Consider the following 71,633-nt stretch of genomic DNA (forward strand, 5'->3'; position numbering starts at 1 on the left):
GTGTGCGTGCCTGCTTGCACGTGCGTGAGTGCGTTTTTGTGCGTGTTCGTGTGGGGGCAGAGAGGTAAGGGGATAGTAAAACTAATGAGATCCACCAGCTAACATCACCTTGTTAGGGTCAACGGGCGACGGCAAAACCAAAGCTCAAGGGAGTGCGCAATCCACGATGACAGGCAGCATTATTCAAGACATCTACTGCCACTAGAATCATGCTGGAACGGTATCTCCTCTACGGACTCATTACCCACAATCCCCCTGTGTTCTGTCACTGCCACTCAACTGTGTGTGCAAGGCACACTGTGACAGTGCGAGAAGCAAACATAGGAACAACAGCAACAAAATCTGCCAGAGCCTGTATCCTTAGACTTAGACTAGAAAATGTGGTTTTCGCTTTCTCTTCCTCTCCATCTGTCTTTCTTTCTCTCTTTTAAAATGTAGCTGTTGGCAATACATCCTGACAGTAGCAGCTTAAACCTCATCTAAATCGGGCCTGCAGCGATAAAAAAGTGTATTCAGTGTTTGTGTGCTTAGGTTAGTGATTCCTTTTTTTTCTGTGTTTGTTTTGTAGATATATGTTTGTGTTTTATAACCGTAGCCCAGAGACACAGGCAGAAAAAGTTTCCAAGTTCAGACCTGAAACTTGAGTTTAGGTTGCGATCACCAGTTTTTTGGTGGAAACTTTAAATTCCTGACTAGACTGCTCAAAGAGTCCCTGCTTAATATTCAGGTGGGGGAAGGCATTCGTTATGGCATTAATGGCAGTCAGTGCTGCGTCTCCATCTATCTGCCTTCAACCAAAGTGACAGGAGCTGGAGCGATTGTCAAGGCCAGTTAAGGAGCTTGGCTTTTTCTGTTGCCAACTTGGAGTGCGGGGTGTTTCACAATTCTCACTGCATGAAATTAGATTTGCGTCACTTCTTTAAAGGTTTTCTTGGCTGCCACAGTTTTCTTCCCTTTTATATCAGGTCGTCAACACGCTCTTAAGCCTAACTGTATTCATCCCGGCGGTTAGAATAAATCCCGATACAATCAGGCGTAGGTTTTTTATTTTAAAATGATTGCAATCAAACCTGAAGTGACTGAGAAATAATAGACCATTCAGGGGAGGCGAACGTGAATCATTCTCCCAATCTTTAAGACGAACCAGTCAATGAAATGAGGAGCGGCGCTGAGAAGAGTGGCTCATATTCTGTTTGAAAATGTCGCCAACGCTAATGAAGCATTGCTGTGGAATGAGAGCGCTTCAGTGTTTTAATTGCCTTCTCAGTATTATGCGAGTGGCTCTTTACAGGCCCCCTTCACACATGTTTTGAACCCTAAAATCTTGCATGAGAATCGTTTAACATGGCTTTGCCTCTGAAATGTTTTCTATGAAGATGGCTTGGCTGCATGGCCTATATCCTCCTTAAGAAGGCCACGATGATTAGACCATGAATAAACAAGTTGCGTTCCAACGCGACCCGCCCACCTCTTCTCCTCTTGAGCTATATCGTTTGCATAGTAAGTAAATCATATGCATATTGGGCCGTGCCTGGTTCATCCTATTTGTAACATCAACAAATGATGCTCCTAGATGCAAATGGTGCTGTTGCATGCAGGCGTCTCATCAACTCAGAGAGTAAGCATGTGTTAAGGCACTGAACACAGTGTTCACTGAAAGAAGGTGCAAATGGGAGTGAGGTTCAATATATAACCTTGAGAGTGTTAGCTTAGCGCTATTTAAAATAAGAACAGGCTTGGAAAAATTTAAATAACCCTGATATCTTTACAACTACACTCCTGTTGAATATCTTGTCAGGAAGATTGATCACAAAAATATGTGAATTAACGTCTCATAATCAGTGAACAAATGGAAAGACTAAGAAATGCAGAGGTGTGGTCCAAAATCCTGCCTTGGCCACCTGGTCCTGAGGGAATCTAGACTCCATCCATTCGACGGGCTTCAAGGATATTGACACAATGGAATGACTGAATCGCATGGGACATTATTTTCTGATGCTAAATAGGATACAGCGAGATATCTGCAAATTGGCGTTTGGCTGTATTACCCAGATCAGATGAGTTGCGTAATTTTTTACCGTTTGCTGGGTTAGCATTTGATTTCAGACAATCAAGCGCCATTGCAGAGAAATCTCGGGGTGTCCCTTTAATGCACACCTTGATGACCCTCAATCACACAACTCGAAGAAGTGCAGCTTTCTGTTGGACACTTGATGATGTATTAAGCTTATGGTGATATTATGATGTATTAAGCTTGCTGATATCAATAGATGATATCTATATCTGTGTCTGTGAAGCTCCAAAGTTTTTCATGGAGATACGCCCACTGCGTGCTCCACTCAATTCCTAAATCGTTAACAAGGTTGGTTGGGCCGTAATTCAATGTGATTGTTTATTGTCTGACTGGTGTCACAACAATGTGAAAGGAGACAATATCCCGTTATGATGCAGAGCTCTGCTGTCTAATTAGTAATCATGGCTATAAATATGCCTGAACATTGTTCTTCGCAACATAAAGTTTCAATACATCAGAGAGAATTTTATTCGGGAATCTTTGATTAAAGTGTATTATAGCTTAAATTACCATACCACGCAGTGTAATTAATCTTAGCACGGCTATTAAGCTCTTCGGTAGAGATTTTGAATTTACAAGCAGATGCGGTGCTGTACATATCAATATGCTCTCATCTCCGTATAAATATTGATTAAAAATGCTAAATACCCTCGCCCCGTCTTAGAGTAGAATCTGGGGGGTAGAGGACAGTGTAGAGCCCCCCCACGGACAGATACTGGGTTTGATCCCCAAGGTCTGAAAACACACCTGACGGCCCCCTTGAGCAAGAGGCCGAACCCCAACCTGCTCCAACCTGTAGTTCAGACGCCACTGTGAGTGGCTTTGGGTTACACTGTCTGCTAAATCCCTGTTCCGCAGCCTTTGTTGTCGTTGGTTTAAAAGCCCCCCAGTAAAAGCAGGGTTCCCGGGGCCCTCACCTCGTACTCATGGGCGGGTTCCTCCTCAACGTCGTAGCAGACCGTCTGGATCTTCACCTCCTTCTCGGCGCCACTGCCGTCCTCCGCGGGTTCCTCCATCTCCTCCTCCTCCTCCTCCTCTTCCTCATCCTCCCCCGCCGTGGACCCCCCGTCGGTGAGGGCCCGGCCCTTGCCCTCCGTGAAGGTGGTCTCCAAGCTCTCGCTGCGGCCTGAGTCCTTGCTGTGCAGGCTGACGTTGTCGGTGTACAGGATGAAGCCCGCTGGCCGGTAGAAGGCCTCCACGGCCAGGTGCAGCGACGTGGCGTCCAGGAACTCCTGGCTCTTAGTTGGGGCCGGCCGGCTGTGGGGGCCGGCGTACAGGTAGCCAATCAGGTCTCCTTGCCGATGGTACTGCTGCTGCTGCTGCTGCTGCTGCTGCTGAAGCTGGTGGTAGTTGCCGTGGTGAACCACATGTCTGCTGGAGGTCTTGTCCAGCAAGGGGTTCTGGAGCTCAGCCAGGCTCTCCATGATGGTGGGGGGGCCAGAGGGCAAGCGGCTGCTGGGTTAATTATCCAGGAGGCTGGGACCTGGAACAGAAAGAAGCCTTGACCTTTCCGAGCATCGTAGCGATAGCTCACCGATGCTGAGTCCCCCAACACATTAGTTAGGGGAGGACATCGAACAATATACTGCAGGGGGAGCCGCTGCAGTACTCTGGTTCAGGATGAGCTTAATCAGGAGAAATTACACAGAATGAGTCCAATGGTACCCAACATGGAAGTAGCGATTGTTAAGCAGTGGTGCATGAGACAGGCTGAGCCCTCACGTCGCCATATGCCGGATGTTTATATATTGCCGCTTACATAACTGGATTTGTAACACCACAAGCTCGACCCTATCCGCATTAACTTATAGAGTGCGTGTGCGCGTGTGGTCTTGTGTGTGTGTGTGTGTGTGTGTGTGTGTGTGTGTGTGTGTGTGTGTGTGTGTGTGTGTGTGTGTGTGTGTGTGTGTGTGTGTGTGTGTGTGTTTGCTTGTGTGATTAGAGGTGTTATGGAAAGCAGCTTAAAAGCATCAACATGCAAATAATAACGTGTAGGGAAAAAGCCCATCCAGACCCTATATAGACACCATTTGCAAAGGCTCAATTCCACTGCCTTTATAATAACAGAGCACTCTCGTCCATTCTGACAACGTGACGAGATGCTGACAGGTTCAACACAGCGCTGTCTGAGATTCCTTTTCATCTCCTGGCCTACAATTTCAAGTATTGCTTTGTTTCTTTTTTTTTGTTGCTTTCGTACTCCACTTTTGAGATAAAACCGAAGTACAAACGCAACACACGCATGTTCACAACAGATCCAGCAGGGACCAACACGGCAAGCCATTGCTGAATTAGTTTGGACTATCAACAGCCATACACGCCCTCAATAGTTTCTCTCTCTCTCTTTCCATGACATTTTATAATTGAATGATTTGATGATGATTTTATTATGTTTTAAGTTAGTCTTTATTGCTAGTCGCACTCTTGGAATTAATCGGTAATAAACATCTTGCGCTCCTAACAGTCAGGAACAACACCAAATGTCTAAAATATATCCAGAATGGTCAGCATATTACAGTTGTTACCTTGGCTCATACCTGTTGTATAAGAATCTGCGGCGGACGTCTTCATTCCTCAATCCTCATCCTTCGAGGCTCGCGTCAAATCGATGGATGAGCACCAATCTCCAAATTCACAATTGGTAAAAAAATAAAAAAAAGATCACCGAACAATAGCGACCAATTTTGGAAAGTAGTTTTCTGTATGTCGATATGCATAGTCTCGGACGCCGAACTCGGCAGCGTGTGCCTGGGAGGACCAGGACGGCTAGACTAGACGGAGAGGTAGGTATTTGCGCTCAACATCACGATGAGCGCAGCCTCCCCACAACTCCGGCAGCGACTCTGCCAACTGATTGGCTGCAGGAATCCGCTTGAACGGCCGTTGCGGACATTGATGTCACAATGTTTCTATGCTGTTCAACATTTTCCTTTCAAATTCGATCTTCCTTTCAGACAGCGTGACATGGATAAATTGCTCACGAACTAAGTATAGGTTAACTTGAGTCCTTTAAAATCGAGAGATTGCATTCTTTGAGAAAAACAACAACAGCAGGTGATTCACGGCCGGGTTTCATCATTGTTATTGTCTACTATGCCAGTACAATTGTGGGCTATAGATGGCAGCAACTTGAATCATCTACCAAACAAACATAACTCTTCCCTGGCGATTCCCACCAGGGAACACGTCCTGAATAAACCACTATTAAATTCATTCTGCATTTACATTTGATGAATATTTCATATCACAGGATATGCATTTATCATGAGTACGTCAATTTAGTTGTCCCCTTCAACCGTCCTGGCCTGTGGCTTAAAATGGATCACATTCTAACAATTTATTAAAAAGTTATCTACATATCATGCATATGGATGAACTTTTGATGCACACACACACACACACACACACACACACACACACACACACACACACACACACACACACACACACACACACACACACACACACACACACACACACACACACACACACACACACACAACCACTCACCCAAACACACACACACACCAACAAGTATCTTACTTTATTCAACTGCCCTGGGAGATGATAACGATTTACCCCAGCCTGATTTACAGAGTTTTATGTGGCTTGTGGTTCATGGAGCCCTAAACAGCCATCGAACCACTGGACGCGGTTCCCATTCACAGGGGAGATTCATGCCGTATTCTGCACAATTGATCCATAAAAGTATCCGCGGCCTTAGTAATGTGCTTGGCCGCTGCTCATTCCTTCCTTGCGTTAACGGGAGGGGGACACTTGGCGCCGGCCATGAGAGCAAGCGCTGACGGTTGAAGCCGTCTCCTGCCTTCATACGGCGGCGTAAGGGAAAATGGCCGACGCTCCCAGAGCCACCTTGTGTTCAAAGGGAAAGGTACTGTGCAACGTGGCGGGAAGAGACGTCCCTTTGATAGACAGCGCTCCCTCAGGAGGAAGCAAATGCATAAAGTGCTTTGGGAGAGAAGTGGGGGACGGGGGGGCTCCAAGAGTTGAACAACACCTTTTATAATCCACTCCCTTCCTCGCCTGCAACACAATCATTTCCTCTTTTCCGTGCCTCTCACACCTTCCCCTCCCATTAGCATTTGCAGAAACCCAATTGAAAACGCTGTCCCATGGCACAACATTACTGCCAAGACAACGTGGAGCCGCTTGGAATTGTTTAAGAAAGAGCGATGGTCACATGATGTGCTTTTTTAATCTCAGCGCCGCTTTAGGGCGAAGTCGATGTTTCTACTTGGACCGGGTCCTGCTGCCAGCTTCCTGGCCGGACCACCGTGACTATTAATGGCCCACACTGTGAACTATTCTTCTGCTCCATTTTCCACTCCTCCTCTCTATATTTAGGCTCCAAGTGCCTACTGTACACAGTAGATGAAAAGGAAATGGCGTGTGGTTCACAGTCTGGTGATCCTAACAAGGACAAAGACATTGATGGGGAAATGCGTACGAAAGGGTAATTTTTAACGTTTGCTAATGTTCGGTCCTGGTTGACTTTGTCTCAGAGTGAGTGGGAAAACCTCCGGTCTTTGCATGTTCCTCCTGCTGCGGTTATCTTGCATAACGACTTTTCAGAACCTCTCCCTCAGCCAATGCTGACCACGTGAACTTGGAAACGGCCCCTGGGGCCCATTAACCCAGCCTTAATCATTTAAACACTTTTTGAGAATTAATCGTCCTAATCCGATTTGCAGGGAACGTATCAAACCACTTAATTTGATCTGAGCTAGCCGGCTTTTGTCAATAAAGGAAGGGATTTAACTGGCTGTTCCCAAAGGGATCATTCAACGCCCATCCTATTTGATTAAACACTGAAACCAAGTGTATGCTATGCCAATGTCTCCGACCACCTACCCAGCTCCAGGGCTAAGTGGGGACACAATAATACTGAGGCAATATCTAAATCCTATCTGGTGGGAATCTACGTCGTCACCCTCTCAGTTCGTTATCTAGCCCATGCTCATCTAAGAATAGCACCAGTTCAATCCAAATGATTGGGACCTTTCCACCCCCGGGTTTAAGTAGGACATCAGCAAGCTTTCCACAGCACAGCACCCATAAAAATAATCACCATTTTCGACATACCGGCAGCCAGGTGTATTTGTGAAATATATCTCTAGATGAAATGTTGTGGCTGTTGTTGTTTGCAGACATCAGTGGTGCAACCTTCCTGGGGCTCCCATCAGGTGCGATGCGAGGCTGGGTTTGTTGAAAGGCTACGGAGGAATAGGGATGACGGTTTTGAACTTCCTTTTCCAGGCAGACAGGCAGGCCTGTTGCCCGTCCCAAGCTGAGCCCCTCTGGCTGGGCCAGTAACAGCTGTGCATCCCCTCTGATCCACTGGTTTTAAAATGAGACATTTGCATGCAGGTATGGTTGGAGAAGAAGGAGGGAGGTGGAGTAAAGGGAGGCAATCGGGGTATTAAATTGAGTGATGGAGGAGGAGGAATCCAACCCAGACACCTCTGAGTGTGAAATCGCTTCTCTTAAACTGTGACAATTTCGTCACATGCAAGCAAATTAAACCACGAGGCTTGAAGGCTCACCATAAGTTGGATTTATCTGCTTTGCATTTAATTCATTTGAAACACATCACTATTATTATAAAAATTAACTTCAGTTATTTGTATCGGCTCAAGGACATGCAAAGACATTGATTTATAGCTTTCTTTCTTCCAAAGCAAATAAAACGAGTGTGACTCCTTGGCTGATCTGCCGCTTAAACATAACAGCCAGAGGATGGTAACATTATTAGATGCAATTTCATTATTGTCTTTAAAAGTTGCCCGCCGTGTTAGTTTTCAAGGTCCTCATAAATGTTATAACCTAATTATGTTTAAACAAAACAAGGTTCTGGAAGCCCGCCCAAGTGGTCATGGGGGCGGTGCCAAGGCAATGGAAAAGTGCCGAGACCAGCAGGATTGCTGGGAACTTGTGGCAATGTGATTATCTTCTCCACAAACTGATCGGATCCGTCTCATTAGATCAGCTCACTCCCGAGTGAAAATAGACAGATTCTTCCTGTCCCAAAACACTTATATCACTTAGGGCTTATTGTCAAAAGCAGATCTTCGATGTAGCTAGGCTGACAGAGCTCCGTTACTAAGGGTCCGCCATGGGAGACATGCAGATATGAACGACAGCCCCCCAAAGCCAATCAAATGTCCCTCTTCCTCCAAGAGAAGCAAATGCAATAAGGATGATGGGGAGGGCTGAAACTCAGCAGATCCTTGGCAGGAGTACAGTAAGCAACCGTTCCACCCCAGCGAGAGGTTCTGTTTAGATTAATGGCTTCCTCTGCGGTGAGATCTCGAAATGTTTTCCATTAATGGAGCCCCGATGATAATTTATTTGGACAGTTGCACCGTTACACTATGAATAATGAAGTGGTCGTAGGATCATTAAAGTGATGGATTCCCTTTAATGTTGTTGTCTTGTCCCACATACAGCTAAATACCATATATTATTGAGAACAACATTATGTGTAGTATCATAACGTATGGATTTGAAGAAGCATAGAAAACAAACAATAATCCCAGCGATTTTATGTTTACAACTCGTCTGTGATTTGTTCAGGATTAAAGATAAAGAGCTTGATTGGATTTCTTTAGGAACGGCATCGATTGTGTGACAGGCTAATAGCCGGGGTACAAAATCCATGCTTGTCCAGTGATTGAGATCCTTCTACCACGTCATGTTTTAGGAAACCAGGCCAGCCAGGTTGGCTTTCTAACTTAATCTCCTTCCTCCATTAGTGTATAAATAGACAGCATTTAGCAAATCCCGCCATGTCAATGTGTCTCTGTTGGAGGTCGCCGGGGACCTGTCTAGCATAAGTTTGATCTTCTCAGTCAAAGTAACCAGCATGAAAATACCTGCGCCAGACTCCATCATCACAAGGGTGTAAAGTCGGGGGGTTATCTGCTGCATATATAAAAACACCATGGGTGCAACTCATAGACAGCCTGTCTGTTAAGAAGAGGATGAATTTCTTGTGGTCATGAAGCTGCAGAGAGAGAGAGAGAGAGAGAGAGAGAGAGAGAGAGAGAGAGAGAGAGAGAGAGAGAGAGAGAGAGAGAGAGAGAGAGAGAGAGAGAGAGAGAGAGAGAGAGAGAGTGTTATAAATAGGTAATCTTTTTGAAGCCACTGTGGGCAAAAGGAGGCGCTCTTTGCTTCAGTGAGTCATGGCGGGTGTCTCCTTGCATCATGTCAGCTACCTGGGTCTCTGCATCTGTCACTGTAGCACCGACGCCCACGCAGATCACACAGGCGACGGTGGGACATGCACACACACACACACACACACACACACACACACACACACACACACACACACATAAGCACGCACACACACACACCACTTCCTCTTTCCAGGTAGCAGCTCTCATAAAAGGATTATAAACCCAAGAAAAAGTCCTTCGTAGTAGAAATACTCAAAATTCCCCTTATGGGTGCAGTTTCCGTTCGAATGCCGACCAACACATTTGTGGGCATGTAACTGACACCTCTTTACAGTGCGCAGTAAATTCAAACTCTGAACGGTGAGCCTGGTACCCCAGTTGTACCGGTAACCAAGCTCATACGTTGCATTAGACTAGGCATTATGGTTTGATATTCTGTGTACATCTCCTCCGGTGCCGTCTGCTACAGTTATTCGAATCGATACGTTCAACCATGCGTTTCGACGTCAACCCAGCTTGTTAGCAAGCTGCGGATCTGGAGCAGGGTGTGGAAGTGTTCCTCCTGAGCTCACTGCTTCCGCGCCCAGCGTCGGTGGCTCCTCACAGGGCAAACAGAGGCGTTACTCCTGGACGAGGACCCATGGTGGCGGCTGCCAATCCCCCACTCCCGGCGCAGCTGTGACTAATAGAGAATTCAATCGGCTCGGGATTCTGAGAGACGGTCAATAGTTCAGGAGGAGCTGCGTGGAGAGGGTGTGCTCACACGGCAGCTCATCTCCTCTCACTACACTTCACAGGGCCGTTAATGGATCCACGGCGAAGGGGATGTGTGTATGTGTGTGTGTGTGTGCGTGTGTGTGTGCATGTGGTTGTGTGTCGTATTCTACCCCACAGTAAAAATATTAATAAATCCATACCTTCACAAGACTCGAGCTTTGTCGGTGTGCTAGGCACCATGGTAATACGCTCAACATGAAATGTTCTGTAGGCTTGGCGTGCTTAGTACGAATCGATGGCTGCTCATGTCCAATCAAACCCAAGGGAAGACCAGAGGGGGGGGGGGGGGGGGGGGGGGGTTAGGGGAAATCGTCAAGGAGCCAGAGGAAGATGGATGAGGGTTGCTTCAACCGCACTCATTGGCCCTCAGCTGTTCTGAGGTGTTCTTTAAGAGCCCGGCAGAGCTCGAGGGATGCCATATCAGCAGGATCTGCTATCTCCAGGCAGAGTTGTGCAGAGGAGCAAAAGCAGACAATTGGTGTTGTTAATTCTGTCAGAATGTGTTGTTGTGTTGATATTAATAGCACATATTTTCACGATGCATAATTCATCTCTTTTCTACATCACCAAATCATCGGGATGTATCTGTGGTGCCAAAGATACATAATTTCTTTACTTGTACCGTTTATGTTGATCCATTGGTGTTGGTGGAACAGATGTAAGGCCCAGTACTGTTAATCACACTTTTCTCTGCATGTAAGATAAACGAGTCTGTGGTTATGTAGCCGCTCAATTGTCCTGTAAGTGTAGCAGTGCTTTCGGGCTCTGACAACGCTCAGCCCTGTATTATCAGAAGTAGGTACAGATTAGGAGAAATACATCATCCAACGTCTCACATCATCCACCACCACGTTACAGACAGTAAAGTTGTGCCGCGGGCCTTTGGCGGCTGAAAGCATATACATATTTCATCGACACATATCTATATTTTATTAAAGTGCTCATTAAGGTGAGCGATGGGCTCCCATCTGGGGGGTGTCTAATCGGTTCCGGTTTTAACCTGGTATGCGAGCGTACCGCCGGTGAACTGGATTTCTCGCTTGACACTCGCAGGCGAATATCCAATTTATTAAGACATCTTCGGCTCATCTCGCCCGGCCCATTCGCCGGCTGGAGACAGCCATCCAATAACCCATGCATGATATCATCGTCTCCTCTCCGCCGTATATGTTTTATGGAAAGCAGTGTGTCTTGGCTCATGTATTTCAATAATAACAATAATGTCCCCGGAAAGTCTGGGCGATGGGGGGGGGAAGGGTAGGGGGGGTGGTCGTTGGGGCTAGCAGCCGTGACACGTAGCTCAACATCTCAACTGACGTTATGCTGTTTGAGACCATATGGAGTGTTTAAGGATCAGCTGGTATCAGATGTGGTGTAATTAACAGGGATGGGAAACAGACAGACAGTTCCCCTGAGCACTGTGTCTCTGTTTGTGAGTGTGTATCGTGTGTGTATATTCAATAGGTTGCAAAAAAAAAAAGAGGGGTATCCATGGTAACCTAGACATGGGGTGAGGAGGATGAGGGAGGAAAAAGAGAAGGAAAGTTTGTTATTCGTACCTGGTAACGGTTAGACAGTAAGTACCGAGACAGGTGATTAAGGAGCAGGTAGGGGTTAGACAGTCAATACAGAGACAGGTCAGGAGCAGGTAGGAGCTAGCTAGACATTGAATACAGAGAGAGGTCATTAAGAAGCAGGTAGGGGCTAGGCAGTGGATACAGAGAGAAGTCATTAAGGAGCAGGTAGTTAATAGAGATGGGTCATTAAGGAGTAGGTAGGGGCTAGATAGTTAATATAGATGGGTCATTAAGGAGCAGGTAGGGGTTAGAGAGTGAATACAGAGACAGGTCATTAAAGAGCAGGTAGGGGCTAGATAGTTAATAGAGATGGGTCATTAAGGAGCAGGTAGGGGTTAGAGAGTGAATACAGAGACAGGTCATTAAGGAGCAGGTAGTGGCTAGACGGTCATTAAGGAGCAGTAAAGGGGCTGAACATGTTGTTTAAGGATGCCTACAGGAAGGCGACCATAAATAAGACAATACATAAATAACAGCAATGTGTCTTTAATGACATACACCTTTGAAAGTTGTTTGGATGCATTACCTTCTTGACTGACATTTAATGGAATCCATTTTGAAGATGAACAAAAGTGGTATTGCATGCATTATTCACAATTGGCTTTCCTCAGAATAGATGGTAAGTTATCATTTTGCAATGTATACAAATGCCATTTTATGTATTCTTCAATCTTTTTAGTAGAGACACATTTGCCAGACTTGTTAAGGATATGTTTGAATACCTTGACCATGTCTTCCCAAAGCATGCTACAGAATGCCACTGTAGCACGCTGCACACTAGCATCCCCCCATCATGCACTGCTGCTGCTTCTCCCGTGAGGGAATGTGAGGCTTTGTGACATGCTGGGGGGGTTCATCGCTAAGCTGCAGTATAAAGCAGGAACCTGAATATAGCTCTAGCGCTGTCCCCTCGCATTACCACCATCCTTGCTCCTCCAGCTCACCGGGAGTGACAAGGGTCAAAGTTCATGCAAGGTCGCCGAGAAGTGTACGGAAAGTTTTCGGCAGGCTAGTCGATCAGGACACTGCAATCACCTGACTCGTCCGATAGTAGTTTGATCGATGAGGTCATAAGCAGGTCGAGGATGCGGACTAAAGACAGCCCAAGGACACCGTCCAATGGGACTCCATTTGGCTGTTTTCACACAGTTAGCCGATCCCCAGAGTAAGCCGAGCCCCAGCCGGCGTTCCCCCTCAGGTGTGCCGGCATCGACGCACACATCGTATCCTATTAGGACGAGCAGTTGGCCTCTCCCCCGGGGTTGGCGGCGCCCAGATGGCGGCGAGAGGCGCGGCGAGACGTTTAGCACCTCCAGGGGCGTCAGACCGAACGTAACCCGCGGTCAGACGACAGATGACGGCCGGCCCCACCGCGACAGGACCTGAATATTCAGAGGAGGATTCACAACAGGAGGTGCGTCCGGGAGCAGCAGCAGGATCCATGGGCTCTTCCGTGTGAGAAATGACAACAGTGCTGGTGCAACGTTGAGTTAAAGTCTATGGTTTTAAGTTTTACTATGAGATGTTCTGATGAGAAGATAGGCTACTTGGCTGACTATGGGGAGCTTCAAGCGAACGCCAGGCAATGTACAGTAAATGAGATTCGATGGGGATTTTCCATGATTAGATCTTCAACTTTTTGATTGAACCGTCTTGGTAATTTTCCGATGCTGATTTTTGCGATTTCGGTAATTTCCTCTTGCATATTGATCAAAGCAATGCTGTTCCTGCCGTCATAACTGCCAACCACATGACAGCTACTATGGTAGAAAATAATGAAGTTTTAAAAGGATATCTCTACCAAATGTTGGAATATATTAGTGGAGAGAAATGTACCAGCTCCAGACCCTGTTCCATCGCTATTCAACACCTCAGAGGGTCTGCAGTTGACCGGCAAACACTCAGACAGATCCCTCTGTAGTCAATGACATCAGTCTATTTCTCAGTTCACTAAATAAGTATAAGTAAGGTCAACTTTAAGTATAAATTATACAAGAATACAAGGTAAATATATTAACAATGGAGCCAAATGTTAAACACTATTGATATTACCTGGCGTTCCTGTGTCTAACTTCCTGCTTTCTGACGCCTCATGTGAATGGATCTTACAGAAAAATTTGTTACCCCTATGGTTTCTGATCTGTGGCTTTAGACATATTCCGTAGGCTTCAAGTTAGATTCAAGTTAACACATTTTTAAATGAAAATTGCTTTCACAGGGCTCATCTCTTAAACCCATGTGGTAAGTCATGGTGATTTAAGACCAGGTTAATAAACAAGGCGATGAATGGATTTTAATCAAATACCACACTTCATATAACTGTACTGATTAATATGTAACTCTTTTGTATCTAATGCTTGCATGTATGAATGTATGTATCGGCGTGGGGAGTGAAGATAGATGTTAATGGGGACTAAGGAGGGCCCGTAGATTTGATTTTAGAGGTCTGTGATTGGTCTAGGAAATCACAGATGCTGGAGTTACCTCAGAGATCCAGGGCCGGATGGGCCAGCTCTTTTGCAAACAAACTCATGTGATTTTGTTACACTCTGCGGTGACAATAAAGCCTTGATCATTCAACCCTAGTCCTTCTCGACCTCTCGTAATGAGTATCAGACCATGGGTTTCATCCACGACACTACCAACTATGTACAAGCTACGTTCATATTCAGCATCGCTGTCCAAATCATCCGATCATTTTTTAAGGACGGAAATGTGTTCCAAACAGACCGCTTTTCATTTAAAGTAAAATATTTAGTAGCCAGGGAAACACAATTACTATCAGGTGTTACGGCTCTGTACAGGGGAACTCTCCGCCCAGTAAATAAACCGCCACAGAGAGAACACCGACAGCAACATAATATTCACATTGCGTCATTTCTTTTCTAAAGCCATTAAATCACAGTTCTGAAGGGCTACCCGGGTCACATTATGTAACCACAGACCCCGAAGGAAAAACAAACAAAGTTAATCTGAGGAAAGAAACCTTTGGAAGGAACACAGTAAGAAGCTCTGCTCCATGGGGAGGAAGGATCCCTTTGGAGTTAGGAGTGCAGTAAGTCCCATAATGGTAGGGTAAGGCTTAGGGTTAGGGTAAGGATTAGCTTTTTAACACAATGCATGTAGTGCGTAGGTTGGCCAATGTTGGAGTCAGCAGGGCTATCGCTGGTTGGGAACCAGACAAATCTGCTTCTTGTCCCCCTCCCGTTCAGACAGATTTCCAGCACCGGCAAATCACAACAGTCAATCTAATGTAATTAAGGACGGTTTAACACAATGATAGTAAAGAGGAGAGACCTAGAGGAGCGCTGTTGAGGCCTTTTCATATACAAACCAAGATGACTGGCACTGATGTGTCACACGTTCTGTTGCTCTGATTGGTTGTAGGTTATCCAAGTGTTGCCAGAGGCATACCGCAAATTGCCTCAGAGGTTCGAGACTAATTTGCATTTGCAATTTGGTCTGGCGATGTCAGGCTACCTTATCAGTCATTAAATTGTGTCGAATCAACTTCATAAATTGCTGAGCCGTCAGCTGATTTCTGTTGATTACAAGCAGCCCCACTCAGCCATGACAGCTAGCATTAAGAGCAGAGACATCGTCCATATTGGGAGAGCAGTGTAGCGTTTAATAGTATTAATCAATTAGTATTATTCATCAAAGTCATGAGCGCCGATGCCCCACTCCAGGGGCTTCCAGAACCACCGTCTCACCCTACCTCAGAGGCAAAACATTTGCCTGCTTTATAAAATTACGTCTATTTAAAAAAGCTGGAGAGATTTGGGAGGATTAGCACAGCTGCCAGCTGTCAAAGTCGCCTCCGTTCCATTGGAAGTGCTCTAAAGTGGAGGTCATGTCACTTCCATTAATTATATGTCCCCAGATAATTGTGTATAGGGTTTATACATTGTGACGTCACATTGAGCAACCCTTGGTGCACTCTGATGCAGAAGCCCTACTATAGTATAGTTACTGCATATAGAGACCAGCAATAAAATGACCAAACCCCCGGATGGAGGTGTGCCCAGCTCACGTGACTTTCTGTCTGCGACATTCCAATTTTTGAGTTTGGCTTTTAAATGTTTTTTTGTAAAATGTCTATATCAGCGTCCTATTACGAACTGCGTGATCTACATAATACATAAAGACACATTGCGGTCAACGAGAATGGCGGCATCACGCCTGGGCCTTATAAAGGGAAGGAGTTGAATGGGAGTCAAGGGAGCTCGATTTTAAAGAGTTGTGATTTCAATCACAATCACTGTTAAATGTTCCTGGGGGGGGTTTTCTAATTAAAAGCCGGAGCAAAAAGCAGCGGGAGGCACTTGATGTGTTTGAGCTCTGTGTTTTCTGTCCGTCCACAGTAGTACCTAGGACATTTTTTTTAACAAATGAGAAGTTTTTTGATGTGGAAAATTACATTTCATCAGTCAAACCCTTCCAAGATTTTTTTGGGGAGATTCAGATACAAACCAAAACTTTTTCAATCCACCTTGGTTGACTCCCATAAAAATGTATGCATGGCTAAGGTCAAGCGTAACGCATGAGGTGGGGGTGACTAAAAACCACACTAATCAAAGGCTTAGTATATGGCCTCTGGTTTGCTTCAGTGCCGAATTACAACCACAACAAGTAATCCTACAACAGTCCTCCAAAATAATAAGATTATAGTAGCTAATTGTTTATCCAATTGATTTTGAGAGAGAGAGAGAGAGAGAGAGAGAGAGATCACTGGACAGTAGGGTTTTGGGTGTGAGGCGCAGTGTGTAGTGGTAGGGGACGTGACTACAACAACACACTCAACAGGCCTGCAAGCCCTCGCTCACTCCATTCCAGCCTGCTGGCAGAGAGGGAGGGAACACTGCTTAGGGTGGTCGGCTATCTGCTGCCGCCAGCAGCTCAACGGCCGCTTCTCTTCATGAAGCATTGGGGCCGTTTCTAAAGCTGGGGTAGTGGGTGGACTCAGGGTCTTTACACTGCTCCTTTCTGCTCCTCTCTCTCTCTCCATCTTGTTTGATCACTTGTTTTCTCTCTCTCTCTCTCTGTCTCATCCCTTGTATTTCTTCTGCCAGAAAAACAATAAAACGGTATGAGCTTGAGTATAAAAAGAAAAACATTTTCTATTTATTCTGCAAGTGACAGTTCTGACGCCATCCCAGGCACAGTTCTTTCCAGTGTTGTCGTGTTGGACTCTGGTGAAATCACAGGATGTGCCAAGTGGCTGCTGTATTGAAAGCCGATAGTGCTTTAACTCTGCCCTGTCTTTAGCCTCATTAAGCAGAATAACCCTTGCTGGCAGGGATGCACCAAACAACCCTCTGTTTAGCCCGGCATCCACCGGCTATTACCATCTCACGCACAACTCATCTTATTTCTAAAAGGCTGTGTTTCTGAAGCACGCCACAGTCATTGCGTATCATTTATAGGAGGTGTCAGCTTGTTGTATGCGTGATGCATTCACACAGAAGATGCTGTTCAGCAGTTTGTCGGTAGAACAGTCAGTTGGTTGATGGCTCTGCACAGTGAACAACACACATCTCAACAAGCTAATTTGATCTGGAGACACGGCGCTACAGAATGAGGCCATACTAATGATAGGTTGGGTTTAATGGCTTAAAATGTCTGAAAATAGGCCAGAGAGCAGAACAATATATGTACAACGGTAAAGCAGGAAAATAAATGTGCCGCTTTAATTGTGATTAACGTTCTCAAATCTAGTATTTTAATTTGAAGAGGTTACTATATAAAGTGATTATAGTCCTTTGTTCAGCTGGCATTACATTTAGTATCATTATTTCATTGCAAATTGGCAGCTGTGATATTGGTTTCCGAAGCAGTACGTCCATGTTTATTGTAAATTGGATTCATCTAAAAAATATGAGCCGGTTTGGCTAATTTGGACAAATCACTGAATGATTCAAGGGAAATAATGGCAAAGACATTTGTTTCTTGTACTGTGGGTTGAATGTGAGGTGTGTATGTGGATTGTGTTGTGTGTATAACTCAACATATGGAACGCATAAGCATGGGTTTCCTTTCCTTGTGGGAGGCAGCAGCGTTTAGGTTCCGTAATTGCTTCAATAAAATCGGGTTTTCAGCGTCCGAGTCTGAGTCAGGCACGCAGTTCAAAGGGCTTGCTTCCAAATGCTCCGTGCATTTCTCCCCGACTCCTCCTACTTCATCATATTCTCCTCGCTGTGTTTCCCGTAGCTGTGGTGCTTTGACTCCCATCCCTTTAACAGCGTGCCCTACCTCTTACAGAAGATTGGCTGGGCTTCTGTTTGAGAGCTTCTGCCGGCACAGCACCGCCGTGACACTTGTCCCCACTTTATTGTCATCTAGCTTCACTCCAGGCTTCTCTTCTTATTAACCGTCTGTTCATCTCCTCTCCGCCTCAAAAGGTCCTCCCGCTCAGGGCTACATTTTCCCTTTCCCTTCAAAATTAAATTGGCATTCAACGCCCTCCTTACAATCTTTGCTAATTCTCCTCTCTAACACCACAGGACACTCAATGTCGAACCGCCCCAGAGAGAGAGAGGCTCTGCAGATTTTCCATTGTGCATTCTTATCTTGTAAGAACGGCTATTGTATCGCGTGGTTTTCTGCCACGGCGCTCCGAGAGTTAGGTGAGACGTCAAAGTCAGAGTTCTTCTGCGAGGAGGAGGAGGGCGAAGGGGTGAGCGACACAAGGGGCGCTTCTCACCAGGACATCCATGATCCAGATCCACCGGTCCATATTAAGGCCCATATCCGTACACCTGAACCACTAGCTGCGTGGAAATACATGTGACGTAGCTCATGTATTTCCCTGGTCCAGGGGAACAACAGTTGACAGCAATGTCGACATCCTAACCCACAGTACCGGGGGGTGGAAGGAGTTGGAGATGCGTGTTTAACTATCTGCTTGAATCATTTCATGAACATGTTGGGTGTCACAGGGGCACGGGTCAATAGGTCACACTGAGACCCCCGTGGTGCGAAGGGGCAGGTGGTTTAGGGCGTGGCTCTTGGCACCCAATCACAAGACAGATGGGTTAGTGGCCGGTGTTCTCAATTAACAATTACTGTCCACTCCAATAGCTGCCTCCGAAGGAGAGTTTGGCGTTGGAGAGACCAGAAACACGGGGGCGTTGGAACGGGGGAAGCTGCTGGAAAACACGGTATGAGAATTAAATTTTGGACGGACTTTGTCTGTGCTAATAAACTGAGCGCCTTGGGCTGCCAACAAAGGGTCTTCTCCTGTACAACCTTGTTTTCTTGGGGGATGGAGATGACGGCGGTAGTTTTCAGACAATACAGAGTGTGGAAGGGAGAGGTTGGAGTTCTCAATGAAGGCAAGCTGACGGCTGGCCAACAACAACAACAAACCTTGAGAATGCACACAGGGGGGCTTATGTCCTTACCTGTTAAGGTCCTGCGTGGGTTTACCATCTTCAAGGATTTGCACACGTCTGCCGGGCCGAGGTGTTTTCTGTGGGCTCACATCCAGACCCTCATTTGCAGACATAAGCCTTGGGTCTTGAGTGTGAATACAAAGTGTACAGGGCTAAATGTCCTCAATAGCCTTGCTTTTACCTTTGTGCTCGGGAGTTCTTAATCCCCTATCCCCTTGTGTGTCGGGTAATGGCGCCGTGTTGAGGAGACAGTTTTCTCTCCCTATCATTTTTGCTTTGGTCTTTAAATCTCACGCTGTGATCTTTGCAGCTGGTGGTAATGCATGGTAATGATTTCCCCCCTCACCCATGGCTTCTGATTTGGAGATGTTTAAGGTTGTTGTTGTTGTTGTTGTTGTTGTAAAACTTAAGTTACCACCAGACCCCTCGCCCCAGCAAGGGGGAAATAAAACAAGCGACAACACTACCAGTTGTTTGTGCCATTATCAACCAGTGAAATCGTTGTTGTGTTATCTTTCATTACCACTGCGCAAAAGCCAGTTTGCTAATTGTACCACCTTGTGACTGAATGCGCAGTGGAAGTTATCAGCTACTTACTTCTGGCTCACTTTAATCGCTTACGGTTTGAAAAGGATAATAAATAACTGCCCAGCTGTGATCTCATTCTAATTACATGTACTGCCAATAATTGCAGGAACACGCAGCGCCTGCTTCTGAGCACGCTAGTATACACAGCCTGCCAGGATGAGTGACTTCTCAAAGAAACTACACTCACACTCTTGCAGTTAGGCGTATTATAAGTTTGGATTCAGTTCTTTAGCTCTGGCATTTACTAGTCGATTTATAATGATGGGTCTCCGCAGGGAGTGAGTACATTTTCAGACCCAGAAACCAAAAAGAGAAACTAATATCTGAGATGCCATTAAGGGAAGTATCCTTAGGGCAAACACCATCAGCAATTAATTTGGATTGGTAGCTTACCATAAAATGTAAGGCTTGCTTTATGTGGGAACTGTCATCCAGTCTGCAGCGCTTGTAAAATGTTAACTTAGAGGCACATAAACAACCCCAGTAATGTTGCCTTAATTGAGATTACAGTCGAATGAATGCACAAATAAGACAGCATAAATAAACAGGGGGTTTGAAAGGGGGGCGCCGTAAGTATGTAGCAACTTAAAGCTCAGAAATAATAGTGTGGTGTTCTTGGTAGACTGAGAGAACAACCAGCTAGATGTACATGTCCCAACTGACATCCGCTTTAATTACAAAAAGTTTGCTGTGGCATTACCACCAACTTTTGAGGCCATTTTCTGCTCCTTCAAAGGTCTCGCTCTGCATTCGTTCTGCAATGCTCCTTTGGCCATCATTAGGAGGAAATGAACTTGGTGCCAATTAACACAGTGCTCATGAAACAAAGAGTGATGCTGTGTGTGTGTGTGTGTGTGTGTGTGTGTGTGTGTGTGTGTGTGTGTGTGTGTGTGTGTGTGTGTGTGTGTGTGTGTGTGTGTGTGTGTGTGTGTGTGTGTGTGTGTGTGTGTTATCTTGTGCAGACATCGTGTTTTTCGCCTGTGCAATGGAAACGAGCAGAGCTGGGTGTCAGACGGTGTAGGGGTGTGTGTGTGTTTGCGTGTGGTTATGTGTTAGTATGTGTATGTGTGTGTGGGTGAGTATGTGTGTACATTGTGCCCTCTGTCCAGCAGCACTCAGCTGATACTAGGAGAATCAGTGTCGTGTTCCCTCCTCATCTTCCTCTAATTAGTTTCCCGAAAATCTGTTCATTACGCTGAGAGAAGGAATACTTAACTTATGGATATCTCACAGTGACCCAGATCCACAGGGTATAACGTTGTCTGGCTGATAAATGATCTTCATCTGCCTCCAGTAATTAAGGTGACATTTCACATGTCAGGTTGCCCCTATGCTAATTCTGTGTTATAGATACATGAGGCATATTGGTCTGCTTAAGTTCCTCACACACATACACTCTACATACATTCATTTATTCATACATACATACATACATACATACATACATACATACATACACTCTTTCATTCATACATACATACACACATACACACACATACAGACATACATACATAGATAGAGAAATTAATTTATTCATGCATACATACATTCATAAATACATAGATATATTCATTCATACATACATAAATTAATTTATTCATACACACATACATATATACACATGCATACACCCATAGGTAACACACACACACACACACACACACACACACACACACACACACACACACACACACACACACACACACACACACACACACACACACACACACACACACATCTGTGTTTCAGCTCCATGGCTTCACATGCATCACTGTTATCATGTTTGAGTTCCATAATCAAATATCGGCCGTCACTTAGTCGCATGTCGATGTAATTCATCTACCTTCAATCTACTGTTATTTAATCAGGGTATTGTCAGGGGCTTTATCCCAGTGGCTCTCTGTATCGGGCCAGCCTTGATATCAGACAGCACCGGGCTTATTGCAGAGCCACTCAAGGCTTCTGTTTCCCTGTGGCTGGGTGTCACATTCACACATTGGAGTAAATTAGCTGTCACCAACGCTTGGCTTGAAAGCTGCTGTTATGGCACAGGAATTATTTAGTCTTCGGCCTCGCTGCAGTTTTTCTTCCTTTTCTTTTATTCCCACGTAGCACAGTAGCCTGTTGGCATTTATAGATCAAACAGCCACAACGCGTTGCCTAGGGGGCCAATTTAAATTGGCTTGATCTCCGGATTTTCTTAAAGAGAAGGGTTGAAGTGTCAAAAAAGTGTGTGTATATATGTATACATATGTATGTGTATGTGTATATATATATATATAAAAATCTATATTGCAGCTTGCCGTGCGACATGTAATTACTGCAGGAACCACCAAGCTGCTTAATGCTGTCAGAGTAAGAATGTGCTGAAGACGGCCTAAGACCTTGAATGTGCCATTTCTGCTCACTTTTCTTACCAAGGCAAATTACTTCTCAAGTAAACAACTAATGGATAGGACAAACACAAATACCACTTTCGATTTGTGAAATGATCAAATGATTGTTTTGGTTCCGTACAATAAATTAAACAAACAAGTGATTACATTAATTTGACACGGGTCACCTTGATCTGTTGTTTAGCGCACAGGCTAAATCTTAAGAATACATTCATATTTAAGCCATACAGCAAAGTTTAACCATAAACAGAGTGTACTGTGTTGTAATGAGTCTGAGATCGACTAATTAGACAGGAGACGTTAATCACACTAATTGAATTAGTGAACAACATTTGGAGAACTTCACTTGGCCGCCAAAACTGTTGAATTCTTTACAACAAATAGATGAAAATCCCAGAGCATAAAGTGATGCAGCAGTGATCCCTGGTGGTGTTTCAAAGTAGCAAATGCTAACATATTGTATAATGTATTTATTACAATAGCAGAACACACAGAGCCACAATGTAAAACATGATTGATGAAATTCAGAAGGACTCCAGTGACAGGACCAAATACTAGATGTGTCTCATTATTTACAGGACATTTCATACAATTGCATTTGCTTCACAGGATAGAATACACCATTTGCTACTGCAATGCTACTAAGAAACTGACAGTGAAGAGAGGTGCGCGTAAGATAAGAAAAAATACTGCAAGACACAAAACCATTAATAGCTCAATAAGTAAACCAATAAAAAAAAAACTTTATTAGAATAATAAACAATGTAGTGTTTCAAACAATAAATATCAGCGTAAGCACTGAAGTGAGTACTTTTACATGTAGACATGTATATATATTGATGACAATTATTTACATGCTGAAGAGGCAACTACAACTAATACCACATTAGGTGTATCGCCACTGTTCAGTTTATAGTGCCTTTACTTCAGGACTTAAAAAGGCTGGCTCTCACAGTGTAACCACCATCCTGAATCAAATACCAGCAAAGAACATTATCATTTCCATTTTAATGTTGTACTTCTGTTAAACTGATCCTAATACTGCTTTACAGTAGCCCCTTTAAGGCCAACTTCTGCTAACATTCGTCCTCCCTTTAAATGGCTTACCCTAAATGTAGAAAGGTTGACCGTGTACATAAGAATGAATTGGCTGTAGGTTGTTTCTTCATTGAAATGCAGATTGTCTTGTACTTGCGCTAGGAAGTAGCTTGTTGATTCCTTAATAAAGGGAATTGTTTTGTCCAATCCGAGCCCTGGCTCCTTCAAAGTGACCTTCAACATAGCACGTCTAATCCTGATCCCTGCAACCTCACTCGGTAGACACCACTGTTGGTGTGTGTGTGTGCTAGTGTGTGTTTGGGGGTGTGTGTCCAGTCTATGTGTGTGTGTGTGTGGGTCCATTGTGTGTGTGTGTTTGTGTGTGTGTGTGTCTCCAGCGTGTTTACGTGTATGTGTGTGTATGTGCTTCAACTTGACAAGAAAAACGCTAAATAAATGCAGTTATTATCACACTTCTACAGCGGGGGCCACCTCTCCTCACCCCCCCATAGCGATTCATTCCGTAGTCATATAAAGTCACCCATATCAATATCTAAGAGGAGCCTTAACAGACCACCTAAACACAAGAAAACCTGGCATGCACATACGAACACCGACGTCCAACGTCACATTCAGGGAGGCGGCAGTACGGCCGATCCATAAAGTCACGTGACTCCATTGATCCGGGGGCCGCGACGGAACGGCTCGGAGCGTCTCCAGCCTCCGCCCTTCTGCCCACACGCTCTCCATCCAATCTGACCCGCAGACCCCCCCCCCGTTGCCTGGCAACAGGCGGACGCTCGGCGTCCGATACGCAGCAGAGGGAAACAGTCAGGGGCTGGCGGGCCGGGTTCCCCCTCAGGACCCGCAGGTCTGAGGGCCCTCGTGCGGGACGCCGCCGGCGGTCTCTCAATAGGAGGGGTGGCGGCCCGGCGAGGCTAGGAGGAGGAGTCCTCCTCCACGCGGTGCAGGGCGTTTCTCCGGAGCAGCGTCTGCAGCGTCTGCACCTCCCGCTCCGTGTCCCTCAGCCTCCTGCGTAGCGTCTCGTTGGTCTCCTGCAGCTTGTGGTTCTCCTGGAGACACACACAGAAGGGCGGGACGGTCAGGGCCGTTACCTTTTTGTATGCATGTACTTTATATCGGTGGCCCCGGCCTTTGACCTTAGCTGGGCCCCGACATTTAGATTAGTTGAACCACAACCTTTGACCCAAGGTGAATCACAACCCTCGACCTTAGGGGAATCATAACCTTTGACCTTAGGTGAACCAGTACATTCATTGTCATCAAGACCTTTCACAGACTACCTCATATGCAAACGATATAACGTTTATAAAAACACATGCAGCAGGGGCTGAGCCAAGGGTGCCTCGTCTCTAACTATTCCTATTACTGCAGGAACGTCAGCAATGCTGCTGATGCTTCCAGTGTGTTTATTAAGTTAAAATAAACATCAATGGAAACATATGATGGAATGCACAATGCAAAACTCTTTTTTAAATAACAACCCATAATAACATTTTACTGAAAAATATTAATAATTGTCAATGATCTCTATATATATATATATATATTATATATATATATATTGTTGCTATTATTGTAAACTTAGCTTCAGGTAACAAATCGTGCATACAGTACCCTCACGTACCACCTGTGGTTCCCAGTTCCACAGGTGGAAAACCCCTGCAGTAGATGCCAGACGTTAGAGAATGAAATATAATCATATTGTAGGACGTTCAGTTCCAGTTCTTTAGTTTGTGTGGAGCAGTTCCCTGTTTCAGAATAGAATAAGAAGTTCATGTCTCTCGTTCTTTCTGCATTGATGTACTACATAGGCTACGCTTACAATGGAAATATATATTCTATTGGCGGAAGTTCAGTTCCGGTTCCAGCAGCGGTTCAAGTTAATCCGCTGGTCGGCCGTAGTTCCCTGTTCCTGTCCCCCGCCACACGTCACCAAAAGCAGAACATCTTTGTTCCAGAAAGCACACAAACCACGCTGCAAACCACACAGGTTTACTTTCCTATATAGGGTTACACATACACGTACAGATACACAAAACACTTCTCTCACCTAAAGTACATTTAGATGACTCTTTTATCCACAGCGACTTACAACGGTTCATACATTCATACACCGACGGCAGCGTCGACCACGCATGGCGAAGGCCAGGTCGTCGTGAGCAGTTAGGGTGAGGTGTCAGGGACACCTCAACACTCTGGGGGGGCCACAGCCGGGGATCGAAGTCAACATTATCTACCTCCTGAGTTAAGCCGAAGTAAGCAACCTACACCTTTATTTACGTGCACAACCACACACACACACACACACACACACACACACACACACACACACACACACACACACACACACACACACACACACACACACACACAACCACACACAACCACACTGTAGGCCACCACCGAGCTGGGTCTCACCGTCTCCAGCTCCTCCACGCCCGGTTTGCGGTCCTCCTGCTCCGGGGACCGCTGCACGGTGGACGCCCGGTTCTCCCACTTGGCGTAGGAGCGCTTCTTACGCTGCGGCACGGGGCTGGGGCAGGGGGGAAGGGCGGGCGGGGTGGGCAACAGGAAGAACGGCTGAGGGCGGCCGCCGTCGGCCGGGGGGGAGGTGGGCGTGGCGGTGGCGGCGGCGGCGGTGGGGGAGAGGGAGGGCCACTCTGTTTGGGTGCCACTGTGGACCCTCTGGTGCCTCAGTATCAGCGGGGGCAGCTGCACCGGGGACCCTGGGCTCCACTCCCGGGTCTCGTCTGGCGGGTAGGGGAAGGGCCCGTCCTCCGAGCCTGGGGCGAGACGCAAAGGGTGAACTTCATTCACTTTGAACGGGGACCCTAGCTTTAACACAAGGGGGGACGCTTTAACAGGTACAGATGGTGTACGTGTATTTAATGCATCATTCAAATTATTGAACACTCTTTCGATTTTATTTGCATATTCATTTACTTTTTTTTTATTTATTTTTTTTTTACAATTGAAGGATTTTCTCTTTTTTTTTTCACTACTTTTCTGCCACCAGATGGCACTAACCACTAACTTGTATCTACTGATTAATGCCAGTTGGATGACACTAGCCTAGCTCTCCAACATTGCACAATTGTATCTGATTTTCTATTTTGTGAGTTTTTGTTTGTGTGTCTGTTGTGCGCCCCACATCCACGGCAACACCACTTCACCTACCTTCCGGGACCCCTGTTGTCACAGGGGTCAGGCTGGGGCTCGGGCTGTCGCTTGCACACGCCCCTTTCACGTTCTTCTTGCACTCGAAGGCCACCTGGTCCTTGCACAGCTTGTGGCAGTTCATCCCACAGTCTGTGCAGCCAAAGGAATGCAAACAAGTTAGAGCAAGCACAGAAGCCCTAGGTTCAGCAGCATGCATGCACATGCACATCACATGTTAACCGAAAGTTAATAGTGCACACTGCAACACAAAGCAGTTCTCCTTTGCCTGCCTGCTGCCGTGTCAAGACAAACGTTTTGAGGGCAAATTTTGAGCAAAAGAAAAAACAATGTGGTCGGGTCTGCAGAGAGCGTTTTTTACATGTGCAGCTAATGTTTGCTATAGAAGTGTGCAAAAGAGAAACCACATGCTGTTCCCTGCCCTTAAGGTATCCCCCCCCGCCCCTCTACCTGCGTCTTGGTTTCGACATGCAGTTGTGTGAACTCTGTGTCTGATCTGTGGCCAACTGATGACAGCAAATGGAGCACGCATTCTAGTAGTTGGTTGTCTCGAGCAACATTGATGCAATAATGTAACTTTTACCTTTGCATCTGTAGCCTTGTTTAATGACGCCCCACAACTGTGAAGGAGGAAAGTGCAACATTTGTTTAAGATAACAGTCAGACAATATACGGTAAGGGATGTTTAAATGCTTTACGTTATCAAAACACAAACATAAACCAAAAATTAATGAATATCTGTTTTGAGAGAGAGAGAGAGAGAGAGAGAGAGAGAGAGAGAGAGAGAGAGAGAGAGAGAGAGAGAGAGAGAGAGAGAGAGAGAGAGAGAGAGAGAGAGAGAGAGAGAGAGAGAGAGAGAGAGAGAGAGAGCGTGCGAGAGAGAACTTCCTCAGAGCTATTAATGATCTCCTCATGCATGCTGGTTGTCACAAACATCTTTGTGTTTGTTTTTGCAGTAGACTCACGAATCCTGAACAGTTGTCACAGAAGGTGGGCTTCATGTACGTGGTCTCCTGGAAGTTGTGGACGAAGCCCAGGCCCAGCTTGGAGCAGATGACACTGGCTCTCATGAAGTAGGCAGTGATCTCATCTCGGCTGATGAGGCCTTCCCTGGACAATCAGAACATGTTAGCATTCACCACGAAGTCCACTATCAATAGCAGCTAATCCTAGCTAGCAATTCTTTAGGAAAATCAGAGGACATATTTTTATCAAATTTTATTGAGGACAGAAAAGTGTACTATATATAAAACAGGTACTTCAGTTCGGATTCATTGCACATTATCATTAATTGCATTGCTCACATTCCGCCCCTCGTGCAATACCCTCCTGATTATGTTTCCACTAATCTGTCCCCCTTCATGTTGGATTTGTACTCCAGAGCAGCATGTCGCGGTGTAAAGCCTTCACCGCGATCAGCACACTCGACTCAGAGCTCGCATGAGAGCGGCGGAGCTGCTGTATACAGGTGCTGAGTATGCTAAGTCGGGGTGCCTTTTTGATGTTTCTTTATTTCCTGTTGCTTCACTCCCCGCTACAGATTTAACTTCGGGTTCCTCTAAGACAGACCTCAAGACGAGTGAACACACACACAGACAGACAGACAGACAGACAACGTGACCCGTCGGGCCCTATGTGGGGTAACAGCGCCACTTACTTCTCTTTGTCCATGACACAGAAGGAGAAGGGAAAGCTGGCTGCGATTTTCTCAAAGTCGTCCTGGCAGATGAAGCCGTTCTGGTCGTGGTCGTAGTTCTTGAAAACGGACTGTGTGGAGAAACACACGCGTGTCAAAGGGGCCACTGTCATTCTTCTCTGGGAATCGTCGGCGTAACAATGGCCCCCAAACACAGAGTACATGTGTGCTCTATTCTTGACACGGCCGAACCCAAGGGCAGCCCAATGGTTAGGTGAAATGATTGCGCTTATGCAACCAACATCACCGGGTCATTGTTGCCGAGGCTTCAGCGGGGAAAAAAGAAAGGCACTCACGTCCACCATTCTCTGCACATGTTTGCTGATGGTCCGCAGATCTGGTTTGGGGGCTACTCCCGGGGCCCAGTCCACTACCATTGGGGGTCTAGATGGCGTGACGGGCTGAGGGACAAAACAACAAAAACCCATAAACCCCCAAGCGACACAAAACCCATTCATCGCCCCAACCTTGAGCAGGTGAACAAACTGTTTGTTATTTTCTGTCGTTAATAGAACACAATTTGGAATCATTATATTGTACTGAATCCAGCCTCGCAAGGAAAACAACACAATACACCACAAAGTGATGTTTGGAGTAGAATAATCAGCTACATTGTTTTACAGATAGCAGGAGAAGAGGATTGAGTGTGAGCGGGGCGGCTGCTGATGTCTGGGACTCACGGGCGCCTTGCAGTTCTTGGGCTCTCTTGCGTAGGACAGCTCGTAAATGTCATCCTCTGTGTAGTACAGGTCCAGGGACAGCTGGGGGGCCACAGAGGTTATCAAGTTGAACCAGAGTGAGTACTTTAGGGTACTGAAACATCGCTGTCGCTCGAGCCTCGCTTAAAGCACAACCCTTAATGTCAAACTAACTCTGTGTTTCCGAGTGTTGAAACTAAACAAAAATCCATTCTATCTATTCAACACAAAACTCACACATATGACCTCTATTATTGATTCCATACTACCTAAACCCTATCACCCAAAGCAGTAATAGCAACAACACTAACAGGCAGGTAGGAGTGAAGGCGTCTCGCTCTCGTCGGGACACAAACCCCCACACTCCAATGGCCGGCCTACCGTGAGCAGGTGCACGAGGTCCTTGTTGGCGTCCAGCCGGGGCGGGGTCTGCTGCAGCTGGATCAGCTCGTGGATGTGGCTGTAGAGCGCCTGCAGCTTCTGCACGTTCACCTTGTCGTCCTCCACATAGTCCGACATGGCCTCGTTGACGGAGATCAGGTCCTTCAGGTGCACGCCCATTATGGGGATCTTGAAACCTGCACACCTGCCGTAGGCCTGTCTATAGTTGTCATAGTTCCTACAGGACGACAGCAGGTCTGTCATCTCATTCAGGACCTAGTGACACCGACACCGTTGTTTGAGTGAGTTGGCTCATTTGTCATTCGTCGTTTGATTTCTTTCAGATGAAAAAAGCTCTTTTGGTCCATTTGTTCTCTGAGGTAAATCCACACATTCATTTGAGGATGTATTGGTGATTGTGATCGGTGGTGTACCTTGGTGACCTCGCTGGGTACGTGTGCGCTCGTGTCCTTCAGCCTGGAGATGGAACTGTGACACAGGCCTCCCACCACCGCCATTAGTGTGTTGAAGTTGAGAATAAGATGGAGGCACTGGTAATTACATGTGGACAACACACACACACACACACACACACACACACACACACACACACACACACACACACACACACACACACACACACACACAAATCACAAACAAACTCTGACTAGGTAGTTGCATAATCAACCAACATGTCGTTACATAAGCCACTTAAAGTGCTGGCTGCTTTCTACTGAATTGCCCATCGCATTTAATAAATAAATATATATACAGTTTTTTTCATTTTTTGGGGGGGGAGAGCTTTTGAGTGTCTTTCCTGCTCTCTTATTGACGCTACGCTCAGAGCGCTAAAATCTTTTCAACAGCTCTGAGTGGGCTGTAGTGGGCAGAACCCGACCGGCACAGGCAAACTACTGCAGGGGATAAGCCAGATGAAAATAATGTGATGGCCGGCCATACTCATCAAACAAAGGGGTCATCATCACCGGTATCCATATCCGTTACCATGGCATCCATAACCACTCAGCTTGGCTCATCTTATTCCAAACTACTAATGTGCATGTTTGAATGAACGGGGCTGGCTTTAACTCTCTCAAAGCGCCTGCTACGACGTACTCCTGCTATTATACGACTCTTAAAATAGCTTGTCACTTGGGGTGCCGGGGAATCATTACCAACCCTATAATCTGCCACGCTCTTTTCACTACGCGGGTCGTGACCGTGGGTCTTCGACGTGAAAGTGACATACGGTGTGTGGAAACAGGTGCAGGCCGCGAGTATGAGGGGCCGTATGGGACATTATTCAGAATAAGCATGCACATACACATATGAAACCAAACTCATTCACATACTATACTGAAAAACTCGCACACATACAAGTGAAAAGGTTTTACATACACAACTGAAACACTCTCACACAAACAACTGAAAAATTATACGCTCACATACACAACTGAAAAGCTTGCATAAAACCTAGTGAAACCTTTTACATGGACTACTGAAATGCTTTCACACATACTGGTAAAATGTTCTCATATACAGCTGAAAAATGTCCTCTCACACACATATGAAACCATTCACATACTATACTGAAAACCTCACACATACACAAGTAAAAGCTTTTACATACACAACTGATACACCTTCACTCAATCAACTGAAAAGCTCTTATATACTATTTGAATGGTTTCATATGTGTGTATGTGAGAGGACATCTTTCAGCTGTGTGTATAAGAATATTTTACTAGTATCTGTTAAAGCATTTCAGTAGTCCATGTAAAAGGTTTCACTAGTTTTTATGCAAGCTTTTTAGTTGTGTATGTTAGCGTATCATTTTTCAGTTGTTTGTATGAGAGTGTTTCAGTTGTGTATGTCAATGCTTTTCACTAGTACGTGTGTGAGGATTTCAGTGTAAACGGAAGGCGTTTCAGTATAAACGGAAGGCGTTTCAGTGAAAACGGAAGGCGTTTCAGTGAAAACGGAAGGCATTTCAGTGAAAACGGAAGGCGTTTCAGTTGAAACGGAAGATGGTTGAAAAGAAAAAGCGCGCAATTCAGACAAATAATCGACAATAATCGCCGTAGCACTGAAAAATGTGTAATCCCCGCAACAGCGTGGGCCTCAATTACGTCCGCGTGCGGCGTGCCTCAACGACGTCCGCATTTCGCAGATATACCGTAGTCGGGCAACGGAGGGCGTTCTGCTCCCAATAAACAGCTTTTCTTCAGATATTTAAAGGACAATGGGGCCGACACTTAAAAGGCTGCGCCTATACTCAGAATCTAGAGTTACATGTCTCGAGGTTTTCAGTAGCTGTGTATATGAGCACATTTTACTAGTATGTGTGAAAGCATTTTAGTAGTTAATGTAAAAGGTTTCACTAGTTGTTACGAGAGCTTTTCAGTTGTTTGAGTGAAGGTGTTTCAGTTGTGTATGTAAAAGCTTTTACTTGTGTATGTGTGAGGTTTTCAGTATAGTATGTGAATGGTTTCATATGTGTGTGAGAGAACATTTTTCAGCTGTGTTTATGAGTACATTTTACCAGTATGTGTGAAAGCATTTCAGTAGTCCATGAAAAAGGTTTCACTAGGTTGTATGCAAGCTTTTCAGTTGTGTATGTGAGCGTATCATTTTTCAGTTGTTTGTGTGAGAGTGTTTCAGTTGTGTATGTAAAAGCTTTTCACTTGTATGTGTGCGAGTTTTTCAGTATAGTATGTGAATGAGTTTGGTTTCATATGTGTATGTGCATGCTTATTCTGAATAATGTCCCATACGGCCCCTCATACGCGAGCGCCCTCTTTCACACGCAGCGCAGCAGACAGGAAAAGAAACTACAATGAGGTTTGCTTGAAGGCAGCCTACCTTGGCCACGTGAATAAACTTGGTGAAAACCTCCGCTCTCAGCTGAGCTGTAGGCCTGCTCAGCACCATGAGCTGCACCCACTGGGAGATACCATTACACAGAGCGATGGAACGTTCCATGGCGGGGATGTCCTTCATGCAGCAGCTGCGGATGTAGCTCTGGTAGTCGACAAACTGGAACAAAATGAAAATAAAACGCTGGGTGTTTTACCAGCCGCCTGAAAATGCAACGCAGTGGTTGTTTCTGATTCCAATCAGCCACAAGCCAGTTGCACTTCTGAGTACCTCTTGACATATGGATGATGTTGCTTTTCCTGTGGTTTAACAAACTTGTCTAGAACGGTTTCGTCCATCACAAAATAGCCTCGACCTAAACCACAACTTTGAGATCGATATCAAAATGACAGTGACATCAGTGACGCTCCTCATCACAACTAAGTAAAGAAAGCAAAACCAGTAAACAAGAAAGTATATTTTGGTATCTGGAACCAAGGTCATGGGAATATTTATGAAAACCACATTCTATTTATAGCATTTATAGTAATAACCTAATCATTTCCATAGAAAGTGCAAAGGCGAATATGTGGTAGTGAAAACGTGTTTATACTCACAGATATCCTGCAGAAGGACTTGAACTCCAGGAAGGTGAGGTGTTCAGCCAACTCGATGGGTTCCAGGTGGTCGAAGAGAAGAGATACCTTCCTCTTCTTGCTGCAGTTTGCCTTAATCTTCTGGCTGGCCTTCAACGACCAGTCTCGCTCCCTTCACACACACAGCGACGACAAATCAAGAAGGGTCCTACCAGGCTGCACTGACCACTAGGTTGTGTTGGAAAGGGCCCATGCTAGGTTAGGAAACTTTCACACTACTATTCTCCTGAGATGTTCTCATATTTTGAGCCCTTTTCTCCATCAACTGTGTGTGTCTCTCTGTGTGTGTTTGTATGCATGTCATTGTATGTGTCTGTATTCTTATAAATAAATTCAGAGAAAGAAATCAAGCTTGTTCAAATTGGCATAAAAGGTACTTCATAGACCAAAACTAGTTAAACCTTGCATAACAGTTAAAAGGCAGACATTTTTCCGTAGATAAATCTTAACACATTTGTATCATATTTATTTAGTTAAAGTTGATGGTTATTTTAATTAAATATCTGTCCTCGACTACATGGCAGATCTCCAGTAGGTGGAACCTCCTTAGTTCTGTATAACTCACATCCACTTGGTCTCCAGGAGTGGAGCCAAATGATCCTGTCCTAGGTCTCGGATCAGCTCCTGGAACTGCTCCAGGCTGTCGGACAGGCTGCTGTGCAACCGGAACATCATCCAGAACTCCTGGATCCAGAACCTAGACGGGGCCCGGTTCACAGCGTCAGACCGATCAACCACCATGACCTTCTCTGAACACATCAGCGACACATGTGGAGATGATCGACCATCATGAGAGCACGTGAACCCACCTGACCAGGTAGCATATCCTCTGGCACTCGGCGGGCTGTTCGTTGTCCATCGCCGTTTTGAACGTAACCATGGAAGTTAAGGAAGGAATCAGAGAGGAATTGCTGTGACGCGTGTCGCTGTTCCCTCGGCTGTTTCGACTCATTACTCATCGTTCAAACGTAAAGAGCGAGCCCAAACTCCGACCGGACATGAGGTTCCGTCGTGAAGGCTAGACGTAGAAGCGTCCAGAAGAGATACTGCTTTGCGATCTGCATTTGCATGATACAGCCTTAATCTGGAATAAACACACTGGAACGAGGACACTCAAGGCCTTATCCCATTTTACACTCCATGTCATAAGCACTTCAAAACGATCAGACCGCTAAGGCAACCGCCCGTTGATCGGAGACTCTCAACCGTTTACTTTCCCTACAAAACATGGGTTTAAAAATACACTGACACCGTGGCTCTGGATTGGCAGGAATCAGCTTGAAGTGATGCGCACATGAGAGAAGAAAAAAAGCTAATTGCGTCATGAGAGCAGAAGTACTGCCTACGCCTTTTCTGGTTGTCAGTCTGCCATGCAGGCTGCTTACTGGCCCTCCTAGTCTCTTTTCTTGATCAGCCTGTTCATCGTCTTTCTGTCCCGGGCCATAGATTGAGGAGGGTTGGATAGAGCTAAACAGGGGGATTTTGGGCTAACCACTTTGTTCTGGGCTTATGCAGGTTAAATACGGGCACTGCTCGAACAGCCTTTTCAGGTCCTTGATGAGGAGTGTGATTGTGGGTTTGCATGTAAGTGGATGAAGAGGACTTGGGTAAAGGTACAGGGGTGAGTGATACATTACTATGGGAACCCTGGAGGCGTACATGCGAAGGCTGGTCAAATGATCTGAGAAGGCTTTCTGAGGCCAAGGCTGAATCGAAGCAATCATAGGGCACAGGCCATGAATTGAATTATTATTATTTTTTTCCATCTAAATCTAAATTGAGTATTATCATTTTTCAATGGGTCATTTTAAATATTCCACAATATGGAAATCCCGGAGGACCCATTCCCCTGGAACATCAGGAGACGTCCATTGGTGAGAACGGAGGTGAAAACCGAGAACTAAACACATGCGCTGTAACAATTGACAGCTATGGCTACAATCTGACGCTGCCTATCAAGTTTTCGCAGCGTAAGCCACCATGGCAGATTCGCTTGTAAACCCAAGTGTGAGTTTGATAGGCCGTTGCCACTGACAACCAGATGGAACTAGCACACGACCAGGGCAGATCCAGTCCCTGGCTTTATTTCTGTACTGATACTCCGTACTGCATCCACGTCAAACCGCCTGTTGCCTTCATCTAAAAATAAAGGCGATTGTACATCGGATGACACACGTTCACGGGTGATTTTTAAGGATATAGGGTTGTGAGTTTGTCCATGAGGTCGCTGGAGGACATGAGAAGACGGTGCATGGTGAGGGTAATGTTCAACAGGTGGCTGCTCCCACATACACCATCTGAGTCTGTAAAAAAAAAGAGGAGAACGATCAGCCAATCTGCTCCATGCTAAAGAGAGCAGTGACCATTAACCGATCACATACACATGGGTTAAATATTAACATCTCAGAAACATGCAGCGTCTTTGCTATGAACATGACTTGTCTGTCCCTCATTGTCTGAAAGATAAATGTCTGATTTCTTAAGTTAAGGCTTAGTTAGCACAGTGTCATAAATTATACAATACTATACTTTGCTATAAATTACTAAAATATATTTGGATAAATGATATCTTTAGGCCCTTTTACGATATGAAAAGTTAATATATGTGTTAATAATATATATAAATATGAACACATTGAACGATTTAATCAATCGTTAATTGATCCAAATAGTTTACTAATCTTCCTCTGTCTTCTGAAGCAGAGTGTGTCCGTGCTCTTCTGAAATGCATTATTATTTGAACTCCTTCATGTGTGAAAGTGCTGTGGTGAATTAAGTGCTCCAACTTAAAGGTGAGGGTCCGGCTTAGTGCTAAGTGACTGTCGGTGCTCTCAGGAGAACGTGCCTAAGTAAGTGCAGCCAAGCGCCAGGTGAGAAGACCCTTAATCGTCTAGACAGCGGGTCGTATCTTAATGCCACCAAGGACGGTACAGGTTTCCATGTTCCCTTTTTTAAACCACATCACCTTGGAAATGGCACAGATGCCATGGCAACCTGCTGGGCTTTAATCTGTTGTTATCTACATGCAGCAGGTCGTAGCGGGAGCTGACTAGCGCTGCCCTCGTATCCTGCGTCGGGGCGTGTTGCTGTTTTTGTCACGCAACCGACACGACCTCAAGCCAGCGAACGGCGCTGACATCACCTCTCCTGGTTTGTAAACACACACAAACAATCCAGTGGCAGGTCGTGTTCTGTCCTGCTCTTTCCCACCGGATTCTTCTGAGCTGTATTCTGTCTTACTTTGTTTTTGGTGAATTGCATGTCACAAACCCAAACATTTGTTTGTTTGTTCCTCCTAACAGTTGCCATGAAGCACAATGACGCATTTAATCAAAACTTGTCACGGAAAAATCCCCGTGGTGGTTTTGTTTCTGTTTGTTTTTGTGCGCCGGGAACAAAAGCTTTACACAAAAGCTTGTGTCCTATAGAAAAAAGTGAAAAAAGTGAGACGATGCACGAAGGCCCCACTTTGCAGCGCCAGAACAACACGATATGAATCGCTGATAATACGAGGGAGCCGTTCATCACCAGGTTAACACTGAGCTTTGCTAGATCAATTGCAACATTATTTTTTTCACAACTTTCCTAACGCACACCTTCCCTCCCTATGCCGTGGGGGTTAATCACCAAAGGAAATCCCACAGCCTTTAGTCACTGGCCCACATTAGGAAAACCATCCGTCGCTATGCAAGGACAGCGGCGTGTGATAGCAAAAACACCCGTGCAGGGTGTGTTCCCGGCATAACAGTGGTGTTATCTTAGGCCTTCATCAACTGTTCCAACCTTTCCAACCCGCGTATGAGGCTTTTCCGTGTTTTGACAAGGCAGCACTGGAATGGATGATCCCTTTGTTTTAAAAACACCCCCCAAGTTAGACCATTATCTTCCTGCTGGTGGACAGATTTAGGGATCATGGTATCGCCACATTCACAGATAAGAACTTGGTAAAAAAAAAAAGAAAAAACACATCTGTTGAGAAACCTTCAAACATAGTACAACATAGTTCGAGAGAGAGAGAGAGAGAGAGAGAGAGAGAGAGAGAGAGAGAGAGAGAGAGAGAGAGAGAGAGAGAGAGAGAGAGAGAGAGAGAGAGAGAGAGAGAGAGAGAGAGAGAGAGAGAGAGACGGCAAGCAATATATATATAGAGAGAGGGAGTGAGAAAAGAGAAAAAGTACAAGAGAGAGAGAGAGAGAGAGAGAGAGAGAGAGAGAGAGAGAGAGAGAGAGAGAGAGCACAGAGAGAGAGCACAGAGAGAGAGAGAGAGAGAGAGAGAGAGAGAGAGAGAGAGAGAGAGAGAGGGAGAGGGAGAGGGAGAGGGAGAGAGAGAGAGCACAGAGAGAGAGAGAGAGAGAGAGAGAGAGAGAGAGAGAGAGAGAGAGAGAGAGAGAGAGAGAGAGAGAGAGAGAGAGAGAGAGAGAGAGAGAGAGAGAGAGAGAGAGAGAGAGAGACGGCAAGCAATATATATAGAGAGAGGGAGTGAGAAAAGATAAAAAGTACAAGAGAGAGAGAGAGAGAAAGAAAGAGAAAGAGCATAGAGAGAGAGAGAGAGAGAGAGAGAGAGAGAGAGAGAGAGAGAGATAGAGAGAGAGAGAGTTGGTGATGTCAATGGCTATTGATCGCCAGTGGTAGAATGCTCTGCATTTCAAAGCGGGCCAAGCATCTAAGCATGGCCGTTTGGGGAGGCTGACCTTTGTGCCCGCGTCCCGGCTTGAAGTAGCCATTGGGTAATCCTTCAAATGGCTCCTACGTCTATGTGCTCTAACATTTGAAAAGGGGGCCATGGGCCGAGGGACCTCAGGGGGGATCGCCTGTGATGTGGAGCCCGACTAGCGCAGTTGTGTGGCCTGCACTGTACACAGTATTATGATTTAGCATCCAAACTGAGCATACATCATTACCATGCACATCTTCTAATTATTTACATGATACATGTTAAGAAAAGATAAAAGGAAAAAAACATGCTACACATTGCCTAAGTGCGTCCTTCTATGTGTTTACAATATGGTTACGATGCAACGGCCATGTCGCGCGCGTGCACGCTCCGAATACACAGCGTGGTTCCCACACGACGATGCCATTCTACCGACCGACAGATAAAACATAATTATGACATGTCACTCTATTTCCAGTCCATTGTGCCACCTCTCCGTTTCTCCCGCTTCACTTTTGTAGCCTGGCAACGGCGATTTGAAAGCTTGCCTCTTGAAAGCCATAATCACCATAAGTCTAAGAGCACTTGAGTTATCTCAGTAAAAAAAAACACGATCTACACTTGAATGATCCACTGTAGCCTTCTGCCTACTTTACTTTTTTTATTTATTTAAATGTATGATATGGCTCATTTGTCCTATGGAATCGATTTTAATCAATACATAGGCGAATGAAGTGTACAATTCATCGCTGGTATTACCATTAGCAGTTAAACAATCAAGCAGTGAACAGCACAACTAACAATCATACGACAAAACCACAAAACCTTGCTGACAAATTGAACTTTTCTTTTTGCTTAATTTCGGAAAAAGTGACTGTATATTCAAAACCAGCAAACGCTATGTAAAGTGACCTTTAAATAGTGGTTATCCGAATGTTACTGTTTAAATACTTGGAATTGAAGTAGCAAAAACACATGATGGAATGACCTTATTTCAACAGAATTACCATCGCCTTTTACATCCTCATTCTCAGTTTAAATGTCAGTCTATTAAAGCAGTCCAATGAACTGAATCTCCCACATGTCATATGAATGTTCGGGAATGGGTTAACCAAATAATTGTTGGCGCTTGGCACTTGATTCTATTCTTTGAACATCCTTGTAGTGTACGGATTGATCACAGTACGGACAGCAATATATTGTTTATCTTTCTTGTGACAAACGTAGTTATGGAATTCGCTTGGGATAAAAGCGTCTGCTAAATGCCATAAATGTAAATGTAAATATAATATTAAAGTGTAAGAGGGTTAAATAAAACATTTTACAGCCACACAGTATCTCCACAAAGCCACCCTCTCACCTCCCGGTCCAAGCCATCCACCAGAACAAATAAAAACAGACAGCGTGCCGTTGACGTACCAAAGGTCAGCAAGCAGGCCTGCAGGAGCTCCTCCCAGCTGGCCCCTTTGTGGAGGTGTCCCAGGGGGGGCGTGACGCTCTTGCCCTGGGTCACCTGCTGGCCGGGGCTGGGCCGGTGGAACCTCTGAGCCAGGCCAGGAGGAGAGACCCGGGGCCTGGGGCTGGTACCCACGGTCGACCGCCTTGGTGCGCAGAGAGAGGGAATCAGGCTTTAGAGAAGGTTTGTGTGTGTGTGTGTGTGTGTGTGTGTGTGTGTGTGTTAGTGTGTGTGTGTGTGTGTGTGTGTGTGTGTGTGTGTGTGTGTGTGTGTGTGTGTGTGTGTGTGTGTGTGTGTGTGTGTGTGTGTGTGTTTGCGTCTGTCTGTGTGTATCTCTGACTGTTGAGATACTTGATTGAGTGTGTTTGAAAAGTAAAAAGTGCATGTGTTAGAGAGAATAAAAATAGTTTATGACACTATTCAAAAGGATAGATGTTTTAAATCTGATTGTGTGTGAGTTTGTGTCCGTTTGTGTGTCTGTGTGCGTGCGTGCGCACGAGGGAGTTCGGGTATGTTGGGAACATCTAAAAAACTATAGGCTACTGGAAACAATAATGTACATTATAAATTGGAAACAATAGTTTACATTTTGTATCTAAAACATAAAGCTATGATTTAAGCATCGATACTAACACGTTGGAGTGGAGCTGTGCTATTCATTGTTCGCATTTCCTTCCTTTTAGAAGGGAAACATTTTTGTGCGGATATCCAGAGCTCCACTCTGAAGTGACCGGTAAGAACAACAATACAGTAGGCTGCACCGACTGGGATTATAAAGTGTCAATGCATGAGCACGATAAACATAGCCTACAAGTTTAGGTTTCAGAATGAGACAAATACACAAGGCTTTAACAAAAGATGTAAAACATAATTATGTCCTTTAAATTCACCATGAAAAGACGAGGAAAGCCTGCTTTTCTATACACTGTCACAAACGCAATGGCTAATTAAAAAATGTTAATGACTCTAATCACTTTAAAATCTCTGTTTATCCTCAAACATGTTCACACTCTCTCTAAACGATTTTTTTTTTTTGTTTTATTTTGTTTCACAAAAGTCCGATCAAAAAATTACTTACGGGTGTTCCTTCTCCTTCCCGTCGTTTGCTGGGATATTTCCATTGGCGCTGTTGTCTTTGGACTGGCCTCCCATCGCGAGGTACTGGGCGACGAGCGGCTGCACGAGGCTGTCCATCTGGCTCCTCTTCCGCGGGTGCATTTCATAGCTCGCGCGGCTGGACGTGCGACCGTGCCCCGGCGGTGAGCTCACCATTGTTCTGACTCGTCACTGAAGAAGAGGAGGAAGAGGAGGACACACATGAAGGTGCACCGCTCCGTCTGAGTGGGCGGGAAGCGCACTTGAACAAGTTGGGTGGTGACGTACGCAATTCGATGGCCATCATGTATTCCTGTGTGTGAAGTGGTGGCCGCTCATCTCCCACCGTCCATGTCTATTTCCGAGAACAGCCTAGTTTGTTCTACATGGCTTGTTGTGTGATCAACTTAAAAAATGTCACCTTAGTGTTTGTGTCGGATGCGTTTTCTTTGTATTGGCCCCCAGTCTATGAACCCCCCCTTTATAGTCCTACATTATAAACAATTGTGTGGGCCTGTCTGAGCCTCAGAACAGGAAAGGGTGGTCCTTCGCATCTGTCAATGGCTAGACGAGCATTACCTTAAACGTGGAACTATGACATGCTCTTGGTAGGATATAAGACTGATATAAGTTTCAGGTGTAGCCTGACTCCTTTTTGAGTTCTGCTTTGAGCCTTCAACCACATCATGGATATCAAAAAACGGAATATGTATGCATAGACCCAAGTTTATCCAGACAACATGTTTAAAGCCCATATAGATCAAAATGTACGTCCATTTGAGCATGAAGTAGCCCTTAATTTCTACAACTTTATAAACCTACCAAAACCATTAAACAAAAAAAGAAAAAGGAAACAAACTTATCCTAGGTTCGTTTTTTTTTTTTGCTCAGGTAGGGTATTGAGTGTGTAATAATTGTAATTACACTGAATAGGCTTGTATAAGGGAAAACAACGCAACACAGTGTACAGCCAGTTTTGATAAACACTGGGTTGTGTGTGTGTGTGTGTGTGTGTGTGTGTGTGTGTGTGTGTGTGTGTGTGTGTGTGTGTGTGTGTGTGTGTGTGTGTGTGTGTGTGTGTGTGTGTGTGTGTGTGTGTGTGTGTGTGTGTGAGCAACATCCGCAAGAACTCCAGTGAGGTCTGCCCCATACACTCCCTCTGATAAAGTAACACCCTCGTCTGGAAATGAACAATGCGTGACTTCAGCTTTGTTTCCGTCAAGAGTACATATCAGCCCGCTATCTCTCCAAGATATAGTGGACCACTCCCTCCCTGACACCACTCAAACCCTTGCCACTATGATTTAGACCGACACACTGGACATTACATTGCACACTCTGCACATGTGTGTATAGGCACGTTATAATCAGGGCTTCTATTACATGTTTGAATATAGAGCTTTTGGTGATAGTGTGGAATCAATAGGCGGCAGGCCTATTGTGATTCATGGTTAGTTGTAGCTTGTTCATTCTCCTGTATTATTCTCTTATGTGTGATGACTGGAAAAAAACACATGAGGAAACCTAAAGGATTACAATTTAACTAGTTTTCCACGAGTCTCTGGAGTATTTTTTATAAAACACATTTTCTTTTAAGAGACAATAAGGTTTAGGTATTGGGATCAAACAGCTTATCGATCTCTTGAGCTACTGCCAGGTATGTTTAAATATTTGACAAACACTGTCAAGAGGCACACTTAAGCATGCCTTATATGGCGAAATGCAGCTAGAGCAGATCAACCGATCTTTATCTGTTAATCTATTTAAATGCACCATATAACTTACTTAGCATTACTCATAATAAACTGACAGGTCCCAGCGTTGGAAGGGAGGCCAGTCTGTCCTGTTAGGTGTCTAGGGTGGAGGCGTCCTGAAATGTGTGTCAGTCATTAAGTTACTGGGTGCAGCTAATTGAGCAAATGTTGTCGGCATGTTTCGTGCCCCCCCTTGTGGGTGTCGTATCACACAAGATACAGCACCGATTCAGCGGTTAGGGAGATACCAACTGTATGACAAAAGTATACCTTATAATGCGTGTACATCAAAAAGAGCAAGAAGAAAAAGAAGATGACAATAATGATTGATTAAAAATCAACCTTTTAGTCATACTGCAACAATACACGTTTTTTTTTTAACGCAGGTTACGCGCCAGTCTGCCATGACGCAGAGTCGGCTCCAGAGCAGATCTACTGGAGGGGCATGGGCAGTGGTGTAGTGGCCCCTGGAGAAGTGGGTATACTCTAAATGTTTGCCCTTTTTTTAACGCAGCCCAGAAAAACACCCTTTTTTAGAAACAGTGATATTTGAGACTACTCTTTTTAGTTTACTTACATTGGCACATCATTTCTGCTGCTTGATCTCAGGGAGGAAGGATTATAAAATGACTAAACAAATACTGGCCCACAGACTAGTGAGAGACAACTATTCCTTATTCCTGGAATGACACTTGTTCTCTCACATGGCAAATCAGTAATTTCTTTTGTAAACAGTGTCTTTGAACAGCTGATTCACAACACATAGAGTGTGCCACTATTATGAAATTAACATGACTTGATCAGGAGCAGTTTGTAGGTATTACTGGTCACACAGGCAGCCAGCATGAATGTAAAATATAGATGAGGCAAACATGGTGTTTCAGTAACTTTTTGAACATTTATTTAAATAACATACTACTTTTGACAATGCATCCTTATTCATATTTCACCTTAGATTAAACATTAGATTATTTCTCTTCCACAACAATCATCTCGTTAGATATGTATAATATCAATATAAATATCATATGATGATTGAACATCATCATTCAAATTATTCAACAAAACAATATGTAACAAAACAACAATATTTAGTTTACAAAGAAAAAATAAAAATTGCATTTACAACACATCGATATGCTCTCTGAGCCCAGTACTGGGTTTCTAACCATGATCATACTACAGTAAATTCCAGACAGACTTGCTTTCTGCAGGAGTTTTCACACTGCACTGTCTAGAACGCACAGAAGAGGCAGCACGATGGCTCTTCAACCAGGTCTCAAACAGCCTCCTCTCCGACGGGGGCGGGGGGCAGAGCGGGCGTCGACGGTAACTGTACCGGTGTACGATCGCTAACATTAACTGCTGAGCTGCTGGCTGATATTGGTTCGCTTCATTTTACCGGATTATTATAGAAAATCATTTAAAGTAAACTTGTAAAAGTAAATTTGTCTTTCGCGAAAAATTACTTCGGCATGACCCGCCTTTCTCTCCCTCCGATTGGCTCATTCGTCGTCATGCCTACAGTTAACCAATCTAATCAGTAAAGGCAGCGAGTATTAGCCAATAAGTGGCAGAGTAGCGTGGGTCATGGCTTCACCGGGGAAAAGTGCGCGATTTCGCTTGCAGATACTACTGAATGGTGCGCATCTGGGGGGGTTTAGAAGTGGGTATACGCAATGCTGACTGAAAAATAAGTGGGTATACGCCGTATACCCGCGTATACCCTGGACTACACCACTGGGCATGGGTCGCCAGCGGGGGGGCACTGCCTTTTGTGAAATATTTTAACGCAAAAAAAGGGGGAGGGCTGTCGTGGATGCTAAACGCAAATAAATGGAGTTTATCCACCTCTGCTATGTCATAAAAAGTTTATTCACATCAACAGTTTATGAACCTCCAAAAAAACATGAAGTAGGCCTGGCACTGTTTATAAACCTAGAGAACAGCCTCCACAATAATCAAAAACACCCCTGACAACATATAAGCTTTAAGCCCAGTTCAGACCAAAGATTCACCTTGCAACTCGCAACTCCTTGCGACTCCTTGCGACGAGACGGGCTGCGACGTTCTAAAACTGGGCCGTTCACACTGGCTGCAACGCGCTGCAACGGGCTGCTGTGAACGCTCTGGCACAGCTGAGAGCCGCAACAGCATTATTTGCGTAGGTTAGATTAGATTAGTTAGGTTTGCAATTAGTTAGGTTTGCAATTATTTTTATTTTGCTTGAGAGTAGGCTAGAGTTACTGTGTTTTGTCATTCTCCGGATATCGGATATTTCAATCGGATATTTTTATGCTGAAGTGGACAGTACGGTACCGGGAGAGTAAGGCCGTGACGTACAAGTTGTTCTGTGCTGTGATTGGCTGAAGAGAAATAGTTAAATTGCCGCGTTATAAAACTGGACCTTTCGATTTCCACAGCATTAACGCCAGTCATTATCGGGAAAATAAATAAAATAATGACCTGTGGTAGGAGGGGCATTAATGACCGCTAGGGGGGGGCACGGCCCCCAAATGCCCCCCCTTAGCGCCGACACTGCCGTGACGTACAGCCTTGCTGACCTTTGACCTATTCACGAAAGTCGTGAAGTCGTGAAAACGCTTGAGGTGGCGTTTTGAAAAGAAAAAACTTAAATTTTTTAGTACACGGTATAAAGATAATTATGAACCTTTGATTGATATCCACACATTTTTTGCGGAGACACATTCCTGCTCCCCACTTGTATTGGAGTGAACGAGGATATCTACTTCCGGGCCCCGTGATTTGAGGGACCCGTCCACAGCCCACTAAACCGACTGCAATACCAGGCTTGGCCTCTGAGCACTGGTGGATTCCGGAAATATGCACCAGTCCCGGGGGCCTGGATATAACGGAGAATTTAGTTACCATCATAGCAAACCTTTATCAATCAATGTAGTGAAATGGCGGGAGACAACCTTGAATTTGCAGATATTCTCAAGAGAAAGCGCGTCAAGTTGACCCTGAAAACCGCATGCTACTTTGGCATTGTCCAGCGAATCAACTCAAACAAATCAGTGACCTTGACGGATGGTTAGTAGTTGCTGTTTGCATGAATTACTGAGTCGAATTACAAGTTCTTGGGTCGAAAAGAACTTGTTTCGCCCGTTCTTGTTTCGACCCAGAACGGGCGAAACAAGTAAATACTACGTTGTTTTTAACCATAGTTGCTAATGCCGGCCTACTGAAACTTTACAGTCTTATGAAACCAATTTGGTTATGTCGTCTGTTTAATCAGCAACTGCTACCTTGCATGTGAGATAACAAGATCATATTTTTTGGGAAGTACATTACATCCTGTCGCGTAGAAAATGTGGAATCTGTCATTATTATTTCATCATCATCTCATTATCACTCAGTTGTCGATGTCAAGGATGGAAGAAAGTTCCCTGGGGTGAAACTTTTCTTTGGCCACGAGATTGTGAATGGTGAGAAGCGACATTAAACAATGCTTTTATTATTGTCTTAATACAATTCGTCAGTGGCCCAGGCAGAGCCAGGTTTATATGGTTAGTTTCTTTTAAAAAATGTATGTTTAAGTTCACATGTATTGTATCCGTTACAGTGGAATTCTGTGGGGAAACAAACGGTATCAATGGGTAAGTAAATGACTGATGAGTAAGGGTGAACATTATGGAAGACAAGATTAATGCAATTAATCTAAAAGAGTTTGCAATTAATCTGCAAGAGTCCTTTCTGCAGAGAAATATTCATCCCAGAGAGTGAAGGTATTCTGAATGTGGAAGAGTTTCAGCCTTACAAAAAGAACATCATTTGTGGTGAGTTTTTAAAAAGGAGGAAGACAGACTTTGAACACTTTAAAGTATTAATCTTGTTTAATTTGGCCTAAGGTTATGAACATATATTTTGCTCCTAGATAATGATGATGACGCTGATGACGAGTACGTGAACTTTCAGGTCATCGATGAGTTTAATGAGAAGTTTGGACCTGCTGTAAGTTTCACACTGAACGCTTTCCTTCTTAAACCTTCTGCTTTGATGATTATGGGGAGCTACATCTCTTTCTGTCTGTCTGTCTGTCTCTCTCTCTCTGCTCTCTCTATACTGCTCTGTCTTTCTGTCTGTGTCTCTCTGTCGGCCTCTCTCTGTCTCTCTCTCGTAGGTGATGCACATTAAGAAGCAGCATGTGATCGGTGTGGCAGCTGATGGAGTGGAATCGTTCCAGCATGGCAGACTCTGCTGGCTTCAGGTAAAGACAGGTTCCATAGGTATTTCACTGGTTTGCAAGTCAGTTTGAGGACAAATCTAGGGCCTCAATCAAGGGTTGGCATAACTGTCCAGAACACACAAATTCAAAAGGGCCTGAATTGAATTTCAGCTACAGCAGTCAACCGTTCATCCGACAGACTTCACACTTGACGGGTGGACTGCTGAGGACCGAAGGAAGCGCAGTGTCGAGTGTGAAGTTGTTTGGACGAGCACTTCTTGAGAAAGCTGCAAGCAGCGATACCGAAGCCCAAGCCATCGGCCCATTCTTAACAAGCACACGTTGAACTAACTAGTGTGTGGGGTTCAGGGTTAATTAACGCTGTATTCACCTGTTGTTTGCATTATGTACATGGCAGTCTAGAGAGGGGGGTCTTGTTTGGAAGTGTTATGCGGAGTCTTATCCTAGCTATCTTTGTTAAATTAGGGGAAAGGGATGCATCATTTTTAAACAAGGTATATTCATTTCGTAGATTGCAACCAAGAACAGGGTATACCTCTTTGACATCCTGTTGCTCGGAGCTCAAGCTTTCAAGAACGGCCTCTCCATGATCCTTCAGAGCCAGCGGATGCTCAAGGTAAGGTCTGAGCCAGACATCAGTGCTGGAACGCCACAGCCTTGCCTGAATGGTCAGTGTTTGTATGCTGACGCCCCCACACGGGATTGAATGTTGTCACGCAGGTCGTGCACGACTGCCGAGGCGTTGCAAGCAGTCTGCTGGCGCAGTTCGGAGTGAAGCTCAGAAACGTCTTTGACACGCAGGTAATGAAATGAGCAGGCTTTAATGTGACCAAACCTCAGTGCAACAGAGAGTGCACTGCACTCTCTGTTGCACTGAGGTATGTGTTGCATGTCATCTTATAAGCTTTGTTTCGACCACACTCAGGCAGAACAGGGTTTTGGTTCTTACTGTACCGGCTCTCTCCAGGCCCTCATTCATTCAGGTTGAGCTCTTATTTATATTCACCCGAATATGACCTTGGTAACAAGCTCAGATTTATCCACCGGTTTTGATTTTGTTTGGAGTTAGGCAGTCGTATGCAGATGTATTGATGTCACACCCAAACAATTGCCTAATGACACGTTAGATTGCTGTAGGTACGATTTAAGAGCTATTATATGAGTGTCTTTTATTTTGAATATATAGTCCCAGTCCACCATCAGCTATTAGCGAGGGAAATGCGCTGTGAGTTGCGATTTTGATCTGACTGCACCTTCCTCTGCATCAGCTCATTTATATTTTAGACCGCTCCCGGCTTATTTCGGACAATTCGTGGGCTAATTCTATTCTGTGATTAGGTTGGGTAATCTGCCCTGTCTGTCAATCACAGGCGCCTGAACCGCAACACATCTCAATGGTGGAGAAATGTAGAGAGGAACAGGGGAAGAGAGGGAGTGGGCATTTTCTGGTTTAGTTTTGATCGTGCTCTTTTCTGCCCTCTCTCTTTACAGCTCTGGAATCTCACCTACAGCAGCTCTGACATTTCTTTAGCCTCGTAGCATAATTGCATAAGTAACATTTTAAGATTCATCTTGTACTTGGCGTCATAAATGCAGAGGCAGATGGTGATTATGGAACGTAAAAAGAACTCTGATTGGCTTAGGATACAGCCACTGAGGCACAGTGAATCAGCGGCGTTAGGAGAGGAGAGTTAGGTTAGATATCACAATTTAGCCAAACTATGCCATACGCAATTATGCTTTGAGGCTAACGATAGTATAGTATTGATTCTATATGTGGGTTTCTATATCTGCATGTCCTATTTGAACAGCAGCAGCATTAGCTCTAAAGATGACAAGAGACAGAAAAAGCAAAGGGGATTCATTTAAGTGTATCCAGAACAACTAAATGAACCCCTGCATTGATCTTTCCCTGAGTTGGAACGGTGAACTTCTGCTGCCCGCATGAGTGTATTTATGTTATTTTCTTTGGAGGTGGCAGATGTGATGTGCTTCCTCTCGGACACGGGTGGCTATCTTCCTGACCGGGTCAGCACGCTGCAGGAGGTGGTCAGCACGTACCTCAAGGTGCCCTCCTCCGGACTCTCCTCTCTTCGGATGAAGACAATGCTCAGCAAGGTACACACCGCCACCTAGTGGCCAGGAATGGGAACGGTAACATGGCAATGTCTACAGTGTGATATACAAGCAGATATCCTCTGTTTGTTTTGGTGAATGTTACATCCTGAAAAGTGTTCCCTTCTCTTTCTTTTCAACTTTTTTAAGTTTTTATTATTTTATTTTTTCAGTTTAACTTTAAGACGGCTAATAAGAACGGCTTACCCTTCTATCTGACTGAGTAGGACTAAAGGGCCTCATAGCCTAATTGCCTAAGTCATATTTTCGCGAATTGTGGTATCTAAACTAACTCTCCTAACGCTGCTGATTCACCGTGCCTCATTGGCTATATCCTAAGCCAATCAGAGTGCTTTTTAATTTCCATAATCAATATCTGCCTAGGTGCTCCGTATTCTATATGTGACGCTAAACACAAGATGAACCGTAAAATGATGAGGCTAACGATGTGCTTCATTAAATTCTTCTAATCGTCATTTGCATCGTGGATAAAAGGAAACCTTAAAATAATTATGCTTGCGGATTAACTGAAATCCTTTATAACGTGATCGTGCCGACCCAACCCAACCCTGCTGTGCTCTGCTGCTGTGGGGTGTCCCAGGAGGAGAGGGAGATGTGGTACGCCCGTCCGTGCCCTCTGCCCCTGCTCAAGGTCATGGCCCTGGGTGTGATCCACCTCCAGCCCCTCCGGCTGGTGCTGCTGGACGCAATGATGACGGAGTACCTGGACCGAGTCGACTCCTACCTCAGCAACAGCCTCACCGAGCCTGGCGCCGTCGGGCACATCACCATGGTGCGTTCCTACACCCGCCGTCTCTTTACACGTGGTGCCGCACTCTTAAATGTTTGTATGGTGTGTATTAGGGATGGGCACGAGTAGTAAATTCCAAACTCGAGTGATCGAAGGAATTCCTCGAGGATCAATCGAGTACTCGTTAAATCAAATCTATTTTTAGAATGCAACGCATCTGCAGCAGGAATAGGCCTGATGATGAACGGCAATATTACCAACCAAACATGTAATGCTTATTCTCCATCAAAACAGTCAGAGTTATCAGAGTATTCATTATTTATTTTTGCAAACGTTCAAAACACATTTTCCTTACAAAAATAAATATGCGTCTCACAATTTAAATCACGTCGAACCAAGGCCTGTAACAGTTTAAAAAAAACGAAACAAGTAGCCTAACCCTAAGCTGCAAATAAAACGGCAGCAAATGGACTATGGAAATACTCAGCGTCAGATCTTCCCTACACGCCCGGGATTACAGCTGCGTCTTGCGGTGGCGAAAATAGCCGACACACTTTCACTTTCACCGTTGCTGCGGGTCTGCTTTCCCGAACTCACCGTTGTGTTTCAGGAGCATATGTTGCCGCATAGTACTTTCTGGTAGCTCGATTTCGCTTGGCATATTTTACATTTCACCTTATGATCTCCTGTTTCTTTAAAGTATTTCAATTCTTCGCTGCGGTTTGCTTTAACCGCCATCTCTTAACTTTTTGAATTCTGGCGTGCCTGCACACGGCACGGAACGCGCCATGGAAATGGATGCATTTAATTTTCTTTGTGCCCACGTCATGCGTTAGTGGCGCTGACAGAAAATTGATACATTTGCTTCAGAAAACTTTGTTTGTGTGTGTATATGCAAACTCGAGTTTGCCTGTCCACCAACCGAGTTCATTTATAACGAGGAGTACTTGAGTAATCGATTCCTCACGCCCATCCCTAGTGTGTATAGAGGTTGTGCTCCAGGACCGAACCTTGTTTGGTCCTGGAGCAGGGAGGGCTTGGCTTGCTCAACATTTTTGCATTATGTAACGGTAGTGCAACATTATTGTAAAGTAATCCTATTTTAGGATATGGTAGTAGTACAGAAAAAGTGTGTGTGTGTGTGTGTGTGTGTGTGTGTGTGTGTGTGTGTGTGTGTGTGTGTGTGTGTGTGTGTGTGTGTGTGTGTGTGTGTGTGTGTGTGTGTGTGTGTGTGTGTGTGTGTGTGTGTGCGTGCGGATTGCCAGCGTGCCGCGGGAGGAGGGGTGGGGGGAGTTACGTAAACTGTAAGCTATACAGTTAAAGTTACGTGGATAAAAAATTATAAGAGTAAAAATTGTATTTAAAATATAACAACATTAATATTTTATAGCAATGTCTCTAAGAAGAACAACAACTCTAGTTTTTGTACCCGTGCAAAAATATCACCGCATCATGTACCATTTGACAATATTATCTTATCTTTAATATCACAATCCAAACAATATCCATAACGCTGAACTACTCTTGTGGAGCAAAGAGCAAAGTTCTGTTGAGCAGCGGGTACATGGAGAACGGAGATCCATGGACACACAGCAAAACCTAGACTCCATCAAACGTAGCCTCCATCAAACGTAGCTCTCCGCCTCCTGCCTATTATTTCCCTGTACATCGATGTTGCTTGCTATAATGTTAAGTAAATATGCGATTGTCTGCGAAACACTGGACATATTCATGGTCCTGCTTTGTTGAGTGTGCGCATAGGCCGGAGTATCCACCCATCTTCGTATGACCGAGCTTCTTTGAATACTGGTGGATCCGCACATTCAGCAAAGCAGGACAGGAAGCTCTGTGGGTTTTTGTTTATGGAGTAAGTTAAGTAAATCGCCTTAATATCGGCGCAGGAAAAAACAAATAGTCGACCATCCCTTCAATCGCCAACACACTATCTGATGGCAGATTGGCCCAAGCCTAGCGTGTGTACGTGCGTGTCCACAGAGCAACGTGTTGGAGCTTCCCAGGGAGCTGAGGGAACTGGAGCACCTGCGGAAGGACCGCCAGCGCCACGCCCTCGACCACCTCAACCTCAACCAGCACGGGCTGCTGGATCGCTTCAATCCCCGGGCCAACAACCCACCCGAAGCCACGCCTAAGTCTAAGACCCCCCCAATAACCACACCTCAGACCCTGCCCATAACTAGGTCTCCCTATCAGACCCCGCCAATAACCACACCTCAGACCCCCCCAATAACCACGCCTCCCTATCAGAGCCCGCCCATATCCCAGCCTCAGACCACGCCCACAACCACGCCTCAGACCCTGCCCATAACCACGCCTCCCTATCAGACCCCGCCCATAACCACGCCTCAGACCCTACCAATAACCACGCCTCGGACCCTGCCCAAAACCAGGCCTCTGTTTCAGACCCCACCCATAGCCACACCTCTGATTCAGACTCCGCCCACAATCACGCCTCTGTTTCCTTCCACGCCCATAACCAAGCCTCTGTCTCAGGCCCCAACCATAAGCGCACCTCTGTTTAAGACCATGCCGCCGTGGCTGGTAGCCAGCTTGGACGCCATGCCTCGGATCCAGGCAGAAGCCCCAAACAACGTGCCACGCTTGGAGCCTCCGCCAATCGAACGAGCATTCAGTTTTCTCCAAATGGAGGCACCTGCAAGCCGCCCTCAGCTAACCAGGGGGTCCTCCCTGCAGTCCACTGCCCTGATAACCGCTGGGTTGGCCGCAAGCCCTCCCCTTGCAGTCCTGGGTCCGGCTCCTCCCCCTGCAGTCCTGGGTCCGGCTCCTCCCCCTGCAGTCCTGGGTCCGGCTCCTCCCCCTGCAGTCCTGGGTCCGGCTCCTCCCCTTGCAGTGGCTCCCAGGCCGTCCCTTTCTCCCAGCAACCATGGAATGAGAGAGTTGATGCTGGGGCGAATTGGCAGGGTAAGGCCCCTAAGTGAAGCCCCCCAGGCTCCCCCTTTTGCGCTCCCATCGTTTGGGAGAGGGTTGTTGCTCCAGAAGGCCCCGGTCTCGAGTCCGGTCCCCAAGGATTGGCACCTCCCTTGGGCCTCTATGGATAATCAGATGTCTCCCAGTGCCATGCCGTGCCTAGTTAAAGACACTGCGGGCCCCCAGGACCTCAGGGCCGCTAGGGACCTGCAGGGAGTTGTTCCCGGCCTGGGAAGAGGACAGTTTAAAGTGTCCATCAGTCCCTTCTCCCCAACTCTCGGTCAGTCCTCTGCCTCCTTCAGGAGGTAGAGGGGATTCTGAGCCACAAACCAGCGTTCCTGTTTGCTGATCTCGTATTGCATGTTATTCCACACTAGGCCAATAGATGGCAGGAGATGTTTGTTTCGTTTTTGCTGAAAAGATTTTGCCTGTTCCAAAGCATTCGGTTTTTGGTTTCATTATATTCAGCGTGATGAAAATATGTTACAGTTTGGTTTTTCCTTCCTCATCCGTTTTTTGTGATTTGTACTACTGTTAAGCAATCAGAAATGCAGTTATCATTACCAATATCTGTTTGTATTGCACCTTGTGTTCTTAAATCTCACATCCATTCCATACAAAGTGTGTGTTTTCTTGGTCAATAAATAATCCCGTTCTCTGTCGGGGCACACATTAATTACAAATGGCATAAAACATACTAAAACACGCACACAGCCTGTCGGGTCCTTAATTCAGGCTGTGAGCTCAGAGGACCTTGATGCCTTTGCTGTTAATTGAACAAAAGTTGTTCCCGGATGGCTCTTTTGATTACTGAAACCATTAGACTTGGTGCCAGCTGAGCTGTGATATGGCTCATGAGGGCCCCTTCAAGCTCCACTTCAACGACGGAGACCCTGTACCTGTTGGAAACGTGTCACACGGAACTCCCTAATATGAACCAGAACCAATTGGATTACACATGTAATATTGGCGAGTGATTCTAATTAGATCTTAGATAAATGTTGGTTAGAGATCAAACCTAGAGAGGAACAGACAAAACACAGAAAAACCACGTCAGCCAATGTCGGACGCTCCCGTGGCAAACGGGGCCCCCCCGCTGCATTAATTGCGTCTTAGTGCCATGGTTATCTACATACGGCGCGGTGGGCTGGTGCCAGCGCGTTCTAATTGAAAGCATGAAACAGATAACGCAGAGTTTTAATTAACTGGGAGGAGAGCTGGGAACAAAGCCTGCTCCTCTCCCCTAGCAACCAGCTCCTCCTCAGCTTCTGCTGACGTTAAGGCTGGACCCCTCCCATATGGTTCCCTGCCGGCCTCCTGCTCAACCTCCAAGCGGCCCATCAGTGTAAATGACAAAGTAGTGAAGCTACGTCTCATACGGGGTTGATGGTGGAAACGGGGGAATGAGGTTGGGTTTTAAAAACAAATTCTCGATGGATATGTTCCGTCGACTCGCTTCACACAGTGGGTAACGATGTTATGACTAACTAATCCGTGATAGTTTTGTACTGTTGGCTTGCTTTAGGCAGTGGGTAACGATGTGTTTTTAAACGTGAGTTACAAACTCATTCCTGATGGTTTGGTTCCAATGACTCACTTTAGTCCCCCTCCCATCCACAATGTCATCCGTGTGCCTGTCCTGTTGTAGAGCTCGGAGTGGACGCCTCCCGGCCTGCGTATTTATCTCCTCTCCCTGTCTGTACCTGCGTCACGTCAGCATAAGGACCGAAGCGGGGAGCCGGTTACTGGTCTCCTCGGGCCTGGGGGGTACGGGCCCCCCCCCTGTCCCTGACAGCCGAAGCGGGGGGCTCTTATTTTAGAGGACCTTGCATTTCCTCGCCGTCACAATAATGCCTTATGAGCTACACTTCCTGTTTCTCAGGCTCGGGAGGAAGGAACTGGGCGCTTGTCACACGGTAGTCACTGCTTCCTCCATCCCTTCCCCCCCCCCCCCACCCCACACGACCCCCCACCCCCTCCCACACCGCCCACCTCCCCAACTTCAGACAGTGTTGTGTCCTTCAGAAGGGAAAGATGACTGCACCTTCGGCATCACCGCAGGATGTTGCACGGCTATTTTTAGAGTTGCTCGGAAAGGTAGCATGCAGACATAAACACAAACTTTAGGATGTCCAGCTGTGTTGATTTTTGCATCCCAAAATGGAGGTTCACCGGTCAGTTTGAGTCAATTGTTGTTTTTGACTTTCGCAGTGTTGAAATGGAGGCCTGGGTCCCGGCTGTTATGGTTCAATGTATATAGGTCAGCTATAAACAGTAATTATCAAAACAGAATGTAAATCCGTCGATCCTTTTCCTTGTCTCTCCACTGTGCTTTCAGAAATGATTGTTTACTGGTTAACAGCTGTCATGTGTACTACATGGAGTTTGCCTCCTGTTTTGCAACAACTGTTCACGTTTTCTATGCTTGTATTGTATTGGTACATGGTAAGTTTGGTAAGAATTATTTGTCAGTCAGAAGCATTCCTCAAACACCACCCTGTTTCCCTAATGGCTTGTTATTAACACCGCCATGTTAGCTGGTTTGCAAAGGCACATCATTTGAGTTCCCAGTTGAGTCAGTAGCCTAACAGGTGCATCTGAGTGTGAGCGCTAGGCTCGGCAGCTTGCGTCCCCGGACCGTACATGATTACATTATGAGGGACACTGCTCCTCAAACTGCTGTCCGTTCTCAGTCCTACCCAGCGGGATGATGCCAAGTCCTGCCGCGTTGGCGTTTCTTAGCTAATGCTACGGGAAGTTGTTGACTACAGCTCACACCGGGCTCTTGGTCTGGTGCCCTCAGTTCTCCTGTAGTAAGCAGCCGGGCCTACAGGGTGATGCTCAGAGCCAATCGGACCCGCTTATTAAGAACAAGTGGAGGGTACGGGGGCACCCGCAGCAGTAAGCTAATTAGAGCTGTGTTCCTCTGGCCCAACGTAATAATAATTGCTTGGCACGCGCTAGGACACAGCGATATGCTGATCCCCGCGGTCGCCCATGTGTTTATCCTGAGTGTGCGTCTCTCTCTCTTGCTGTGGATCAGTCTCTTGTCTGTTTCTCTATCGTGTTACCATATCAACCCCACACCCCACCACCCGAAGCTGCACTCCAGCCTGGTTAGAATTGATATGAGTTAATATTTAACGTGGGAACGGGCCGAGCTTTCCAGGTGGTCGCTCAGGTGTAGGACGAGAAAGACCCTCAAATTAGAACATCATCAAATTTTCAACACCACCCCCGCTGATGGTATCTTTTCAGAATGTTAATTTATGCGAAAGGACACACACACACACACACACACACACACACACACACACACACCCCAACAGACACGCACGCACAAACAGAAAGGCTTTTAATCATGCTTTGAGATGCATGCTGGGATGCTAGCCCACCAAAGACCTCATTAACGTAAACAGAAACAAACAGGCTCAGTCAGCCTTACAGCTCACTCTAAGTGCTGCTGTGGATGGAGGGGGCAATAGTACAGCAACTGTACAATCTGTGTTTAAAGGGACAATATTTGTTTCATTAAACCTTTATTCAAATAGGTAGTCTCACTGAGATTAAAAACACATTTTTTCAAGGGGGACCTGGCCAGGAAAAACATCATCAATCAAACATTTAGCTTGCACACAAACGAAAACCAAATACACACTTAACATCCGATTTAAAAATACATTTTTGGGATTTAGGTACAGACTAAAACACAGGGACATTATACTTATACTTCCAAGTTCAAGTCTTTTAGCATCATATGAAGCCAAAGGCATCATATGAGATCAGTTCTGACAATGCAAAGTCTTTCGGGAGGTTGTTCCATGCAAAGGGTGCTGCGTATGTCAAGACGATACATCTGAGGATTTGTCTACAGTAGGGACCCAACCCGAGAACTCTGGCCCAGTGTTGATGGCTGCTCAGAGTTCCTAAGCGTTTTGGCGTGAGCCTGACCAACCACGGAGCGACTGGCCCGCTCTCCCTCCCTAGGGCTCCAGGGATACTCGCTCGCCCAAAAGGAGATAATGGGAAAGCGAGCGGGATGTTAATGGTTCACACAGGGACATGGAAACGTGTCAACACACATGCACATTAACGTTGTAGCAGAAGCCAGAAACCTCTCATCTTTTCATCTCTTTTTTTATATGGAGTGGTTACACTAGCTAGTGAGGCTGCTGTTACTAATATGGATGAGAGCATCATCAAAGTTATAAAGGTTTTAAAGTTTGTTCATCAGTAATTTAGGCGATTAGCTGTCAGAAGAATATTAATCATTCCTCGGAAAATGTGATTAAAAGAGATGACAGATTAGCTTTTGGCAAGTACGGCATAATTAAAGCAGGCATTGTGTATTCAGGTTTGAGTGTTTTTTTCTTTTAGTGTGTCGGTTTTTAGGTGTGTTTGTGTATTTATAAGGTCTCTGCGTGTTTGTGTTTGTTTTAAGGTGCTTGTGTTTGTGTGTCAGCGTGTGTGTGTTTGTGTGTGTGTGTTGGTTTTTAGCTGGGAGTGTGCCGGTTTTTAGTGTGCGTGTGTATGTGTGTTTGTAAGGTCTGTTCGTGTGTGTTTGTTTTTAGCTGCATGTGTGTGTCAGCGTGTGTGTGTGGGCGTGGTGGTTATACCCAGGGGGGTTGGTATTGGGACTCCCTGTGGCTGGTTGAATTAGTGCCCGCTGGTTCAGCCTGCCAGCTGCGCTCCGGCTCTGGCCCTCTGACAGACTGGAGCTGACTGGGCTGCCTCGTTGTCAGGGCCAACCGGCATACTCTGTGTGTGTGTGTGTGTGTGTGTGTGTGTGTGTGTGTGTGTGTACACCACAACACAGCGCTCGTGGACCACGCCAGACTCCGACAGCCTTTACAACCCTTCCCTTCACAGGCACGCTGTGTGAGCGTTGTTACTTGTTGTGGGCTGTATGGGTGGATTAGGGCGAGATTAGGTTTGGTAATTAAAGAAGGGGCAAATTACATTTGTGTCATCGGGGACGACGTCAATGCCACCTTAAGCCCATGTGGCATTTCATCATAATTAGAAATTTTCTTTTTGCGACACAAAAACACGTTTTTCGCCCACCCAAGCGTCCCACCAGGCCTTTGAAGTAATATATGCATGCGGGCTGTGTCAACGATGGCTTCCAAACTCCAAATGTAATTCATTTATTTAAACCTTTCTGCTCCAGACCAAGACCCACCCAACACGTATACAGAAGCTTCTTCTTTCCAGTTCTTCTCTGGTCCTTTGAACGAGCAGCATGCAGAACAGTCAAAGCTGCTCTTGTCTGAAGAGCAACATGGACTGCATGTCCGACTAAACACGCCTCAAACGGTCCTTTTTAGCCACGTCGGCTCAATCAAGTTGTAAGACAGCGGCACCATGAGTGTCATCCTGCTTGCGGTGGCAGCGGTGCTCTTGCCAACGTGCGTGTGTGTGTGTCCCCCTGGCCCCTCCACGCGCAGTCGGGGGAGGAACCAGGATTCGGTGGGGATTGCGGGCCTTCTGGGCCTTGTGTTTGGCCCAGATGCAGGGGCTCCCATCCAGGCATGGCACTGGGATATCAGAGGGGCCCAAGCTGAGCAGCTGCTATCGGGTCGTCGCAGACAGCTGTATCTGAATATTCATAAAAGACGCAGATTAATGTGTGTTGGGTCGGCCCCCTCCTGGCGCGCCGACAAGCAGGCCCCCGCTGGAGCCGGGGAAGCGGTTTGTCCAAACGGAGGCCGCCCCAGGCATCCAGGGCTGGGCTACATGTCGTGGTCTGCTGGGCGAATGGTCAAAGTCTCTGAACTTTGCCGTTGGGGATGGAAAGGAACTACAGGTCAGGTCATAGCATAACGTTCATAAGCTAACGCTGCTAACACGTGCTACAGGCCCCATACACAACATTTCCGTCTCTCAGATTGAATTCATGTCAATGTGTTTTGACCTCATGTTCCACAAATGTGGGAAATTTGTGAGGTTTGAAGGTCTTCCATAGAAAGGACCGAGCAGCTGCGAGTCTACTTCCATGTCTTCGCCGGCTGCCGCGGTGGCTCTGTGCCTTAGCCAGTACTCTGCCCAACGTCACCCCAGTTAATGCTATTCAACCTTCACAAAAAGAATTGGAGGGGCAACGATTTTGGCCGCCGGCCCCTCGTCACCATAAAACGGCCTCTCTCCTGAACCCTGGCCCGACTAACCGTAGCCCTCATTGAGCTGGAGAGAGGTTCGGGCCACTGTTTGGTCAAGCAGTCTGCTGGCCGGTGTAAATGGGAGCGGCTGAATGGGAGTAAGGAGTGGTTTGGGACCGGACCAGTATAAACTGAGCAGATGGTCTTTACTTCTCTGTTAATAAGTGGAGTGAAACCAGTGGGCACACAGGGAGATTTGTGAGTAAACTGTTTTACCTCCCCTCTCTTTGTATTGCAACGCGGGATGCAAAATGGCTGCTAACTGCGAGGGAAAAACAATGGCAGGGCCCTAATGAGAGCAAAGTGTTGTGGTGCTGCTGGCATGATTAGAATAAAGTGGTGCCGGCTAATTATTAGAACCATCTGATGCGACCGGGGCCAGGCTGCGTTTCATTCTGTTGCAAATTTGCACTCGCTACCCCTTGATTTGAAAATCAATTAAATATATTATACAATATAAAACACAAGGACATATAAGGCTCACGGTCAATATACACACAAGTTCAATTCAGTACAGCAATGAAGCAAGACTTAAACCGTCCCCCCCCAGTTTAACGAGATGTCTATCCGAGCAAGACACATATAACATAGGCAGAGCAAGTGTGGGTCTAGAGACTAAGGCTTGATCATTAAACAAAAACAAGATAGATAGGTATCTTATCATGGCAACGGCCCATACTATCCATCACAATTGACTCTTGCCTAAGGTGCTGTAATTGGCCTGGCTGTTTATTTAACAGGGCCCCTTATGTCCCTAATAGGCCCCTGAGAACACGTTGAAATACAAACAAAATACCTCCGGCAAAACTCCCTGTTCAGCACGCGTTACAATGATTTGTTCTGCGCTGGGAGGTAAGTGTGTGTGTGTGGGTGTGTGGGTGTGGGGGTGTGTGGGGGTGTGTGTGGGGGTGTGTTAGTGGAAGGAGAGTGTGTGTGTGTTTCTTTGCATGTGCATTTCTGTGCATGTGTGTGTGTTTGGGGGCGGGGGGGTTGACACCTTCCTCTGGTGGTCCTCTCCAGGGAGATCTGGGTGATTTGTGGAGGAAGCGGAACCTGGTGGCAGAGGAGGAGGGCGGGGGGGAGAGGTGTTCCTCCGTCATTCTTCCCCACGTCCTTTGCACCTCCACAGCGGGAGGCCAGCACTCTCAGGTGTTGTAACAGCAGGGTGTTATTGAGTGGCAGAGCACTCTCATTCAACCGACATCCTCCATCGCCCCGACCGACGTGGGCTGTGACCTGCCATTCCACGTGGTTACAAAACAAACAAAAGCTGCCAAGTTGGGTTAACCCAACTTGGTGCGTTAACACATGAACATGATGATAATGAGGATAATGATGTTTGTTTATCAGATCGGTCCGAGATGATTGTTCGTTCAGCAACGATTAATTCTGGTTATTTATACTTATATGGCCGTCAATACCATAATGCCGTCTATCGGTTGATTGAGCGTCTAGAGCAGAGGAGAATCCTTGAATAATCAGGCTGCACACCCTTCTGGGTCTAAAAGGAGCTCAGAGGAGTGATTGCCATGTATGTTCTTGGCTGGGATCAAGGTCAAAGATGGTGCTTTGGAAAGTAGGCTGCTCTCTAATTGGATGCAGCAAATTAGCCGCTACAAGTGCCCCTTCAGGTGAAACATTGTGACCTTTTTTTTTCTTCTTTAATTATCCTAATTGCTAACCTGATTTAAAGTGGCAGTGGAAGATTAAACGATGATTATACGAAGAAAAGAAAAACCCAATTAAAACAATTTTAGGGGAAGAAAGAAATATTGTAATGGCGCATGATTAGACAGATTGAAGCCTCCTAGCCAAATCTAGCCTTCTGTTGCTCTGGGCGATTGCACTGTTGAAGTGTGTGTGGCTGCCAAACTGGCCCAGGTATGCATCAATGTGCCCCCACATGTATCGTTGTGCTCAGCTTGAACGCTACGTCCCCCTGGCCCTGGGACCAACCACTCCAACTGTTCCACCCTGAGCTGCTAATAGCACAGAAGGTTAGCTAGCGACATCATCTTTTAGTGGATAACAGTTTAGGCCCCTAGAAATGGGTAATGAGGTCAATGTATGTCATACAGAATGAAGAAACACGTTAGTTAAAAATAATAACTTGTGATACCGACAAGTCATTACTTACTTACTTTAATATTCCTCGATTTAGAGTGTTTTCATGTGCATGTTTTGGCAGGCCAACACAATAACGGAGCTCTTTCTGTAATGAACTGACATCTCTGACCTTATGTATCTTGGATTGGTTTTAAGCTTTCCTAAAGCCCTACGTCTCTTTCTTGAGTCCCTTTCTGTAATATTGTTTTACAAACGATAAGCGAAATATGCTATTCCATCACTGCATTTCAACATGATGGGGTTTGGAAATTGCTTACAGCGCCATAAAAGGGCACAACGCTGCATTAAGGTACAGTTTCCTGGCCAGCTTGTTCCTCTGCTCCCAGGTAGCGGGGCCAGGGCACTTTCCATTTATTATGGAGGCTACAGGGGAAAGAATGGAGGAAAATTGTTTCCAGGTATATGACTTTAATCCGGGCCAGACTTCGTGAGAGGCTCCTTTGCCAGCTGGGGAGCGAGGCCCAGATGTGGGCTCGCAGGGGGAACCAGGAAACAGCAGGGATGGGCCGCGGTGACATAACATAATACAGCCCTGCGCTGGCTCTTCCCGCATGCACGCACACACACACAGGCACACGCACACACATGCATATACGCACACACATGCATCAACGCACACACGCACACATACATACACACACAGGCACACGCAGACACATACACACACACACATGCATACACATACACATACAGACATGCACACTGTGGAATGTGGACATAATTAAATTACTGCAGGGCAATAAACACATCGTAAAGTATTGAGGGTAAGTTTATACAGGAACAACTACATGACAATTACGCATGCAGAATAAAACACACAAAGATGCACACACGCATGCACACACAAACACACACTAGACTCAAAGCAGGTTTAGAAGGAATCTAGACTATTCTTTACTATTACTATTTCACCATTCATTCATTATTTAGTGGGTCTTCTACTCTCCCCGCTATCCATTTTTCTACCGTTATTGCAGTGCCTTACCGTGAGGTGGTCAAACAGCAGAACAATACACATTGTGAGCACTGACAGTGACAAACCCCCATGGATCTATGAATGGGTCGCACCGGGGGATGACACCCATATGGGGGGAAATGGGTGTAGATTAGCAGGGGAAATGACACAGCTTCCCCCCTGATTGAATTGGGTCCCTAGCAGAGCCACAGATGGAACCTCTGGGGTGCAGCCCGCCGCGTGTCATCGGCTCTCAAACCAAACAAGGAAAAGAAAATGACATCAGAAATAGGTCCAATTTAATAAGGGCCTCCTTTACTTCTGAAGGGGCCCGGGTGCACGCGCACGCTTCAATGTGTGTGTGTGTGTGTGTGTCTGGTTTTGAGGGTGGTTGGGTATGTACGTGTGTCTGGGTGGGTGGTTGGGTGGGTGGGTGTGTGGATGGCTGGGTGTGTCTGGGTGGTTAGCTGGGTATTTGTGTGTGTGTGTGTGTGTGTGTGTGTGTGTGTGTGTGTGTGTGTGTGTGTGTGTGTGTGTGTGTGTGTGTGTGTGTGCCTGGGTGGGTGTGCATCGTTGTGTGCTTCATTGTCTGAGGCCAGAGCCATGTTGTCTGGAGAGGGCACTATTCTCCTCTGTCCCTTACCGTAATAGATTAAAGAGCCAATGAGCAAGGCACACAACCCACCCCAACCCTTTCCTGCACAACGACCAGAATGTTTTGCGACAGAAACCCCGTCTGGAGTTCTAGGGGGCAATTAATATGGAGATAAGAAGGGGTTTAACATATCGTTAGCTTCATAGCATAATTTCTTGAGACATATTTTGGCCAAATTGTGATATCTAACCTAACTCTACTCTCCTGACGCTGCTGATTCAGTGTGCCTCATTGGCTGCATCCTAAGCCAATCAGAATGCTTTTTACCTTCCATAAACACTATCTGCCTAGTCTTCTATTTGACTTAGGAATTTCTGATGCTGAATACAAGATGAAGCCTAAAAAAGGATTTAGAACGATATGCAAAGGTTAGACACACAAACGTTAGACGCTATTCTTATCTGAGGAGCTCATTTTGTTCTTTGACTGAATCTCCTGTGTGGACTGTGTGAATAGATAATATTTTATTAGTTTTATCTTGTCCATAACGTCCTAACTTCTTATAACGTCTTGACTGCCTAGCAATGGACAAACTTGTACATGCCTTTATCACTAGTAAGCTTGATTACTGCAATGGTCTCCTTACAGGTCTCCAAAAGGAAGGAAATTACAGCTTTCAGAATGGTAATACTAGAGTTCTAACAAAGACCAAATTTTTTTAACATATTACACCAATTCTTAAATCATTACATTGGCTTCCTGTAGGTCAGACAATTGATTTTAAAATCATGTTGCTAACCTATAAATCCCTACATGGTTTAGGCCAAAATAATTAACTGATATGCTTCCACTACATAAGCCTTCTAGACCATTAAGATCTTTTGAGACCAATCTGTTAATTATCCCCAGAGTAAACACGAAACATGGGAAAGCAGGATTTAGTTACTATGCAACAAATAGCTGGAATAATACTAATAATACTTTGACAACTCTGACCACTTTTAAAACAAGACTGAAGACTTCCATTTTTGCTTTAGCTTTCTGCTAAATCTTAAATACATTGCACTTTCTAAAATGTTTTTAACTAAGCCATTATTTTCTCTTTTATTACTAAAATGCTTTTTTGACTTTGCCTTTTTTATATATTTTTACAATAGAGATACATGATCTGATATCAGAGAGACTGTGCAGTTCCTTCAGGTTGGGTTGGAGTCCCGACGTGGGAATCAGAGAGATACATGAACTTTGAAGGGTATGAGACCCGAGTTCTGTCTGGTTTAGCGTCCTAGAATCCGGGTTGGAGTCCCAGAATCTGGGTTGGAGTACCAGAGAAGGGACCAAGTTACTTTAGATCGGGTAGGAGTACCGACGTGGGTACCAGAGAGACTGTTGATCTGATCTTAAATACATTGCATTACATTTGCGTTTATTTTCTATCTAATTTACTCATTTTTTATCTATTATTTTATTTTATTGAATGACAATGTTTCTATATGAAGCACTTTGAGTCTGCCTCGTGAATGAAAAGTGCTATATAAATAGAGTTGCCTTGCCTTGCCGATAACATCGTAATATAAGATGTCCTCTTATGTCCTCCTCACACAAAAATGCAAACACATACACTCACTCACACACACACACACACACACACACACATGCAGACATGCACAGACACACACAAATACAAACACTCACTCACTCACTCACTCACAAACACACACCCAGGGCCCTAAAGACCACATAGCCAAAGTAAGTCTGCCAAACCTGCAGCAAAATCCGAGCGAGAGCAAGAGAAAGCCAGTGAATGTTTTGCCCCGACAGTATCGTTCCAACATCACCCACAAAAACATGAACTGCTTCAGCATGAATGCCCCGCCCCTTTCGCCGGCGCCAGCATCCTTCCCTCCAAAATAGTAGGAGCCATGGTAACCGTGCTCCGAGGGCCGCGGGACCTGTGGCAGAGAGGGGCCGGCTTGGCAGAGAGGAGAGAAGGACCGTGGTGTCACTGTGGAGGCTGCCCGGCCCAGCCGTGGTTCAGTAGCGGCCCGCGTAGGGACTGTCCGTCTCAGCAGACGGCCATACACCCCCCATCACTGGCTCCCATCAGTGGTTATATATACAAATATACATAAGCCTTGCCATACATTAATATATATTTTGCACACTTTTTTATGCTTGTATTTCTATTTGTACAATGTAAATTGCGTGGTTATTGATAAAATATTTCACATAATACAAGTTCTGGCTCCTTTTCCATAATATTTATAAGAAATAACCTATTTACCTTTCTTATATTCATGAGCCTGCCCTTTTTTGACTGAGTCGGCTGTATTTAAACAATGCTACTAACATAGTAGTGATCTTTTTATACTTAAATAGGATATAGGATTATCATTCCTAGACCTTCATGTTGGTGTGCCTTGAGTTTGGGATTGTGCTGTCACTAAAAACAGCAGAGAGCAGTGTCCACTTTAACATTAGATCTTAAGATAAGACTGCATAGGAACCGGGCATGCATGTCAATGAAAGGCCACTAGGAAGCATGTCTAGTTGTAACAGATTCTGCAGTCAGAAATAGTAAATAAGCGTAGCGGGTAGGATGTCCTGTTATTTCGCCGTGGCTCCGGTTTGATTCTCACCTCTCTGGGAATCAGGATGCTTGGCAGAAATGCATTCACTCCTTCATGCGTTCATTCATTTCAATGAATCATCGTATTCGTCTGTAAGTATTTGTTCCTGTGCAAAAGGAAAGAAAAACCATTGCAGAGACACGCCTGTGATACATTGTGACATAATTTAAAGCAAACATGCTTAGCTTTGCATAAACAACCTGATCCGCAGAACAATCCACTATCCTACGAGGGAGGGACTTTCTTCTGCTTCCCTCTGATTTCCTCCGCTCGCAGAAGGAATACTGTTATTTCACCAGGAACACTGTTTTCCTACGGAATGACCGCTATTTTTCATGCTCCTGATGATCCCCTTCCCTCAAGCCCTGGCTGCATTTCCTTATCAAAGCATTTTTGTTAAAACTTTTACTTACTTGGCCCTGAATCAAAAGCCGTGCGACAGTTTTTTCTTCTTTTCTTTATGTGCGCAGCAAGCGCTAATCTGAAGGTTGTGATCTCCCCTCGGTTCCCAGCATAGTTCAGCCTGGCAAGGGGGCAGCGCAGAGCCAGCTGCCAGGCATGTGAGCGGGGGCCTATGTGTGACCCCTGCTGGGGGGGGGGGGGGAAACCAGTCGGAGGCTCAGTAACCAGTCGGAGGCTCTCATGTCACAGCTTTTCGGGGGCATGCCGATGTAGAGTTCGACATGTTTTATAGCAGGCGGTCCCCCTTTTAAACGTATTTATCTTCTGCTCCCTTATGGGGGCCGCGGAGGGGCCCCCTGTGCGAGGACCTTTTGCATTCTGGTGCTGCTCTGCTCACTGTCAATCGGGTTCTCCCCGCGGGTCGTTTCAACATCCATGGGAACACCAGGCACTGACACTCAGAGAAAGCATACTTGTGCAGTACAGTACTCCCCCCCCCCCCCCCCCCCCCCCCCCCCACACCCCACCACAGGCATGCATCATAACAAATGAGTGGGGGGGGTGTACACAGTTGTATCCATGGATACTGATCGCAAAACCAAATACGTCCGCCTGTGCTGTGGGAGAAGGCCACCGTGTGTGTTTCTACAGGAAGAACCTGGGGGGGGGGGGGGGGGGGTGGAGAGATACGTGACCTCTCTCAGAGGAGGTCAACCCTTGGTGACCGTGACGAGGTAGGTGAGAGCCGGAGGGCTGATTAAGGGCCAGGATGTTCGTGAAACATCCTCCGATGTTCAGGAATTCCCTCGTTAAAGAGGGTCACGTGTGTGGCCAATCGGAGCAGCGGAATAAACAAGGGCGTGCTCCTCCTGCGACAATAACAAATAAATACTCTTTACTTTTTTTTTGCTTATCGTCGAGGTCACGGTACGAGGTTTTTGCTAGTGAGTTACGACTGCCTGTGCAGGACTTGGTTGACCTACTCCAAAGGAACCTTCAAAATAAAAGTATCATTATTATTTTCTTTGGCGATGTTTATTGTGTCCCTCGCCCGAGCTCCTAGGAATCAGGCATAAGGCCAAACCCTTCATCGTCCTTACGAAACAACGAGCACCAAACGATTTATTTCATGACAAAACGAGAGAAATGGTCAAACAGGCACTAACACCATGTACAGTAGTTCTCATAGAGGCATTAAAGGAGAAAATTCCTTCTAGCTAATCTGTTTTTTTTAGGTGGGGGGGGGGGGGGCTCTGGATAACGTTTTTCATAATGGGCCCGAATTGTAGCAATTAGAATGGACTATTACCAAATCTGTGTGATATGTTGTTCGGGGCCACATCAGAGCCATGTTGTTTTTACTCCCCCCCCTGTCCCCCCCCCCCCCTCTCTATGTCTGACAAATCGTTTCCAGCTAATTTACGGCGGTCCGACGGTGGGAGAACAATGCCCCGTGGACGTGTAGCCCCGCGAGCCCCCCCCAGGAGCCCCCCCCCATCCCCCCCCCCCCCCCCCCCCCCCCCCCCCCCCCCCCCTGCGAGGACCGAGAGGTGCTCTCAGGAAACACTCGCTGAGATAACAAGATAGTACGGAAGGCCGGGCCCCGTGACAACAGAGGGAGGGGGGGGCAGCCCATATGGAGGAAGGGGCGGAGGGGGCGAAGAGGGGGGGATGGGGGGGGGGGGGGGGGGGGGGAGACAGCAATGTGGAAGAGGAAATGTCCACGTTTAAAACGGGCCTCCTGGAGGCAGGGTCATGGGGGGTGGGGGGTGAATCCAGTCCGATCGGTTGCGTCTAACCATTTTTATTTGGGGGGGGGGGTTGTTTATGAGGGGATCCATCCTATCTTTAGGATATTTGAAGACATCGTAGTGAGGAATAGGAGTTGGTTATTATAACTGAGGGGGGGGGAGGGGGGGGGTGTCGCTGTGATCCGCACAGCTGTCCGACGAGGAGAATTTTTCATGACGTCACCGACGTTCAGATCCTGGGAGGAAACATCGGAGGGTCTTAAGCGTGAAGGTCAGACATGAAAGAGCCACCGTGCGAGGAAGTGTTTGTGTCGGAGTGTGCGCCTTCACGCACGCACACACATCTAAGCATCCACATCTACACACACACATTTAAACACCCACACATTTCAAAGCCACCAAAACACGTCCTCGCACATTTTCTCCGCGGCGTCGGCCTCTATGGCTCTCAGACACGCGAGCCGCCCGCTGGAGGCTTGGAGTAGCCATTTAGGAGTGCATCTGCCAATACTGGGTTGTTTGCCTTTTGCAAACACAGTAATTTCTGGATCATGCGCGGGCTGTAATTACAGATGCCACCTGTGCCTAGTCCACCTGCAGTTATTACCATAAAGGCAAGGCTACAATCTCACACAATTATATCAACATGGGGGAAAAGACGCAGAGCTGGAGTCAGGTTAGCTCTGACTCAGTGCCGTTCCCCCCCGTGTTGGAGATGGTTCCTTGGAGAAGGGCGACTGCCCTATAGTTTAAAGAGACTCTGAGTGCGACACCACAGCACTACCCAGTGTATTCAAAGCAAAACAACAGGTCTTTGTCTTTGTATAAATCTTGCCTAGCGCCGGGTCAGGGTTGAGGCAATACAGGCAGCGTTTGGGACAACAGGATCAGGGATATCGTTCAGTCTGATTGACGAGCCTGCTTGTTTGCACGGAGACCAGTTATAGGCGAGAAGGGGGAACAGGAAGGCGAGCCTTCAAGGCCCGGTGTTTGCATTGTGAGGACAGAGGTCAGGGGTCGCTGCCTGCTCCTGCGCTGAGCGTATTGAAACAGGTTGCTCTCGCGCACCAGTGAGGACTAGAGAGCTGGACATGGCTAGGGAGAGAGGGTGTGTGTGTGTGTGTGTGTGTGTGTGTGTGTGTGTGTGTGTGTTTGTGTGTGTGTGTGTGTGTGTGTGTGTGTGTGTGTGTGTGTGTGTGTGTGTGTGTGTGTGTGTGTGTGTGTGTGTGTGTGTGTGTGTGTGTGTGTGTGTGTGTGTGTGTGTGTGTGTGTGTGTGTGGAAGTTAATGCGCAACACCCCTTGTTTGCATGCATTCTTCTATACACTGCAAAGAAAGTGTATGGATACATGAGCGCACACACACACACACACACACACACACACACACACACACACACACACACACACACACACACACACACACACACACACTGTAATGTCCTCCCATATGCACACATACAACACTGACAAGTGTATTTTCTGTCCTCGTCATTCTGGCAAATTCGCTTAAGATGGTGTGGAAAATGGGGCGTGGCCCAGGACAGCCAATAAGGTGCTTGGGTAGACAGGGGGGCTGAGGGCAGACAATGTATACAAGGAAATCACCTGATGTGAGGGGGGGGGGGGGTCCCATGTACCATGCAGCCCCCCGCACACCAACACATGCTCACATATACACAGGCACAGACACACACACACACACACACACACACAGACACAGACACACACACACACACACGAAAACATGCACACAGACACACACACACGCATACGCACACGCACACGCACGATTACACACACAGCGCAGGTGTTTCCTGAGCCTTTGCTTTCTCATTCAGCCTCCTTCTATCCCTCTCTCATTTCGCTTTCCCCCCCCGCCCCCTCCCCTCATTCATTCCTCTTATCGCCCCGCTTCAATATGTTCCTTGCTATTTTTTCATTTACAGGTTTATTGGTTTTTATATGGTATTTTATAACACAACAGCCTGACTTGTGATCAGCCAATATCCCTCTTCAGCAAACATGCTGGCAAGTAATACAAATACAAAGGCCATTGAAAGTGGCTGGTGAGGTGCCATCATCACACGAGCCGTAAAGATAGCAGCGCCTTGCCGCCCGTCGCTAGGAGAGCTTTCAACGCCTCACCGCCAACATGTTATGCTAAGGCCTGTGCCTGCTGATAAAGGACCTTCACCTTCTGCCAGGTGAACGCTGGGAAGTGCAGAGTGATTTCAGATGCAGTCAGGCAGACCGCACAGGCAGATGGGCAAACAGAAAGACACACACTGATAAGGCTGCACTAGCCCCCCCTCTCTACTCTGTAATGTGTGTGTGTGTGTGTGTGTGACCTCACATCTGTAGGTGTATGCATATTTGCGTGCATTTTATTAATACACCTCTAATTCTCTCTCCTTTCTTTCTCCCTCTCTCCCTCTTCCTCCCCATCTCCCTACATCTCTCTCTCCCTCTCCCTGTTTCTCTCTCCCTCTTTCTCTCTCCTTCTCTCTCCCTCACTTCTCCCTCTCTCGCCCTCTGTCTCACCCTCTCTCTCTCCCACCTTCTCACCATCTCCATCTCTCCCTCACTTCTCCCTCTCAAACCCTCTCTCTCTCCCTCTTTCTCACCATCTCTCTATCTCTCTCTCCCTGTCTCTCTCTCACCCTCCCCCTCTCTCTCACCCTCTCTCTCTTTCTCTCCCTAACACACTCACCCTCTCTCCCTCTCTCCCTCGCACTCACCCTCTCTCTCCCTCTCCATCTCCCTCTTTCCCTCTCCCTCTCTTTCCCTCTCTCTCCCTCTCTCTTCCTCCCTCTCTCCTTCTCTCCCCCTCTCTCTCCCCCCTCTCTCCCTCTCTCTCCCTCACTCTGCTGGCCAGTCTGGGATTGTTTTTTGCGCTGTCCAGTGAGGAAGGAAGTCGCTGTGAGAAAGTGCCTGTTTTTTTGGAACCAACAGGAATTGGCCTCATCACAAGCGGTTCCTTTTTTCGCTGCTGGAACAATGCAGTGGCGTCACACCCCTTGACTGGACCTTGCGTTTCACATGGAAAAAAAAATGTTCCCATAAATCCGCTCCCAGGCTCAGGGTGAGTTTTGAGGATGGGGGTTGAGGGGTTGAGGGCGGGGAGGGACCAACAGTTTTGGGGGGGGGGGGGGGGGGGGGGGTCGAGGAGCAGAGGAAGGGGTCCGTCGGGGTTGAAGGCTGTCGGCGAAGTGCAGTGAACCCAGCGATGGATTCATGTCCCCCCCTGCTACTGCTCCCATAGAGGGGGGGCAGGAATACATGCAGTGACCACAGTGAAGGGGAAGAGCAGTTTGATGGATGCATGTGCCACAGGAGCGCTCTGGAAAGCGCTTCGATATAAGCCCTCCAATACACACCCCTGTGATAAGAAAAAGCAACCGTGTTCAGCAACACACACTGAAAACCTACCATATATGTAAGTAATTAACCATGACAGGGTGTCCGTGAATAACGCACTGCCTTTTGAACGTTATTGACCAATGAGAATCAAGTGTTGGACAAAACGGTGGTTAAACATATATAATTGAAATGAGCTGCGTTGGGCAGGCGCCCTCGCATATTGGTGTTATTAGCAGACCTCTCCCGAGGTCTAATGACAGTCTGCGGTGGCCCCAGACGGCCTAGCGCCCCCAGGTCTGACCATGTGGATGAAGGGATCAGCAGGCAAGTAGCGTGTGCCAACGCTGCTCTGCTATTAGACGAGCTAACATCATAGCATCGTGTTTCTGTAATGACTATGAGAGGACACGCACACTCGTATATGGAATGGTTATCCAACTTTGGGTTCACAGGTCACCTCAACATGCAGTGTGTTACGCAACCTTGACAACTTATACTGTGTTGTGGTACAAGTACCTTTTGATGGTGACACAACTTATGTACTGTCGGATGGGCACCTGATCAATTCTGTATGTATTCAGTGTTTGCAGGAACTATCTGCCGATTGGCCGTTGTTGTTATGGCAACCTGAACATAGTGCTAGGATGAGCTGCAGTCTCCTTCCCCCCATACTGTGTTTAAATACGTAGCATCACAGTGACACTGACTGACCCGATTAAGGTGGGGACAGCACATCCACAACACAGCAATGAAATCCATCACAGTGATTATACTTATATAAGCTATAATATGTATGTTACGGGTGTGATTTGATTAGCTAACAATATTGGCTTTCATCCTTCCGACTTCAAACACAAGTTTGTCTCAAAGCTCTTGTGTTTTAGTGCGTTCAAGACCCTTTTACTTTAGTCAGCTGCGTAGTTCTTTGAGAGAAGTATAAACAAACTGAATCTGTGTCGGCCATCAGGGGTTGAGGGGGTGAGGATTGGCACACGCGCTATCTGTGCCATTCATCACCGATCAGGCTAATAAATCCCTGCAGGGCACATGAGAAGGCGAGCTCTAGAGAGATTAATCAGCGCGGCCATGGTTCATGTAGGCTGGATCCAGGAGGTTCTCAAGCCTGCAGTAGAAAGGAAAAGAGAAGAAAAACAGTGAGAAAGTTACAGAGTCATGCAGGAGATATGGTGTGGCCACATGGTCAACGTCGTCAGAACGAGCCGTAATCACAAAATGTCCCTCTATGACGCACGTTAAAAAAACGTGCATTTGAATCGAGACATAGCACATCAAGCTTAACATCATCTTCTATAAGTCCTCGTCTGCTTATATTTATTATGAACCATAATATTATTTCTCTGTGAGAGCAAACATGTTAAACAGCATACCATCCTTATGTACGGGGCCTATTCTGAGAGCCTGGGGGACGGGTAATGCGGGACCACTTAAAGAGATGTCACAATCGGGCCTGAGAAATTAAAAAGGCCTGTAGAGGGGCCACAGCTTTGGACGGGATGCGAACTCATGTTAAAACAACAGTGCAGCAGTAGCAGCAGCAGCAGCAGGCGTCCTCTGTGGCAGTGAGGGAACCCCCACCCTATAAGGTCTGGTTAGGGACCGTGTGCCAAGTGCACGGCTCAAGCCTCATCACGGTGCAGTCTCCTCAAAGCTGTCCTCATCGGGAGGCTCTGATCCTTAATGAGCCTTCACCACACAAACAGGCTGCAGCCTGTCTTCAGACCGCAGGCCTCCCTCGGGTCCTCAATCGGTGCCTCACTCGAGGGTGTTTGTGATAGGTGAATGAGTCTTAATGCACGGCCTGGCTGATTTCAGACATGGCATGATGAAGGCCTCTCACGGGGCCTATTGGATGTACTCTATTGGCAGTGAAGACCTACTTCTGACATGTATTTCTGTGCTGTAGCCCACAGTGCCAAGTATGGAATATTATATAAATAAATCAGAAAAAATGTATTGTTTAGTATGTTTGGGCTAATGAAATGAATGCAACATTTGAGAACAAATAATTTAGTTGACTTCAATTGTGTTGTTACTCTCCCTAAGAACCCAGACTTTTGTTACATGAAATTAAATATATATTATACATTTATTTGGAAAACACGCCCCACAAAGCCAACTACCCTG

General features: G+C 46.1%; 3 protein-coding genes across 6 annotated transcripts in view; 1 reads left to right on the forward strand and 2 right to left on the reverse strand.

The window, feature by feature from the left end:
- The window catches only part of LOC115543448 (synapse differentiation-inducing gene protein 1-like), an 8,478-nt gene extending 3,449 nt beyond the window's left edge, over positions 1-5,029 (reverse strand). Inside the window, exons 1-2 of one of the 3 annotated variants that reach the window (XM_030355808.1) lie at positions 4,600-5,029; positions 2,992-3,557 (exon numbers count right to left, since the gene is read on the reverse strand). In XM_030355808.1, coding sequence (XP_030211668.1) covers positions 2,992-3,498 — 507 coding nt within the window. In that variant the 5' untranslated portion in view covers positions 3,499-3,557; positions 4,600-5,029. Of the gene's footprint in view, positions 1-2,991; positions 3,780-4,599 lie in introns of those variants that run through there. The other 2 variants (XM_030355807.1, XM_030355809.1) reach the window with 2 other exon arrangements.
- Positions 5,030-22,460: 17,431 nt separating this feature from the next.
- On the reverse strand, positions 22,461-40,224 carry LOC115543931 (RAS guanyl-releasing protein 1). 2 transcript variants are annotated; one of them, XM_030356623.1, is made up of 18 exons: positions 40,022-40,224; positions 39,717-39,925; positions 38,602-38,783; positions 34,732-34,834; positions 33,341-33,403; positions 33,097-33,228; positions 32,493-32,643; positions 31,882-32,055; positions 29,454-29,570; positions 29,020-29,295; positions 28,621-28,701; positions 28,237-28,341; positions 27,902-28,011; positions 27,210-27,354; positions 26,828-26,864; positions 26,245-26,376; positions 25,486-25,850; positions 22,461-24,116 (listed from the first exon to the last, which is right to left on the reverse strand). In XM_030356623.1, exons 2-18 carry the CDS (start codon positions 39,908-39,910, stop codon positions 23,982-23,984), a joined length of 2,502 nt encoding a protein of 833 aa, XP_030212483.1. In that variant the 5' UTR covers positions 39,911-39,925; positions 40,022-40,224; the 3' UTR covers positions 22,461-23,981. The 2 variants fall into 2 exon arrangements, with proteins under 2 accessions (XP_030212483.1, XP_030212482.1); XM_030356622.1 differs by having other exon boundaries at positions 39,717-40,224.
- Positions 40,225-44,165: 3,941 nt separating this feature from the next.
- On the forward strand, positions 44,166-52,126 carry LOC115543420 (uncharacterized). The gene is made up of 11 exons (XM_030355767.1): positions 44,166-44,541; positions 44,868-44,936; positions 45,074-45,107; positions 45,211-45,287; positions 45,386-45,462; positions 45,632-45,718; positions 46,209-46,313; positions 46,418-46,498; positions 47,672-47,815; positions 48,414-48,605; positions 50,559-52,126. Exons 1-11 carry the CDS (start codon positions 44,412-44,414, stop codon positions 51,816-51,818), a joined length of 2,256 nt encoding a protein of 751 aa, XP_030211627.1. The 5' UTR covers positions 44,166-44,411; the 3' UTR covers positions 51,819-52,126.
- Positions 52,127-71,633: the final 19,507 nt, after the last annotated feature.

This window comes from Gadus morhua, chromosome 5, assembly GCF_902167405.1.
Source record: "Gadus morhua chromosome 5, gadMor3.0, whole genome shotgun sequence".
Lineage (NCBI taxonomy): Eukaryota > Metazoa > Chordata > Actinopteri > Gadiformes > Gadidae > Gadus > Gadus morhua.

What these genes read in the sequence shown, in the direction of transcription:
- LOC115543931 (XM_030356623.1), bottom strand. Translation starts at nt 39,910, where the DNA reads ATGGTGAGCTCACCGCCGGGGCACGGTCGCACGTCCAGCCGCGCGAGC. An exon ending in ATGTGCAGAGAATGGTGGAC is followed by an intron (nt 28,012 to 28,236) that starts GTGAGTGCCTTT and finishes TTCTCCACACAG; the next exon opens with TCCGTTTTCAAGAACTACGA. An exon ending in GACAACAGGGGTCCCGGAAG is followed by an intron (nt 25,851 to 26,244) that starts GTAGGTGAAGTG and finishes GTCTCGCCCCAG; the next exon opens with GCTCGGAGGACGGGCCCTTC.
- LOC115543420 (XM_030355767.1), top strand. Translation starts at nt 44,412, where the DNA reads ATGGCGGGAGACAACCTTGAATTTGCAGATATTCTCAAGAGAAAGCGC. An exon ending in GAAACAAACGGTATCAATGG is followed by an intron (nt 45,108 to 45,210) that starts GTAAGTAAATGA and finishes TCCTTTCTGCAG; the next exon opens with AGAAATATTCATCCCAGAGA. An exon ending in GAAACGTCTTTGACACGCAG is followed by an intron (nt 46,499 to 47,671) that starts GTAATGAAATGA and finishes TTTTCTTTGGAG; the next exon opens with GTGGCAGATGTGATGTGCTT.